This window comes from Marmota monax, unplaced genomic scaffold, assembly GCF_021218885.2.
Source record: "Marmota monax isolate L192 unplaced genomic scaffold, Marmota_monax_Labrador192_F-V1.1 WCK01_AAM20220418_F8-fsc00055, whole genome shotgun sequence".
Lineage (NCBI taxonomy): Eukaryota > Metazoa > Chordata > Mammalia > Rodentia > Sciuridae > Marmota > Marmota monax.
In genome coordinates, this window is record NW_026695205.1 from 11,269,987 (window position 1) to 11,338,937 (window position 68,951).

The 68,951-nt window shown below is 56.5% G+C and overlaps 1 protein-coding gene, 1 long non-coding RNA gene and 1 pseudogene across 5 annotated transcripts; 1 reads left to right on the plus strand and 2 right to left on the minus strand.

Annotated features, from left to right (window-relative positions):
• Nucleotides 1-5,465: 5,465 nt before the first annotated feature.
• LOC124083564 (U2 spliceosomal RNA) lies at nucleotides 5,466-5,633 on the minus strand (annotated as a pseudogene).
• Nucleotides 5,634-13,713: 8,080 nt separating this feature from the next.
• Nucleotides 13,714-29,126, minus strand: Lrrc52 (leucine rich repeat containing 52). The gene is made up of 2 exons (XM_046429952.2): nucleotides 28,217-29,126; nucleotides 13,714-14,156 (listed from the first exon to the last, which is right to left on the minus strand). Exons 1-2 carry the CDS (start codon nucleotides 28,836-28,838, stop codon nucleotides 13,831-13,833), a joined length of 948 nt encoding a protein of 315 aa, XP_046285908.1. The 5' UTR covers nucleotides 28,839-29,126; the 3' UTR covers nucleotides 13,714-13,830.
• On the plus strand, nucleotides 26,955-31,110 carry LOC124083352 (uncharacterized). Of its 4 annotated transcripts, none has more exons than XR_006848703.2 (4): nucleotides 26,955-27,334; nucleotides 27,783-29,243; nucleotides 29,740-29,963; nucleotides 30,601-31,110. It is a non-coding gene; the product is annotated as an uncharacterized LOC124083352 (long non-coding RNA). The 4 variants fall into 4 exon arrangements; XR_006848701.2 differs by having other exon boundaries at nucleotides 26,972-27,940; nucleotides 28,753-29,243; nucleotides 30,601-31,106; XR_006848702.2 differs by having other exon boundaries at nucleotides 26,976-27,940; nucleotides 28,981-29,243; nucleotides 30,601-31,104.
• Nucleotides 31,111-68,951: the final 37,841 nt, after the last annotated feature.

The following is a 68,951-nucleotide window of genomic DNA, read 5'->3' on the forward strand; positions in this document are numbered from 1 at the left end:
CCTACACCACAGCTGTGATAAAGGACGGACACCACACGAGCCTGCCCTGGGGCGGCACCTGGGGGCTCTGGCGCTGCCTGGGTGCGTTTCCAGGAGTTTGTAGAGGTGAGAGTCTGGCTCAGTGTTCACTGCACTGCCTCAGATTGCCTCGAGGGTCAGATGGTCTTAGTGACCTTCATGGTGGTAAATATTTCTTTTCTGAGGTGGACGGTATAAATCTGAACTAAACTCATGAATATGGTAGACCAAGCTGAATAATTCTGATTCAAATTTAAAAAATGAAACTAGGGTGATTACTTTTCCTCCGAAGTAAGCTGGCTTTCAAATACAGCAGTGTAAGCTGAAGCACTTAAAGGTCAGTTCCACGATCCACCTTTTACATAAGGATCCCACGAGCTCAGCACAGCAAGGCGCGACGTCAGTGCTGGGACGCAGAGGAGCAGGTGGTGTTCTGTGGGGCCAGCTGCCACGTGACCCGATGGCGGCACGTGCCCAGGTTCCTGTGGGTCAGGGGGCGATGGGTGTGGGTGAGGTGGGGCCTGGTGGGTGTCTGGGAGGTGTTAGAGGAGGTGATGCTTCACCAGGAGGTTGCAGGGTGACAGAATCTAGAGAATTAGGAGGGTCTCAGGTGTGTGGTGTGGACACCTGTTGTCCAGAGAGAAGTGGGTGCCGAGGCTGCAGGCCCTGAGGGCCGCAGTGTTCCGCGGAGCCAGGGAGAACTAGAGAGGGGGAACTCAAGGCAGAGGCCCTCGATGGTGGGGCTGGGAGAAGCGTTTGACTCCAATGTGTTCCTAGAGCTGCCCTTGAATCCCTCTAGGATGTCCAGTCTCAAAAGGCAGCTGGGAGAAGACGTGGCTCTTGCCCGCTCATCCCTCCAACCAGACTGTCTTGTCTGGGCTGAGCCCAGGGCCTCCCGCAGCCTGGGCATGCCTCTACCCCTGAGCCGCACCCCAGCAATCCTTGAGGGCTGCGGATACACACCCTGGGGTCCAGAGATGTGCCTGCCCTCCTGCAGGGAGGAAGCAGAACGGCTCTGGATGGGCGTCTCTGACTCCCGAGCCCACGAAGCACTCTGAATTCCATGTTGTCCTCATCTGATGGGCCAGGACTTTGCCTCGGACAGCATCTGGGTGTGAGGTTGTCCGGTGCAGCCTGGAGCTGCTGGTGTAGCTGCGGGTGCCGGGGCCAGGGACCCAGGGAGCCCTGAGGGACGGAGCGTCCAGAGTCCCGGCTCCGTGGCTGAGAGGGGTCTAGTCAGGAGGCTCCCAACCCTCCGATGTGTTTGCTCTGTGAGCTCACACCCCACTAACCCCACCGAGATGCGTTTCTGCCTGGGTTTGGCGCTCTCTCTCTCTCTCTCTCTCTCTCTCTCTTCCTCTGTTCCTCAGTTTCCTCCATTAGTCCCTTTTGTCTTTCTCAGTGGTTTTCTGTTCCCAGTTGGTAGTGTTGGGAAAAGCCCAGACAACTGGGCTTCTGTGAGTCGGTTCTGCCAGGACCGCCTCTGTCCCTGCGCGTGTCCCTGCTGTCTCCACACGGCGTGTGCTTGTGGCTGAGACCCTGTCTCCCCTGTGCCTGTCACAGACTCCCTGCCCATGTCCCTGGGGCTAAAACCCACCTAGTACCTTCTGGCCACCACTAGGTGTTCTGAAAAATGTCAGCTGAAGCTGCGGCTCGGCCCCGGCCTTGCTTTATACGTTGTCTCTGAAACCACCTGGGGCTCCCGGCTCTGTCCCCCGCCTCCTCTGCCCTCTGCAGCATCCTGGAGGGTCCCGGGCGGGCAGCGCGGAGCTGTGCTGGGGAGTGCTCGGGCGGCCTCTGGGGTCCCCAGGCCTCCCTCCTCCTCTCACCCTGGGTGCCCTTCTCTTCTTGCCTTCTCAAAAGAGCCGCCCCCTTTCAGATGCTTTGACTCAGTGCTCCTCGTGGCGTTGGTGTAATACCTGCGGCCCAGCAGGCCGTGTGGGGGTGGCTGCCCCAGTGGGCGCGTCCTCTCTGGGCCCTGGTGACAGAACCCTGGCCACCCAGCACAGCCCCCATCTACACTCTGCCTCCGGTCTGTGCCCTGGGTGGACTCGGTGCCCTGGGTTCTGATCCTGCCTGTGGACTGGGAGCTTGGGCCGTGTTTGGACCTCTCTGAGCCCCTATTTCCTCACTGTACAGAAGAGACCTACGGTGGCTCTGAGGTTCAAGTGGCAGTGCCTGGCTTGTGCAGATGGCTCCTGCGGTCACTGCCTGGTGGTGGTTTTAGTTCCTCCCCTCTCCCTCTTCGACTTCTGTCACCCAGCTCCGTGGGGCTCTGCTCCTGTCACTGAGGCCAGCAGGGAACACCACCGTCAACTGGCATGACCCCTGGTGTCGGGGACGCGTGTTGGATCTGCCCTCTGATGTTTGACATTGCCCTTCTGTCACACTCTGCGCTCCTTGTTTTATTTTGGTCCCCGATGTAGACAAAAGTCCCAAAACGATGATGATAAAGACTTTTAGCCTCTCAGCTACCCGCAGTGTCCAGCGCTTGCTCCTCTGGTCTAGACTGCCCCACAGTGTCCGGCGCTTGCTCCCCTGGTCTCCACTGAGGCTGTGTGGCCCGACCCTGAACCTGGACCTGCTGGGACACACTGAGGAAGTGCAGCCTCCTTGTCTGCCCTGGGCCTTGCCAAGTGCCTCCTGCTTGGGGCAGTGCAGCTCAGGCCTCTGTGAGTCCTAGTCGGGGACTCGCTCTGACCACTTTGATCATCCCCTGGCCATTCCCATCTCTGGGCATGTGCAGAATCACCAGAAGCTTAAGAAGTACGGATGCCCAGACCACACTCTGGGCCAGCAAAGCCCGGCTCTCCGTGGGTGGCATCCAGCTGCCGGGGGTTCTTTCCTGTGGCTGAGGCTGGGAACCCCTCTAACGGAGGTCTCCCCGCTCCTCCACCTGGCGAGTGGGCTTCTGTGTGTCCCAGGGTGTGCTGGCCGCACTAGGCTTGTAGCATTAGCTTTTAGGAGGCCATGGTGTCTTAGGGTTCCAACTACGGCATGAAAGTCACAGTTGATTGTGCCAGAACAGCTTGTGGGCTACCCAGGCCCAGCTGCTCCGTGACACTCGGTGTGCCCGGGAACAAGGTTCCCTTGCCCCAGGTCACCGGTGCCATGCTAGAGCACTGACAGGGCTCCCGGAGGTCCTAAAGTATTTATAACACGTACAGTGTTTCTGCAAGGTGAGTCACCAGGAGCAGGGCACAGCTGCCACCGGCTGCTTGGGGAAAGAGCTTTCAGCCCTAGCAAGAGGGACTCTGTCCCCCGCTGAGGACTGAAGCAGGAAGGCGGCAGAGGGGACTTAGGCTCCTCGTCCACCTTGGTGATGGTATTTTGCAGAGGAATCAAGGCCGTTCACAAGACGGTGCTTGCTGAGATACAGTTCACAAACTGTCACTTCGGCTGTTTTAGGTGTACAGCTCAATGTTTTGTCTCGGACAGCCAGAGCCGGCAGCCTGTAGCCGCCACACAATCCAACGTTAGAATTTCCATCACCCCCCAAACCAGGTGCCCGCCTCAGTGCGGGCCTGCGCCAGCCCTCACCAGCAGCCTGGGGCCTCCTCCTGTCCCCCCGTGGGGCCAACCGGAGTGTGGCCTGTGGGCGTCTCCCACTTGTGGAGTTCCGGGCTCGTGGCGGCCGTAGCTTGCCCCGGCGTTTGTTTCTTGCTCTTCTTTGCTGACTGGCACTTGACTGAGGGCATGTGCAGTCCCTCTTCGTATCTGCTCTCAGCTGGTGGCATGCAGCTCCTTGCCTCTTGCTGTGAGGGTCTGCTCCAGGAGCACCCGCCTGGCTTGCTGGGCGCACACGAGCCTAGTTACTCTCTTGAGTAACTAGCCGGGGGTGGACTCGCAGTGTTCTGGGGTAGATTTATGCTGAGCTTTTTAAGACACAGCTGACTTATGCTCCAAGGAGCCTTACTGACTTATATCCCACCAGCAGCGAGCTGTGCCAGCGTCCCCACACTCTCCAACAGTGCCACCCTTCCATCCTGGGAGCGGAGCTGTGTGTCCCTGGTTTTGGCTGCTTTCCGGGGTGGCCGAGGGCGAGGAGCATCTCTTCATGTGCTGTTTGCCTCCAGACCTCAGGTTTGGCTTCACGTCTCCTCAAATCTTTTGCCCATTTTCAAATTGGTTTGCTTGTCTTATGATTCTTATGATTCTCCCCCCGCCCCCATCTCCTCCGATGGGGATTAAACCTTGCTTTTTATTTTATTTCAAGGCAGAGTCTTGCAAAATTGCCCACGCCGGCCTTTATCAGTCTCCTGCTTTAGTCTTCCAAGTGGCTAAGATCATAGGTATGTGCCACCTTAAGAACATTTACGTATTTAGGACCATGAGTCCCTTATTAGATATGTGATTTGCGAATATTTTATGTGACTTGTCTTTTCACTTACCCTCCCTCCATATTTCCTTCTGAACTAGGTATTGAACCCAGGGCCCCACATGAACTGGGTGAGTGCTCTACCACTCAGCCAAGTCCCCAGCCTTTTATAAAATTGTATTTTGAGACAGGGCCTTGCTAGGTTGCCCAGGCTGACCTCCAGCTCGCTAGCCTCCTCTTCAGTCTCCCAAGTATCTGGGATTACAGGTGAGCACCACTGTGCTTGGCTCTTTTGACTTCATTTTGAAGCTCGTGTTTAATTTATTTTTTATTTTTGGATCTAGGGACTGAGCTCAGGGGCTCTTAATCACCGAGTCACATCCTCAGCCCATCTTAAGTCTTAATATTTTATTTAGACACAGGGTTTTGCTGAGTTGCTTAGGGCCTCACTAAGTAGCTGAGGCTGGCTTTGAAATTGTGGTCCCCCTGCCTCAACCTCCCAAGCTGCTGGGATTACAGGCGTGTGCCACTGCGCCTGGCTCAGGTTTAATTTTGATGAGGCACATTCTGTCTTTTTTGAATCACACTTTGATGTTATATCTAAGACATTTTTGCCTACTCAAGAACACAAAGATTTCCCACTAGATTTTAGAATTTTTTCCTAATACTTTTTATAGTTTAGCTCTTATAGTTGGGATAAGATTAATTTTTTTTTTCAGTACCCAGGACTAAACCCAAGGTGCTCTACCACGGAACTGTATCCATAGCCTTTTGTGAGACCTCAGGGTCTCACAAAATTGCCGAGGCTGGCCTTGAACTTGTGATCCTCCTAATTTAGCCTCCCAAGTTCCTGCAGTTACTGGCACACACCAGTACTGGGCGTGGATCTCATTAATGTGAGTGAGTTCTCGTGTCTGATCTAGGTAGAGCTCGACATCAGTCTTCAGGCCTGGGGCTACCCAATTGTTCCCACACCATTTTTTGGAAAGGTCATTCTTTCCTCTGAATTGCTTGATGCCTTTGTTAAAATCGACTGACCATGGATACAAGGGGTGAATGTGGCCTCACTTTGTCTGTCAGATGTGTGTGTATATCTTTATGGTCACTGTCAACTGTCTGCATGACTAAGTACCTGTGAAGTTTTGTAATGAGAAAGTGTAATCCTCCAACTTAGTTTCTGTTTGTTTTGTTTTTAAAACTGTTTGGCCTACTCTGGGTCCTTTGCATCTCCATGTAGTTATTAAACTGATAAGAAAAGACACTACACTTGATCTCAGCCAAAAGGCCAAGAAGTGATCCATGTAAATATTAAGATCAGCTTTTCCATTTCTGCAGAATAGACTGCTGAATTTCCCAACCATCTGTTTTTGTGTTGTTGCACTCATAGATCAGTTTGGGGAAACAATTTCCATGGCAACAATATTGAGCTTTTCAATCCACGAGTACATAATACTCTTCATTATCTCAGATTTTCCTTCATTTCTCTCAGCAATGATCTGTAGTTTTGGGTGCACGAGTCTCATAATCAGTATCTTTTTGAGAGTTTGTGCCTCCCTCCTGAGTCTCCTGAAGGCCATGGCGGGAGATGCACAGCCGGAGAGTGGGTGGGCATGGCCTGGGCTGGAGGGCCAGCTCGGATGTCAACCACCCTGTGACCTGGGTTGGCAGCTCTCTAGAGTGGGTGGTCTGAAATTCAGTCAGCTCCGAGGCTGTGACTCTGGAGGTCAGGCACGAGTGGACTTGAGACACGAGACAGAGAGTGTGTCTACTCTGTGGTGCTGGGGCAGCTGGCGGCTCCGTAAGGGACAGCAGACCTCACCTGGTCAGCAGGCAGCTGTTCGCAGTGGAGGAGCGAGGGTTGCCTCTCATTTGACCTCCAGACAACCCACCGAGTTAACTGTTACCATCCGCATTCCACACCAAGGGACGGACGCTGGCAGGGAAGAGTCGAGCTCTCCAAGTCACCGAGGGGCCAGGGGCACAGCAGGACCTTCAAACTTCTTCTTCCTACCCCACCACCCCACGGGCCTCGCCGGACTCTGACGAGGGATTAGTGCAGCCTGCTTATCTCCATCGCTCCACGTTGAAAGTTAAACTTCCCAGGATGCAGAAGGCAGCGAGGACTCCACCACCCGGGCTAGGGAGGAACACGGGGCTGGCTTCCCAGGGACCACGCAGTGGGCTACAGGGAGCAGGTGACAGTCGCCTGTGGGCAGAGATGGACACAGAACGCAGCCTTTTTCTGGTACGCGAGCTCTTTTGGACTAAACCTCCTATTTACCAGCATAACAATTTGGAGGCCGAGGGGACATCAGCGATCTCGGCCACAGCCTTTACCTAGATGGATGGACGGCTCGCCCTCTTGAAGCCACGCAGCTGGTGTGCTGACCTCAAGAACAAAGCCAGCATCTCCTGAGGCCTGTCTCAGAGGACAGTTCTCCTGTGTGGGTGCCACGGGGGCTGCTGCCTCCCAAACCAACATGTTTGAGGGCCTCCTTTGTGCCAAGGATCATATTGAGTCCCCTGTACGGAGTCTCCTGGGGCTAACATGCCGAGCTTCATCCCTTCGCAGGAGCGGGAAGAACTGGCTATGTGTTCAGGTTGTGCTGTCCCCAGGGAAATGGCGGTGTCCCTTCAGGGTGCTGAGTTTCTCTCTGTCTGTCTGTTGGATGAGGGGTTAAGTCTGGATCAGCCTAAGGCGATTTCCTGGGCCTGGTAATCCCTGGGAGGCTCCTCAGGAGGAGACTGCAGGCTTCAGGCTCCGGGCGGGGTTGCACAGGCTGGTTTGGGAGGGCTGCCATTCAGGAGGGTCAGGAGTTCCTCCTGTGTGTCCTGCACTGAGCCAAGTTCAGCCGAGGCCAAGAACTGTCAGTCATTTCCGAGGCCAACTCAGAGCCTGCTGCCTGGAGATGCACCCAAGTCACTTTCATGAGTCCAGGGTGGCAGGCTACCGGTCCCCAGGCTGCACCCCGGGTGCTTGTTCTTCCATATAGCCTATTGGCCTAGGTACTGGGTCGGCCTGAAGAGCCGGCCAGCCACACCCTGTCACCTGACTCTGTCCAACTCTGCCTGCAAGGCCCCCATCCTCAGGGTTCCTCGGTGCCCCTGGGGGGGTGTCAGAACTGTCATTGCCAGAGCTGTTTCCAGTGCATCATCCCCACCATCTGGCTCCACAAAGAGCGAGTAATCCCTTTAGAGTCTTAATAGTCCTCCAGGTTTGTTTGGCCTTATTTTCTAACATTAGCTTTTAGACCCCTGGTGCCAAATCCACAGGTTCTGGGTTGAATCTTAAGGAGGAAGCAGTTGGAAACAGAGAGAGCCGAGAGCAGGATCAGAAGCACAACTGGGTCTGGGAAAACGTATGTCACTGATTGTTGAGAGCCACAGCCGAAGGGGCCCCAGCAAACTTCCAGCTGCCAGCAAACTTCCAGCTGCCGGCTGATGATTGGCTCACAGCGGCCCCAGCAACATCTAGCTGATTGGCTCCTCTGCGGTGATGCTCATTGGGCTGTTTCCATGCCCTTTCAGACCACGGAGCTGCTCATTGGGGGACTTTTTTGGCTCCGCCCACGTGACCCAGCCAATCGGCCTCAAGAGCAGGAGGATGGTGGGAGGTGGGGAGAAGCTTGTGTGGGAGAGAGAGGCTTGTGGAAAGCCGGTGGTGGCAGTTGAGGCTCTGAGGGTTTTTCCTGAGAGGCTGTTTTGTTTGGCGTGTGTGGTTCTAAAAATAAAGTTAGTTTCTTTTGACAAGTGGCTCCTGATTGTGCCCAGCCAGACTGCGGCAACTGATTTCCCAGAAAGGAAAGTCTCTTCTGTGCCAAGAGGCAGAGGAAACTGGTAGGGAAAACACGAGCCTGGCTCCAGGTGGCCTGGGTGGCGCACCCTCAGGTCTGGCAGGTTGAGGGGTGAAGGAGGGCGCTGGGACCTGTCCTGCCTTGGCTTTCTCATCCCACCCCGGGGCAGGGATGTCCTTCCAGCCGGTGAGTGTACCTCACTCGGGAAGTGCGGCGCGGCTCTGAGCGGAGCCTTCCTCTCGGGTGGGCCCGGGCGGTGGTGGGTGTGCACACTGAAGGTCGCCCTGGGCATGCCCAGCCCCCCAGAGGCCGTGCTCTGTGGAAGGAGCAGAGGCTGCTGCCCTCGGCCAGAGCCTTGTCTGACTGGGCACAGCCCTGGCAGAGAAAGAAATCCCAACAGGTGGCCTCCGGGAAGGGCGAGCGGACACTACAGGAGGCTGGGCACGCCTGCTCCTCCATGACAGCATGCGGTCACTGGTGCCCCACGCCCCCTCTTGCTTGACTTAGTCCTGCACCCCCGTCATCGCCGTTCCCTTGCAGATGAAGTGTGTCTAAAAGCGCATTTACTTAGTGCCCTGGCGGCAGACTCTGCTCTGGGCGCTGGGAGACGTCAGTGAACAGGTCCAGCTGCTGCTCAGGGGCTGCCTTCCAGTGGGAAGGGGTGGACACCTGTCACCTTCGAGCCTCTGTGTGACTCATGCGTCACTTCTAATGATTGTCAGGTTGAAAGTTGAGCAGAGGGAGGGACTGGAGTAACCAGGTGAGGGACTGGGTGAGGGCCGGTGTGGCCGGGGCAGGGTGAGCGATGGCCACAGGAAAAGCTGCTGATGACTAGGTGAAGGCAGGTGGCGCAGGCCTCAGGGCGTGAGGGAGGGGCCGCCTGGGGCAGAGTGCTGTCGGTTCCCCTCAGTTCTCCTTTTGTCCAGCCTGAGTCCATCCAGGTGAGAGGTGCACCCAGCTGGCCCTTCTCACTGCTCTCCGGCGCTCCACGTCTCACGGGGTGGCTCTTCCAGCTCCCTGCCGTGGCCAGTCCTGTTGCCGGGGATGTGCGCAGGTGTGCTCCACTGGGACTCCTGTGCTCATTTCTGTGGGGGGCGGCACCCAGGGTGGAGTGCACTGGCTGGGACACAGGGGCCCGAATGCGACTTAGGAAGCCAGAGCTCTCTCCAGCTGCTGTGTCCGCCTGGGTCCTTCAGCCACTCGGGCTTCCTGCAGCCCAGCGCACCACCATCACCCAGGTCCCCTGTTGCTGACTGTACAGGACTAAGTGGGCACCTCTTGTTGTAGTTTGTATTTCTCTGATCACTAAGAAAACGAGAGCCTCTCGGAGGGCTTGCCAGTCTGGGGGGCTCCTTCCACAAATCGCCTGTTCATATTCTTAGGCCCGTTTTTCTATCTGGCTTCTGTGTTTTTCTTCTTGATTTGCAGGAGTTCCTCACATGTTCTGGATATTGCCCGCTGCTGTTTTTAGCAGGTTAGATTACAGGTGGCTCTGGTGGTGACCTAGTCCAACCACCTTGTTTTACAGTTGGGGAAACTGAGACCCAAGCGTGGAATTGACTTCTTCCAATCCCACGTTGAAGCTTGAGTCAGGACTTTCCGCCGTATCTGGTGACGTGGGAGCCTTTTACCAAGGCAAGAAAGACAGGAAGGTGGCAGGAGCTGTAGGGCCCTGTGTCCCCACCACCTACAAGGTCCCTTGACCCGGCTTGTTGGCCCAGGCAGCTTGGGGACCCTGGGTCTGACGGCCATTCCTCCTTCCCGTTTACACAGTCCTGCCTTATTTAGGACTATCCTCTTCCTCAACCAGCATTTCTCAAATTTCAGGTGAATAAGATTCGGGGGCGGGGGCGGGGGCTGGGCTGTGGCTCAGTGGTAGAGCGCTCGCCTAGCACACGCGAGGTGCTGGGTTGGATCCTCAGCACCACATAAAAATAAGTAAGTAAAATAAAGGTATGCGTCCAACTACAACTAAAAAAAACAAAGAGATTCAGTGGAGAACTTATAACATGCAGAGGATTGCCGGCCTGTCCCCCCTGTGGGTGCGGAGGACTGAGAGCCCACGGGACCCTGCTGCAGAAGGACCTTATCTGGAGAAACCCTCAGCAGATAGCTTCACGAGCTGCCCGATGGGTCTGTCCCCCTCCTCTAGTGACTTGTGTCATCTCTCAGGCTGCAGAGGGACCATGGCTATCCCCAGCTCTCCTGTCCCCAGGCCTCCGTCCTCACCTCCTTCTGAAAGGCCTTCCTGTGTGATCCTGGATGTCTCAGGATCGAGGCCAGGCATGGTGTCCCCTGGAAAGCCCTCCCGGATTCTCCTGGGACCTAGGTCAGGAGCGAGTGTCGGTGGAGAGGCGTGGCAGGGGAACGAGTGCTGCCGAGCTGTGGCGGGGCCCTGCCCGTGGTGGGGCGCGGCCCTCGTGGGCCTGGGCTGCTTCTGGAGGGAGCCGCGGCACCTCCACCAGTGTGGCCTCCCACATCACTCCATGGAACGCACACTGTCACGTGGAGCCGCCGCTGCACGGCTTTGTCATGAAGCTCACCGTCCCTGTCCTTTGGGACCTTACTCTTCCCTCTCCAGAGGCAACACTTAAAATGCATCTGGTTGTTGTCCCTCAGCTCATCGCCAGAGCATCTGCACAGACTGCTGCTACCTGGCCGTCTGGTTAGGCACAGTCCACTGTCCACTGCAGAGGAGGGGCTGACCCCGCCCCTTGCCTTCCTCTTCCCCAGGCCTCCTTGCTCCGCTGGTCCCTGTGTCCAGCCTGCTGGCCGGCTCCTTCTGCCCCCATGACCTGTGCCTCCAGCCACTGCTGCACAGACCAGAGTGTGCCCCGCCCCCAGTCATCCTCCTGCCCAGGTCCGGTCACTCGGGTGCTCCTGCCGACCACCCTGACGCCACCTCTGAATTCACCTGGCCTCCTCGTTCCCCACCGGGCCTCGGCCCATCGCCCTCATTGACACTGAGGTATCTGGTCTCGCCTCCCTCTGCCTCCGCAGTACAGCCCAGAGGGACCGTGCTTGTGTTCTCTCTTGTCTTCGTGGCGCCGAGATCACACCCCGAGAGGATGACACCATTCCCAAGCCTGAACGCTGGCACGGGTTCCGGGCGTCGAGCTCCCTGCTGGGGTGGGTGAGGCGACCCTGTGCACCACAGCATTCTATTTTCCTGGAACACAGACCCCCTTCCTCACAGCAAGGTGGGGCCACGGAACTGCCTGAGGAAGTGACATGGGCGCTTCCAGGCCTAGGCAGCCACTTAGTTCTGCCCTGGGGTGGACCTCTGAGGCCACGCCCTGGGCCCAGCCTCAGGGTGCAGGAGGGCTGCCCAGCCTCCCAGCCACAGAAAGGATCAGGCTCTTTCCCACCCCAGGACTGCAATGCTCAGAGGGCTCCCTGCCACCCCCTTCTTAGCCACCTGCTGGGTACCCACCTCCCCTCAAGCCCCTTGCTCTGGGAAGCCTTCCAGGCCCCACTGCCTCCTGGAGAGGGCCCTCCGGGGTTCGCTCGGCTCCAAGCGCACTGCCTACCCCGCCTCACCTCTCCACCCGAGGCCCTGGGCTTCCTGGTCTCCGCAAGCCAGGCGGCACCTGGGCTCTGTGGCTCGTCCCCCTCCTCCCGTGGCCCCTCAGGCAGCTGGATGCTCCTTGTTCTCTGGTTTGAGTCCTTGCAGGAAGGTCCAGGCACAATCTCAGGGAGGAGGCTGCTGGGGAAGGTCCAGGCACGATCTCGGGTGTTGGCTGCTGTGAGGAACCACACTCCAGGTTCATTTGTCAAGGCGTCTGGGTGCTCAGACTCCCCACGGAGAGCGCCCCCGTGGTGTGACTGGCCACAGCTGGGTGACTCCTGGCCTTACCAGCTGTGGAATACTTAGCAAGTCACTTAACGTCTCATTTCGTAATCTGGTGGGAATATAGTAGTACCTTCCTCCAGGGTTACCAGGATGCAGTGAGCTTATGCACACACAGACTCATGCACACACCTGTGCACACAGGACACTTGCACACATGACGTAGGCACACACAAGCACACACACACAGGCATGCACACATGCGTGCAGACACACGCACACACACGTGTGCTTACAAGTGTCCAGTGTTAGTTGAGAGTGGCATTCCCATACAAGCTGGTCAGTTTTGGCTAAGGTAACATTGGAGCGTGGGTAGCATTAGGGGAAACTGGGTGAGGGCTGTGGGAACCCTCTATGCTGTCTCTGTAGCTGTTCTGTAAGTCTGGATTATGCCATAAGTTATTCAAATGATTCCTATTATAAGCCATGTTCATTTTCCTCACCATTTCCCCATGTGACTTAAGCCTGTAATGACTGCCATGAACAGATGAAGAGGCCGAGCCACACAGAAGGCAAATGCTTGTCCCCAGGGCCCCTCACCTCAGGACACAGAGCAGGGACTTGTAGACTGCAGAGTCAACACGGAGCCTCCTTGGCGTGAGCCACCACCTACGCGCTGTGTGGAGAGGGAAGACCGGGGCAGATGGCCTCTGCCCGCAGGGCCACCACCACAGGCGGAAGACCAGGTTCACAAGTGGTAAGTCCAGCGTAGGGCTGGGAACCGGCTCCTGCCCAGGACCCATCTAGGAAGCACGCGCCACAGGGTGGGGGGTCCTGACTGAGGGCGTGCTGTCACAGTGGAGCTGGAGAGAGCGCAGGCGGCCTGCGGGTGGCCCAGCGGCACGAGGCCCTGGGTTCCCGCCCCAGCACCTCACACAAGACCAGACAACACGACAGGTCTGGGGTTATGGACAGCCGGCTCCATGGGTGGGGACTTCGCTCTGAGCTTGATATGAGAACCACTGATCAGGTAAGAGAAAAAGAGACCTGCTCTGGGTGGTGACCGGCTCAGCCCTGCCCTCCTCTGTCCCTGCCCTTCTTTGAGCTGCCCTGAGAGCTGGGCCAGGCTGGAGTCCACACTGCTCCCTTGGCCACCCAACTCCAGCCTGGCCCGCTTCCCGTGTGGCTTCCAGCTGGTGGCCAGCCTCTGAGCCTCGGGACACCAGGGAAGCCGTGGCCACCGAACTTGGCCACCGAAGAGGGACGTGTCTGAAGCTGGGCACGGTGCTGGACGAGTGGTGGCCACCTCTGTGTGCCCACACTGTGGTTTTGTCCACGGCTTGTGTGGCCACCTCTGGGTCCTGTTGCTCCGTGTTTCCCAGACAGGCAGATTGCCACAGGAGAGAAGGGGTCTCTGGGGGGCTGTGCTACTTTCCAGTGGGGTCACCACGGGGTGCCCAGTCTGGGATTTTCACTGTTCAAGCGTATTAAGACTGTAGGGTCCTTGATGACGGAGAGCTGGAGTGCAGGGCTGGGCACTTGGGGACATCCTGACCCCGCTAGCTGCTTGCTCTTGGGGAGGGGCCTAGATCTTGTGCTTCTTGTATCCCTCCTTGCCGAAGCTGGTTTGGGAAGTTGGTCTGGGATGTGGAGGGTGCTCACTGAACATGGGCCCACTGACTGGGGGCTTCCCCGGCACATGCCCCTGTTTCTCTGTGCTGTTCCCTCCTGCCTGCTGAGCTCGGGGAGGTGGCTGGAAGGGGTTGGCAGCGCAGGAAGGGACCACTCTGGAATGACCAGCAAACTATTTATTTTACTAGAAAGCTTCAGTCCCAGAGGCTGCTCCACGGCAGAGAGAGGGGGCCGAGGGCGTCAGGGAGCCTGGGCGCAGCGGGAGGGGGTCCCGGCAGCTAGATGAGGTGAGGGAACGCCGTGTGGCTCGAGGTGACGCTGGTTTGGAAGATGCGCCGGCCGACCTCCACCTTGTGCCCGGCCTCGTCGTCCGCCTCGTCCTCGCTGGACTTGCGGCGGGCATTCTGGTAGAGCACGGCACACACGCCTGTGAGCCAGGCGGCCACGGTGCCCGCAGCGAAGATGCAGAAGCCGATGAGCAGCAGGAAGATGTAGTCCCGGCGGTCCAGGTGGGTGAGGCACATGTAGCGCAGCGGGTTCCCCACCTGCGAGATGGGCCACCCTCGCAGCTCCGTGGGCTTCATGCACGTGGCATTTTGGTCATCTGTGAAGAGAAGCACAGGGTGGGGGGAGATGAAAGAGCAGAATTCCTGAGGGGACCCGGGGCGCCGGGCCCCGCTACTTAGTGTGGACCCTCTCAGGAATGCAGAGCCTCAGGCCCCTCGCAGGCCTGGGACTCGGAATCGCATGTCAACACAATCCCAAGCATTTGGTGGCACATCACAGTTTGCAAAGCCTGTGCCTGGACTGCTTCTTCTTCGAGGCTGGTGCACTCAGGACACAAAGAGGGGTTTTTGAGGGTCCTCAGGGAGGGAGAGACCGCAGGGCCAGACGGGGACCACGAGTGCACCAGCTGTCATGGAGCCGGAACTCGCCAGCCCTGTGAGTCTTGCTGTCTCCCTCTCCTCCCTGTCTCTCTTCCTGCCCCTCCTTTCCCCAGGTCACCTGTCCCTCTCTTCACCTGTGCCTGAGCCCAGCAGAGGCCGTAACACAAACCACTGCCTCAGCTCCAGGAGGGGCGAGATTCCTGGAAAATGTCTCAGTGCGTCTCCCCAGGAGAAGTCGGGGGGCTCAGGAGACAGGGTCCCACCAGAGGCAGCTCCCCCCCTCCGTGGTGTTCACACTCGATGGCCGCCCACAGGCCCGGCAGGAGTCTCCAGTCCTTTCCAGCAGTGCACTCACCTCCCTGGTACCCCTCCGAGACCTCCTCACATCCAGCATGCAGACGTCAGCAGGTGGCGAAAGGAGAAGGGGTTCTGGGGCTGGATACCCCAGGGCTCCAGTCTGGACTCTGTCACATGCTACTTCTGCAAACTTTGAAGGCTTCTTGGCTATGTCTCTGGATCCCACTTCTTGTCTTGCCAGGCAAAGACGGATACTACCCTGAGCGAAGTGTGCAGGACTGACAGGCAGGGAGAGGCAGGCTCTGTGCAGAGTCCCCGGAGCACTGTCCCAGCCCTGCGCCTTTCTAGCCCACTCAGTCCACCCTGCTGATGCCAAGGTGCTTATGTGGGTGCTCCACTGTGCATGTTTGGGCCCGGGCTGAGATAACCACAGTCAGAATCATAATAGCAGCTAATATATCCTAAACTTCACCACTTGCCGAGTGACTTACAAATGTCATCTCACTTAATTCTTTTTTTTTAAGATTTATTTTTTTAGTTATAGGTGGACACAATATCTTTATCTTATTTATTTTATGTGGTGCTGAGGATGGAGCCAGGGCCTGGTGCATGCTAGGCGAGCTCTGCCTCTGAGCCCCAGCCCAGCCCCCACTTAATTCTTCTAGAAGCCTCGAGGCACAAATCACCCTTGTTTTGCAAATAAAGAAATAGAGACTCAGGAGGTTTCACCAGGCTCCAGAGAGCCCCGGACCCAGGCAGGAGACGAAGACGAGAACCCACTAAGCTGCTCTGCTTAGTGGGAGCTTCCATCAGAAGACACCGCAGTGGGGAGCTGCCTCCAAACATGGGGCAGGGGCTGGCCGCGTGGGAGCATGGATGTGCGTGGTGACCCAGGAAGTGAGGGAAACAGGCCCACTTGGGGACACCCCAGCCGGAGCCAGAAGAGGAGAATCAGAGAAGTGCGAGGGGACAGGAGTAGGCTGGGGAGGGCGGTGGTTTGGGCGAGGGGAGAGAGCAAGTCTGCTCCACTGGGACCTCGACTCTGCCAGTACCTCAGTGACGTCCCCCAGGACGACCATGGGAGGCCAGCCATGTTGTTGGGCCTCACTGTGGAGGGAAGCCAGCCCGGGACAGCCCAACATGCTCCGTTTGCCACAACCCCAGAGGGGAGGAGAGGAGAGGAGAGGAGGGGAGGGAAGGGACAAGGGACATGAGGGGAAGGGACACAGTCATGCCCGGAGTCCCTTTCCAGCCAGCCTGGCTCCAGGGCTGGTGGGCTCTACCCAGGAGGCTTGGGAAGGGGGCCAGAAGCTTTGGGAACTGCTTGGGATTCCATCGAGAGAGGCTCAGGTCGCGGGCCCACACTGCCAGAGACACAGGATATGCAAGAAAAGGTGTATTTGCAAAAGAAAAACGTGGGACTCTGAGGGTCTGAGCTGTGTCTAAGGGGTTTGTCTCATTCTATTTTAAAAAAGATTTAGCTTTTAAATTGGGGCTTGGGTGGCGCAGATGAGACTAAACATTCAACACACATTTCCCATTTTGGAGCATTAACTTTGAAGGGCGCGATTAGGCGGTGATTTAGTGCATTGTTAGGCTGCTGCTCAGGGGGGTGTGGGTGGCTCTGGGGAGGGAGGCCTGGGTTTTCCTGCTGCCAGGGTTTGGGCTCTCTCCCGCCTCGCCTCGTGGTTTGTTCCCCATGCTCCTGCCAGTTCGCTTCCCCCAGGGCTTACCCTGGCTCCAACCCTCCTCTGACTCTCCGTGGGGCTCAAAGTGACATCCAGACCACCTGGCCTTTCAGTGGGGCCCTCAGCTGCCCCTTGTCCCTTTGGCATTCTGCCTGGGCTGTGCGTCCATGGCTCCGTCTTCCTGAGCTTGCCTGCAGCGGCCTCCTCCCACCGCCCTCTGCTCCAGCCGCTTTCTCCACACTCTGCCTCAACACGCTCCTCCACTCCTCAAGGCTTAGCCTCAGCGTGTCTCCTCCTCCGAGGTCTTTCCCGCCATAATCCTCAGCTCTGAGGACTTGAGCTGTCCCCCTGCCCAGCATGCGCAAAGCCTCCTAGCTTCCCGGTCCGTACTCAGCCCTGTCCACGCAGCACAATGGCTCTCCACACGTGCGTCTTTCCCCCACAGACCTTGAGCTCTTGAAGGCGTGGACCGCGGCGGACACCCTTGTTCCTGTTAATAAGAGCTCTCATGCGTTGCCTAAGTTCTTAATTTGTAAATATTTGGGGATTTGCTAGTAATGTTTTTTATTATTGGATTCTAGTTAAATTCTACTGTTTGATCCTTTGAAACTTCTTGGAGATTTGCTTTGTGGGTGAGCATAGGCCACTTTTAGTGGATTTTCCTTATGCTCTGAACACAGGTCTGCCTCTGTGGGGTGCGTGGGTCTGTGTGTCCGTGCGGGGCACAGACCTCCTGTCTCTGTGGCTTTCACCTGTGAACGTCTCCGGTCTCTTGGTCACCGTGCCTGTCAGTCGTCTGTTGTCCCATGAGTGCGTCCGTCTCTTTTGGACACTTCTGCCCACTTAGCTTTGCACATTTGGAAGCGATATCACTAGAGATACAGAGAGCTGGGGCTTCTGTCTCCTTGGGGGTTTCCTTCAAGCGCCGAGCAGCGTCCTTCTCTCCCGTGACGCTTCTTGCCATCGAGGGTTCTGCTTTGGACCTGGGTGTGGCCGCACGGAGGCTCCTCAGCACGTGCCTTGTGCACCCTCTGCACCCTTCACTCTGTCGACGTCCTGCGTTCAGCTCGTATTTGAAGCAGCATGAAGCTGGGCTGTGTTTAGGATGCGAACTCTGACCCTCGATGTGGCTTTGCTGATGTGCTTGGGTTGGCCTCTCATTCCTCAGGTTTGCTGTCCTGCCCTCCCTCCTCCTTCTCGGCTTCCTGTTTATGATTTCATTTCCTTTTCTGTAGCTTGTTAGCTGTACATTCTTTTTCTATCCCGATGCTGGCTTTGGAGATCAAACACCCACCTACTGATCCTGGAGCCCTGGATATTGCTAGTTATCATGTGAGGTACTTAGCAATGTTCAGCTCTAGGTTGAACTGTGCACCACCCACAGCTAGGCTCAAACGTTCCCACGCTGTGGAATGAATCAACTATGACCAGCCCTTCCCTCTCTGGCGCTCTTGACTTCCCTGTCTGTCACAGAGGGTCACCAGGCACTGTTGTGCACACAGTGCACTGTACAACACCAGGAACTTCATTCACACGAGACCTGCATGCAGGCCCCGCGAGCTCTGTTCCTGCAGCCTCTCTCCAGCAGGTCCAGGGCGTCTGCCCAGTTAATGCTTCCAGGCACGATTACAGATGTCATAATGTCTGACTTCTTGCAAATATTACTCAGGAATCACAAACTGGTGCTTTGTGCATTTCTGCACACAGCATGGTGCTCACAGGCAGAAAACACGTGCTCCTGAGATAAGGTGCCAGGAGGAACGAGTCTCTGGGGCGCACAACCAGCCTCGTCAGGGGCTCTCCTCCAGAGCGCAGCCTGGAGCCCCGGGTGAGAAGGAGCCGCTGCCCTCCGTGGCCTGCAGAAGGGACCCCAGTTCTGGGCAGGCCTCTGCTGAGGGTTCCCCAGGGCTTGGTGCCTGGAGAAGGCAGGCCCTCCTGGGGGTCCCCGCCCCTGCGCTTGCCCAGGAATCCTCTGGGCTGACCGGGGGCACTGTACAGTGAGAGCGTGCCACGGGAAGGCCTCCCTGGTTGTCACCTGCAGTGACTCTCCAGACCCCACTTTCTATTGGCTAAGCCTTTGTCAGCTTCCCCCTGAACCCAGAGGAGACCGATGCCCCACTCCTCAGGAGCCCAGCAGAGGTGCAGGCTCCTCCCCTTCTTACTCGGATGGATCCTGCGTCCATCAAAGGAACGGGGTTGCCGCCTCTTCACCTGCCTTCTTGCCGTGAGCTCTGAGGATGTGCACTTCTGTCTCTTCTGTCCCCTGTGGTGTCCTGTGTGTGTCTAATACAGACGGAGCTCGAGGCGTTGAACGTACTTGTCATCACCAGCCTTGGCTCCTGCCGATGACATGCTGCTCAGCTGGAGGACAGGGACCAGGTGGGTCAGCCCCCATCCCACCACCTTGGGTTAGTCCACACCAGGCGAACGCCAGTCACCACCCGCGCCATGGCAGTCTGGGGAGGACGCAGTGAGCTGGGGGTGTGAAGTCCCTAGCAGGGGGAGTGAGTGGTCTCCAGGACCAAATGAAGGGTCCACCTTGACCTGGGAAGGACACCTCCTCTGTCCTCTGTGATGTGGGGGAGGAGCAAGTGAGGGTGGAAGAGCCACTGTCACACTGGTGCAGAGGGGTCCTTACCCACCATTACTGCACGGAGCTGTTAGCCAGCAGAGGACGTTTTCAGCCACCTTTGTGTCCCAGGGCCTGGTGCCCGGCCAGTGCTCCAGGGAAGTCTGTCCAATGTGAACACGAGGACTGGTGGTTACTGGTCAGAGCTCCTTCAGCTTAACCTCCGTGTCTTTGGTCTGCGGTTAGGGCAGAGTCCCAGCTGAAATTTGGAGGTGTTGTTTATTCTGGGGTGGTCCAGAGGAGGGGCTCCCCAGCGGGGAGCCTCTGCTGGCAGCCTATCTCCATCACCACCCGGCCACCCAGCCAGTCTCGGGCATGGTCCTCCGGGCGCCTCTGGTCCAGATGGGCCGCTACCTCTGCCCACCTGGAGCTGCCCCTCCTCACCCCCGGCCGTCGTCCCAAGCTGGTGAACGTAGGGTTCAGCTCCCGCCCATGGGCAGCCAGCGGCCACCTGCTTCCGTCATGGAGTTCCACGGGACACCGTCACTGCCGTTCCTGTGGGTGCTTTCTAATGCTGCTTTTGTGCCAGTGACAGAATCCGGTGGTTGGAGCCGAGACCCACGAGCCTGGAGTATCCACGACTGGCCCTAGAGACGACACCGCTGCGCTGTCTAGACCCTCGGTGTCTTCGAACCTACCAGGCAGAGCTGTATTTGCAGAAGCCCAAGTCGCTGGGACCTGGACAAACCCAGCTTTGCCTGGGGCCCAGGATTCCCCTTTGGATGGGCAGCGCCGAGTCTCGAAGGTTGGACACGATTCGTGGGTTCCGTGGCATCTCCCTGCTCACAGGTGTTCAGGCTCCGGGCCCGGCCTGTGGCATGCCGGTTCAGGGGGTCCCTCTTTCCTGTGACCCCTTCTGGTGTGTTAGAATCTCAGCAGGAGAGAAGGTCACAGTGTGAAGCCTTGAGATGACTTCATCCTACCCAGGGCACCTCTGCTGCCACCTCGAGAGCAGGTGTGGTGGTGTGAGGTGAGCCACTGCAGCAGGCGGGACCTTGGAAGCTGGAGAGACCTCAAGTTGCCGTCAGTGCGGCTTAGAGCTGGGCGTGCTCCTCGACCAGTCAGTCACACGCTCTGAAAAGCTACGCAGCGGAGAACGGGTATGTTAGAACCCTTGCTGGCTGGCAGTGCCACCGCTCCCAGGGCCAGGCAGAACAGGGCGTCCCCTCCCCCCTTGCCTGCCTCCCACCTTCAGCTGGAATCACACATGAAAGTCCCGCCCTCACAGAGGGCCTCCCTTCCCGCTCATCGCCTGGACCCCCACCTGCTCCCAGTCACCGTCTTCCTGGCCTCAGTGACCGGTCAGCAATGAGTGCACTCGGGAGCCGGGCTGGGCGCCTTGGCCACGGTGACACCCACTGGGTGATGATGCCCATACCCCGCCCTGCCAAATGCCCGGGCCAGAGCCTCTTGGCTGTTAGAAGACACACTGGAAATGACAAGGGCTTGTCCCACGGGACGTCGAGTCCCGTCGTAACAGTTTTAATTGGATGAATTAGCGACCAAAGGCACTGTGCCTGGCCAGCACCGGATAAGTGCTGTGGCCTAGGTTGTCACTGTGAGGTCCCTCCCCTCCTCCAGACTCCCTGCGGATGGTGACCCCAGCTGAGAACCGCGCCGCGTCTGTCCTCTACTCTGCATTTCAGGTCAGAACATGCGGATGGTTGCTGACCCGCAGGACCCTCCCTCTCCACAGCTCACAGTGGGGCTCAGCTTCCCCCACCTCCTCACTGTCCCTGCCTCAAGAGGGGCCCATGTCCCCAGAGGTCTGTGTGCCCGAGGCTGGGTTCTTTGGGGGGTGCCACCAGTCCTCGGGCTGTTGGGGTGTGCCTGCGAGGGGTTAGTGAGTTGGCTCTAGGCATCTTGTGTGGGTTTCCAGACACACGGACACGCTCTCCTGGAGCTTCCAGTCCATCCGAGAAAGTAATGCAGACTTACTGGTTACCTGGGCCTGTGCCTAAGTCAGGGAGTACAGGGACCACCTGGCACAGCTTCCTGGGGACCTCTCGAGGCCTCCTGCTCTCTACCCGAGGCCTGCGGGAGTCCCCTCTGGCACTAGTGCTGGACCTGCCAGACCCCGGAGCAGGTGACCCGGGAAGTCGCGCAACACCCCGCCAGGCCGACCCGCTCCCTTTACCTGGCATCCGCTCTCTGCCAGGTCCCCCAGGCCGGAGCCCTCCTCCTCGAGGGGCAGAGGGTGAGGTTGGCTCCTCAGCCTTACTCTGCTGCTTTCCCGAGGCCCAGCAATGTTGGGCGCCCCGGGGCCGTGTGTAGGTCTGAGGAATCTGAGCTGGAGGAACACGGGGACCTGCCTGGGAGTGTGTCAGCCTGCCCGGGACCCTCCTGCACACACACCATGCCCCCCCCCCCCCCCCCCCCCGGGTTTGGGATGTCTGGGCTCCTGGCTCTCCCCGGAGGCTGCCCTCCAGCCTTCTGCAGGGGCCACGAGGCCAGGGAGTTTGCTGGAGGGCACAGGAACCAGGTGGCGGAGCCCCGGGCAGCCTGCAGCTCCTTGCTGCCTGGCGGTTCTGTGTGTGTTGGCCTCTGGCCTTCATATCAATTTCCTGATGGAGGAGACGCTGGCGCTCATGGTGGAATCGTGCGAGGACCTGAATTCATTCTGGGAATCTGCGTTTTGGCAGTTGTGGGTGACTTTGTACTTGGTGGGTTGAAACGGGGCCATTGTCCTATTACAGCAGTCTTGAGCATGGGATGTGGTAGCCTTGGAGTGAAACTAGGATGTTCCCTGCTCAAAATGCCCTCGAGAGGACTTGGACCCTCAGCAGCACATGACCCAGCCCATCTGCTGCCTGCAGATGTCCCTGCGTGGCTTTGTCCCCCGCCTGCCTCTGTGGCACTGTGCCCAGGCCGCTCCTTGCTGTTTGGGCCCCACCTCAGGGCTGCCTCAGGACTGTGATTTACGAGTGACACAGAGGGACCCTCTGGCCTCACACTGCCCGTCTTGACCCCTGGTAGCCTGGCGCTTCTGCGTTATCACCGTTGGTTGTTATTCCCGGTCAAACCGTGACTGCCGGAGCAGACGTTTCAGAACATGACCATCCATTAGCATCTCAGTGAGAATCACTTTGCTCAGCAGTGGGAGCTGCTCCTGAGCTGGGGAGCCAGGACATGGCCCAGGGTTTCTGGAAGCTGGTCTAAGGGCACTTGTACTGGCCGCTCACTGAATCCCAATCACAGGCGATGAGCCCAGGGTCCTCGTGTTCGCTGGAGGTTGAGGACCAATGTCTGAGCAGTGGAGCAGTCGGGGGCACAGAGACCCTCCACGGGGCTGTGTTCCACCTCCCCAGGGCGCTCACGGCGGGAGGAGGAGAGTGCAGGCCTCCGAGGCCTCTCCTTCCCCAGTGCCCTTCCTAACTCTGCAGCCAAAGCCTCTTCCAGGAGACCTCCACCTGGGTGCCAGCTCGCCACACTCTCTGGGACCCTGTCTGCTGACTGCTGCTCTCCTCTTACATCACGTGTGTCTTCCCTGTATATCTAAGTCCTTAACCTACCAGCACAAGGAGACTCAGAGACATCGGATCCTGCTCCCTTATTCTAAAGAAAAGTGAGACTTGACCAGGACATAACTTTCCCCAAATCACACCGTGGCTTTGCTGAGACTAGGACAGAGCTTCCTGGCTGTCACCCCAATGTCACGTCTCTTGGAGCCCTGTATGTTCTACAGGAAGACAGGATCATGACTTCCTCTGGGATCAGACCTCCCCAGCGTCATATGACAATGCTGGACACAAGGTGAGCTACAAAAACATCTCACACTGAATAGGCTGGGACGCCTCAGGACATAAGGAGCATCATGACCCTGGAGAGACATTGAGTGTGCATGTCAGGACTTGTCCACATGGGGCTTACCTGGAGGATGCTGGGCCCTGCAAGCCCAGCTTTGGCACCCCATGGCAGGGGCTTCTCTGACCACCGTGGTAGCTACCGCCTTGAGTGGCATTTACAGGAATTGAAATGAAGTGGAACTACAAATGCCCCAGTTGTACTAGGTAAATTTCAAGAGCACCATCGTCACATGTGGCCAGTGGCTACTGCTTGGGAGGCCACATATGTAAATGGTTCCTACTAGTGCAGAAACATCTGCTGGACAGACTTCGGGGATGGAGGGACACGGATGTGGGAGCCAGATCCCTTAAGTCCAGGAGCTCAGAGTCGCGGATGCTTTTAAGAGCCTGCTGAGAAGCATCCGACCCTGTCCTGCCAGAGAACGCTCACCGCCTCGCTCACCTTCAGACGGCACCGGGGACTGGAAAATCACAGCTTTGGCCAGGAATCTGTTCCCCTACTTGCTGACCTGGGCTAAAAAGGAAATGGATGTGGGGCTGGGGATGTGGCTCAAGCGGTGGCGCGCTCGCCTGGCATGCGTGCAGCCAGGGTTCGATCCTCAGCACCACATACAAACAAAGATGTTGTGTCCACCGAAAACTAAAAAATAAAATATTAAAAAATTAAAAAAAAAAAAGGAAATGGATGTGTGGGTTTGTTTTAACCCTGTGCTGCTTGGCGCAGGGAGCGCCCAGCCCCGCCCTGGCTGGGGAGAGTGAGGATGTGGCTCCTGGGGACGGAGTCTTCTCAGCACATCTGGTGAGGGCACATTGGGGGTCTCTTTTGACTCAGACCCTCAACGACGACAGCACCATATCTCTGCCCGATTTGGGCAAGTGTCAGCGTACCCTCTTGCTGGAACAGGGGGACCAAACATTCACTTTCTCTCACCCCTCTGCAGGGGGCGCCCTGGGCCAACATGGGACAGGGCATGTTGTTGCCCCCCGTCTTTTCCACCCTCTCCCTTTCCTTCCAAGGCCTCTGTCCCTCCAAGGTTCCCTCTTGCCAAATCACCCTCCGCTGGTCAGGTGTCCCGAGAGCGGGCTCCTCCCCCTGGGGTGGGCAGGGCTGATAAAGGCCAGGGGGCTTCTGGGTTCTTCCAGGGCTCCCCGAGGTGCCATAGGGTCCTCTTCAAGACCTTGACACCTTCTGGGACTCAGAGGGGGGAGCCTCTGATGGGTGATTTCGGCTCAGGGGCACGCAGCGTCGGGAGGTTTCCTCAGTATTCTTAAATCATGAGACTTCTGTCCCTCAAGGTCGCGTCACAGTGCCCCCCACAGCGGGACAGGCGTCTTGCCCCACCGCCCAGGGCCGCCTGCACCTCTACCTGCCTCTGGAAGTGGGACGTTCTTTACAAGTTTTCTTATTCGTTCATTAAATATTAGGGACTTTCAAAGGTGGAGCTGTGAGCTCAGACGGGGCGAGTCAGGAGCACCCCTTGCTGTCCGGCCCCGAGTCTCAGCGCTGACTGGGTCTGGACCCCTGTGTTCATGATCATCTAACCCCACTCTTCCCACGATTCCTGCGTCACACTTCCCGCTGCTCCCCTTGCGCACCTGGTCCTGCCTCCTGGGAGAGCGCGCTGTCCTCGGTCCCTAGCTTGCTGAGCCTTGGTGAGTCCACTGCTTGACCAGGGGCCACTCGGCTGCTTGGCTCCCTCGTCCCCTGACCTCCTTGTCCCACCACTGTTTGTGCACGAGCCGCTGCTGTGCCAGGCTACAGCTGACGGGGGCTCATGAACACTCATTTCTCACTGTGACAGCCCTAGGTGGGTTGGTTCTATTATTATCTCTGTCTTAAAGATGAGGACACTGAAGTTCAGAGAGGTCGAGTGCCTTCTCCGAGTCCTGTCAGGTAGTGAGCAGCAGGGCCAGAGTTCTAACCCACATCTTTCCCTGCAGGACCACAGTCCTGCCCTGGGCTCGGCTGCCTGTGCATGGCCGTCCTCCACGGCTGTAGTGGAGGCTGGCCCAGGTGCGTGTCTAGGCACAGTCAGGTCATTTTTGCTCTGTTTCCTTCTGCTGTGCCTGACTGGAACTTGGGACGTGCGTGTGGTGACCTGGAGTTCTGCGACTCTCCCGCACAGCCCCAGGACTCTGGCTCGTGACACCCCTGAGCACAGTAGGCAGTGAGCAGAGGAACAGGTGGCGTGGAGCCGCTCGCTCTCCCTGCCTTGCTTTGCCAGGGCTGCGCACACGGCAGGCCACTGCGCTGTCCCCAAGGCCGCTCGCGGGTTAGCGCTCCCCGTGCTGCGGAACACTAGCTCCCGCGTCTGAGGGGAGCCATTTTAAGTTGGCGTTCGCTGTGTAAACAGCCAGGTTGCTCAGCGCATTTGATAACGGTTCTTCCTCTATCCTGAAACGTGGGTACCGGGAGAGGGGTGGGCTCTGTTCTAGAACAAGGCAGAGGTCACCACTTTGAGAGCCAGTGTGAAAGAGATGTTCAGACCACCAGGGTCAGAGTCACCAAGGATGCGCCCGAGTGGACGCTCCCCCAGGAGCCGCACCATGAGGTTGAAGGGAATGAGATCTCCCGAGTGTGGAGGTCTGGCTGGAGGGCCGGAGAGGCCCCGGGGACATCTGGCTCTGGGTTCCAGTCTGTGCCCGCGTGTGAGTGTGTGAGTGTGTACCTGTACCTCACATTGTATGCCATGTGTATGGTTTGCACGCGTGCATACATGGGGCATGCCTTTGCACTTGGTGTGAGTCCATGCCGTGGGCACGTGTGTTCATGTGTGTGTGGGATTGGATGTGGGGGAGGGAGGGGCCAGCCTGCACGCGGCCCACGAGACTGAGCCCTGAGGCCTGCGGGTGGGTGGCAGCCCGCCAGGCCGTGTGGCTGGTCTTCCCCAGCGAGGCCGTCTTGGGTGTGTGGGCCTCCGTGGAGGAGAGGACATGGCGTTTGGGCTGCCGGGCCTGCGCTGCCTTCTGGGGCCCGCACCGCGACTCAGTCACTGTGGGACGGACTTACGGAAAGAGGGTGACTGGGTTTCACAGCTGGCCTAGTTCCACAGAGAGACCCTGCTGTGTTGGCTCCGAGGCCCCGAGGCCATGAGTTAAAGGCTCCATCTCCAGCCCCTGGATCTTTTGGGAGGTGGTGGACCTGTAGGAACTGGGCCTTGGGGGCAGGAAAGGGTCCTGGGGCTGTCCTTGGAGGGGAGTGGGGACACCGGCTCTCTCCTTTCCCTTGGTCCTGGGCTGCCCTAAGATGAGGCTCCCTGGGCCACACGCTCCCACTGTGCCGCGCCACCTCCCCAGGCCCAGAGCAGGTCAACTGACTGAACTGACCCCTCCAAAACTGTGACCAGAGAAACCTTCCCTGTTTTACAGAAGATCATCTCCGGCATGTTGTCACAGTGGCAGGGACATGGCCTCTAATAAAGAACTGAATTTGAAATCTCAAGTCACTTTATTGCCACTTACTGGCTGTGTGATTCGGGGCTAGTCTACTTTCTCATCCAAGGCTGAGGGCACAAAGTTTAGGGGTCAGTGTGACACTCAAAGGAAATGTGACGTGGTGTGTGAGAAAACCATCCCAGCAGCAAAGCTGTGTAGAGTGTAAATTATTCTTGGGTTTGTCTCAAGGGCTCGACGTCTTACAGACGTGAAAATGGTGCATGGGAGCCATGGGGCCTGGGGCCACGAGGCTGTGCTTCTTCATGAAGTGGGCTGGTGGGGTCCCGCGGGCCACCCAGTGGCAGCAGCTGCCGGTGCCTGTGCAGGTCCCCTGGCCAGGGGACGGAGGGTTTGTTGACCCCGAGAGACACACTCCTTATTCCTGTGGACTTGTGAGCTTGGCAAGATGGGCATTCCCTTCTGGTTCCCTTGCAAACATCAGGAAACAGACCTGGTCTATCACCTGCTCAGCCATGGACCGAATCCAGTCGAGTAGCCAGAGTAGCCCACCGGAACGTTCCAAGGCTCAGCCTACAACGCAGTCTGAGAGGGGAAGTGCGCAGGACCAAAGCAGCAGGCTTGGGGAGGGCCAGGGGCCAGAGGCTCTGCTCTGTCCAGCTAGGGCAGAAGGCCCCTGGAGACCCGTGTGTATGGTGGGGAGGGCGGGAGAGGAGTCCTCACATGGCTGAGAGGTGGCTCCCGACAGGGGCCCTTTAGGAACTACCAGGACTGCGGGAGGAGGCTGACGCTGACCCTTTCTAGAAACCATCATAGACAGCAGTGGGCAGAAGTAGGAGACTGTCTCTGGCTCTTGGAGGAGGTGGTGGACAGAAGCCAGGCAGCCTGCCCAGGGGAACGGCTGACCGTTCAGAAGGTGGTCTGAAGAGTCTCCTGGTGAACTCTACAGCTCAAGCTGGAGTGTCCGGAGCAGCGTCAGGCACCTGGGCACAACATGCTCACCTCCGAGTCCCCACTTGCTCCGCTACTCCAGGCCCTGGCCGGCAGATCTGGTGACATGTCCTGGAGGGCAGGAGGGCCAGGTATACTTGCCCTCCCCCTAGGCTCCCTCTGCCTGTCCTCTGAAGCCTGCCATCTTGGCTAGGGACATTCCTAACACATGGCCACGTGGGGGAACTTCCTACGGGTGGCTCCAGGCTTCCTGTGGGTAGTTATCTCTCACTTCTCGGGAGCTCTGACCTCGCTGGACTGTCGTGCTATTGGTGGAGAGGACGGTGGAGGACAAGGACAGGAGAGTGAAGCCCCCAAGGAGGGGGCACGAGGCCCTGGGCAGCCACAGGGGCCATGGCAAGGGCAGAGTGGTCACAGCCCGCTTGGAGACCTCCCACTAGGACCTGAGGCTCCCCTGTAGCCCGGGATCTCCCTGCTGGAGAGCGAGCACTGTGACCCGTCCCCATGGATCTGCACAGAGCTGCTTCCTCGCTGCTGCCTTGTGAGTTCTTCTGCCCACTCCCGTCCTCCACCCCCCAGGCCTCCCTCCTTCCTTGCTGAACTTTCCTTCTACGCATCCTGCACCCACCGGGCTCTCCGTGGCCCATGATGACGGAGCTGACCGACAGAGCCTGGAGAGACTCAGCCCCTGAGGGACGCAGACTAGCACTGTCCACCAAGGGCGCAGCGTCCCCGAGGTACTTTCCACACACACCAGGATACAACCCCGCATATTAGGGGACACCAACGTACCCACTCTATGAATCAGGAGCCCGAGGCTCAGAGGGGTGAGGACTTTTCCAAGGGCAGCCCACTAGCGAGGGCAAGTTGAGCAGAGCTCAGGTCCTTGGCTCCTGCTGAGAACTTGCCCACTGAGCCTCAGCCCCGCAGTCCGGCACTCGCCCACCCTGACAGTCTTCCTGGGACCAGCCGCTGCTCCTCCTCACTTCTCCCCCACGCCCACGAGCGCTCACCTGGGTGGTCCAGATGGGACACTATGAGGTAGATGGCGAAGTCCAGGAAGGAGCAGTTGCACTTCCAGGGGTTTCCACTCAGGTGCAGGGTCTGCAGCACTGCGAGGTGGTGGAAGGCCTCGTAGTCCAGGGTCTGCAGGCCGGTGTTCCTGAGGTCCAGGTGCCTCAGGGAGCTGGTGTTGGCGAAGGTGTACTTGTGGAGAGACAGCAGACGGGGGTTGTTGGCGATGCTCAGCTGCACCAGGTTGCTGAGCACGGAGAAGCTGAACGGGGAGATGGAGGTCAGGTTGTTGGAGCTGAGGTCCAGGTAGATGAGCTTGAAGACCCCGATGAAGGTGTAGTCCATGACCTCTCGGATCCGGTTGTGCTGGCAGTCCAAGTAGACCAGGTCGCTGAGGAGTCCCAGGGGCATGGCTGGCAGGCCAGTGAGCTTGTTGTTGTTCAAGTACAGCCTCCGGGTGTCCAGGGGGACGTTGAGGGGGTATTCTGTTAACTGCATGCCCGTGCAGATCACTTCCTGGGCTTGACACTGACAGGTATTCGGACACTTTGACCCCGATACCAGCCCCATTCCGAAGGAAAAGAGCAACCACCGGGGGCCCGCGCCCCAAGCCAGGGCCATAGTAAGGAGCCAGGACTGCCCTTGTTCCACTTCCTGGGCTCCCTCCGTCCTCTGGTCTGAAGGCTGCCCCGGGCGGGTGGGGGAGGGATGCTGGAAGGAACTGTAACACTCTAGCTTTGTGCGAAGCAATTTTCCATTACAGGAGAGCTGAGCAGAAGTTGAAATGCGAGGCCCGGTGCCCTGCCGCCCAGCGCGGCGGCTCTCGGCCCCAGCCTGCTGCTGGAAGCTGGCCCACTTGGCGGCTCTGAAAGGTCTCACCCTTTCCCTGCGTTTGCAAGTGAAGGGGAGCCAGGGGAGAGCCACATGACAGTGAGGTTGCCAGTTGACACCTTTGTGATGTCAGCAGCCCGGGGGACTGCCCGGCTGAGGGAGAGGCGCACCTCCTCTGGGCGCTGTGTGCGTCCGGTAAGCTGCTGTCCTGGGGGAGTGGGGCTCGGTGGCTTTGGCAGCATGCGGGGCGGGGACACGACGGGTTCAGTGTGTGTGTGTGTGTGAAGGTCAGCATGTGCTGCGTGCGTCCCTGCCAGCTCCTCACACAGGGACAGGGAGGGTCCACCCAGGCTGGACCCCGACATGCAGGCATGGGGACCTTGGGGACCTCCCCCCAGCCGGGCAGCGACTACATGACGGTCAGCTCGGAGTCCGACTTTCCTTGGGCTTGGAACTGGGAGGGGTGCAATTTGTCAGGAGAAGATGAGAAAGGGGTGCCCCTTTGTGACCAGCCGGGGCACCCTCTGATCAGATGACCTTGAGTGAGAGTCCTAGCTTGCGCTCTTGCCTGTCTGCGGGGGAACTGCTGTGAATCTAGTGTTCTCCATGACTTCTGATCACCTACAACCTACTTTCCTTAAACCCAATGTGCCTAAACACCCTGAGTGTTTCTTACACCTGTTTCCTCCAGGACTTGGAGATCCTGAGTGCCTCCTGGTACGAGTTCCCACTCACTACTCCCTGGAGGATGACGGGAGCTTGGAGGGAGGGTCGGAGTCTGCGGCATCAGCACAGGATGCTCACCTGTGGGAGAGGACACCCGGACGAGACCAAGACGGAGCGTCTCAGGAGTTAGAATCGTATTTCTGGGGAAATGGGATTTTATTCCTTAAAATGTTCACATGTAACTTGGCGGTAAGTATTAACGACCGTGGAGTCCGTGTTCAGCGTCTCAGGGTGCGTGGCCCTGGCCCGGGGTGCACAGCTGTCCAAGGAGTGAGGTGCCCGTCTTGGTGGTTTGCTTCCCTGCTGGCTTCTCTGCCAAGAGGGAGGTGCTGGTGGGTGGTGCTGACGGAGCGACTCAGTCAGCACTCCTGGGCGACGGCCGTGACCCACGGACGACTAGGAGTGTTTCCCTAATGGAAAGTGACCTTGTTTCAGCAGCAATCCCACTCACTCACTCTAACGACCCCAGTGACAGCTGTACGGGTTGAACCATGACTTAATTGATAGGGAGCCACCCTTTCCACATAATTAAAAAAACCTATTAAAAAAATAAGATCCTGCCTAGATCTTCCGCGGTTGCCCAGGGGGGAATTTGAACGTCAGTCTGCAGAATAGAATGGGTTCTCCCCGGGGAGCCGGAGGTCGAGGGGGGGGTCAGCGTGGTGGAGGCAGCTGGGTGGGCTGGTGTGGCAGGGCCCTGCTAGGAGGGCTGCGTCGTCCTCTCCCTCTGCAGGACAGATGACCCTAACCGGGGCTGACCCTGACCGGGGCTCCTGGAGGGCTGTCCCTGACGTCGTCCTCCTCTCCCGGTTTCTCTCCTGCACAGAGCCTGCACCTGCGGCCTGCGTCCGTCCATTTCCAGCCTTCTTGTCCAGGCGGACGTTTTAAGACGCAGCCGTGCCTCAGGCCGGAGTGCTAGCAAAGCGTTGTGGACGGCCAGCCTCCAGCAACGCTCCTGCGGCTCGAGGTAGCGGGGCAGCGATGGTCCCGAAGCCTGAGCACTGTGGGGCTCACTTCCACTTTGCCAGGCTGGACCAGATCCCTGAAATGGGTCCCTCCGTCAGACTGAGCAAATATCTGTTAAATGAAGAATGAACAGACAGAAGAAGGGGGACGGGAGTGTGCCATTTCCCAAATCCCCTGATCTCAGAAACTAAAAAACAAACCCAAAAAACAAAAAACAAAAAAACACTCTTTCTCCCCCAGAGAACAACTTGCATGATTATTTTTCTCAGAAATCTTGCTCTGGGAGGGTCTGGATCAGGCTGTTTGCCCTTGGTTGAGTGGCTCAACTTCTCTGGGCTTTATTTTCTCATCTACCCGTCTTCCCTGGGACTTGTCCCCTACCCTGCCCACACTCCCTCAGTGTCCAGGCAGGGTCAAAGTCTGGGTGAGGAGGGCCAGATGACCTGGGAGTCTCCTTAGGATTTTCAGTTCCCTGGTGGCAAGGGCTCAGGCATTACCAGAAAACCAGCAGCTGGGGGAGTATCCTGGGGCCAAGAGAAGAGCCAGCCTGCTCCTTACCACACCAGCTCGCCCCACTTACCAGGGGGCTGCAACAGCAGGTCCTGCTATTCCCAGGGAGTTAGCCAGTGGCCCCCCTGTCCCCAGCTGGCCCACGGCCCTCCCAGGACAGGTGGGGTGTCAGGTGAGCCCCAGGCTCCTCCCGGTGCAGCTCAGCTGGGGGGTGGGGGCAGCTGTATCTGTGGCGTCCCCGCCTGGGGGCGGGAAGGTGCTGGCAGCTTCCACACAGGTGACCTGAGGGGCAGGTGGGCAGAGACACAGGGCGGTGGGGACGCTGCCGCCTCCCAGGGCTTGACTTCCTGTCTGTGGAGAAGACAGACGCTCAGGCCCTCCCAGCTAAAGACTGCATCCAGATGTGGCCGCCGGGACACCTGCCACAGGGCAGAGTCGAGGGCTGCCAGGTCTGTGCCCTGGCACAGGGCCAAGGGGAATTTGAGCTTGGCACACTTTCATTGCTCAGGAGGAAAATAGTAGAATACTTGCAGGACCCAAGGACTTATGAAAACTGCCAGTGTGCTCAACTCAGGACTTCCCCGGGCTTAGCAACCCGGGCCAGGAGTCCGCATTCTCTGCTTCCCGGACAGGGAAATAAGGACTCCTGTCTAAAGAAGGTCAAAGCTCAAGGGCTACTGTGCAGCAGCTCCTAGTGTCCACTTCACCCAGACTTTGACCCTGCCTGGACAGGGCACTCTGAGGGAGTGTGGGTGGGGCAGGGGGCAACTCCCAGGGCAGACAGGTGGAGAAGAACAGGAGGCCAGCTGGGGGAACGTGTGTGTGTGTGTGTGTGGGGGGGGGGAGTGGGAACCTGTGTGTGGGGGGGTGAATCCTGTGTGTGTGTGGGGGGGTGGGAGCCTGTGTGTGTGTGGGGGGGTGGGAGCCTTTTTGTGTGTGGGGGAGTGTGGGAGCCTGTGTGTGTGGGGGGTGGGAGCCTGTGTGTGTGGAGGAACCTGTGTGTGTGTGTGGGGGGGTGGGAGCCTGTGTGTGTGTGTGGGGGGGGGTGGGAGCCTTTTTGTGTGTGGGGGGTGGGAGCCTTTTTGTGTGTGGGGGGGTGGGAGTGTGTGTGTGGGGGTGGGAGCCTGTGTGTGGGGGGGGTGAGAGCCTGTGTGTGTGTGGGGGTGGGAGTGTGTGTGGGGGGTGGATCCTGTGTGTGTGTGTGTGGGGGGGCCTTTTTGTGTGTGGGGGTGGGAGCCTGTATGTGGGGGTGGGAGCCTGTGTGTGTGGAGGAACCTGTGTGTGTGTGGGGGGGTGGGAGTGTGTGGGGGGGTGGATCCTGTGTGTGTGTGTGGGGGGGGTGGGAGCCTGTGTGTGGGGGGTGGGAGCCTTTTTGTGTGGGGGGGTGGGAGCCTGTATGTGGGGGTGGGAGCCTGTGTGTGTGGAGGAACCTGTGTGTGTGGGGGGGTGGGAGTGTGTGTGGGGGAGTGGATCCTGTGTGTGTGTGTGGTGGATCCTGTGTGTGTGTGTGGGGGGGTGGATCCTGTGTGTGTGTGGTGGATCCTGTGTGTGTGTGGGGCGGGGGGGGGTGGGAGCCTGTGTGTGTGTGGGGGGTGGGAGCCTTTTTGTGTGTGTGGGGGTGGGAGCCTGTATGTGGGGGTGGGAGCCTGTGTGTGTGGAGGAACCTGTGTGTGTGGGCGTGTGGGAGTGTGTGTGGGGGGGTGGATCCTGTGTGTGTGTGGGGGGGAGTGGATCCTGTGTGTGTGTGTGGGGGGGTGGGAGCCTTTTTGTGTGTGGGGGTGGGAGCCTGTGTGTGTGGAGGAACCTGTGTGTGTGGGTGGGTGGGAGTGTGTGTCGGGGGTGGATCCTGTGTGTGTGTGTGGGGGGGGTGGGAGCTTGTGTGTGTGTGGGGGGGGTGGGAGCCTTTTTGTGTGTGGGGGGGTGGGAGTGTGTGTGTGGGGGTGGGAGCCTGTGTGTGTGGAGGAACCTGTGTGTGGGGGGGGTGGGAGCCTGTGTGTGTGTGTGGGGGGAGCCTTTTTGTGTGTGGGGGTGTGGGAGCCTGTATGTGGGGGTGGGAGCCTGTGTGTGTGGAGGAACCTGTGTGTGTGGGGGGGTGGGAGTGTGTGGGGGGGGTGGATCCTGTGTGTGTGTGTGTGGGGGGGTGGGAGCCTGTGTGTGTGTGGGGGGTGGGAGCCTTTTTGTGTGGGGGGGTGGGAGCCTGTGTGTGTGGAGGAACCTGTGTGTGTGGAGGAACCTGTGTGTGGGGGGGGGTGGGAGTGTGTGGGGGGAGTGGGAGCCTGTGGGAGGAGGTAGGAGCCCAGTCTGCCCCAGCACTGAGGTGCATGGTTCCACTCGGGAGTGGAAAGAGGGAGCCAGCAGCCCGAGGTCCCAGGGACCGCCGTCTCCGGGCCCCCAGGCAGCGCCTCTGCAGCAGTGCCTCTCTCCAGGGCGCTCCAAGGGCAGCCTCAGCCAGGCACGGTCCCGGGAGGGATGGGATACGCTCCACTCAGGCGTGTGCTGCCCTGTGTGTGCGGTGACCCCAGGGCCAGTCTGTGCCGCAGGACTGCAGCCCTCAGAACCAGCGGCTGGGACAACAGGGGCTCTGCTGTGGGTCTCCTGCAGATCTCAGCGCGTGGCGCGGCATGAGCTCTGAAATGAGAAGCTGCACCCAGTGCTTTGGGCCAGCGTGATGCCTTCTGTGGGCCTTAGTGTCCTCTTTAGTAAAACCGGGTGCTGGGTGCAGCTGCGCCCGGGTTGCTGCACAGGAGGCTTGTGATTGGAGGAACGATGGCGACCGCCTGTGTCGGGCAGTGGTCCTTCCAGCTGGCCATCTTAGGGATGCAGAAACAGGAGCTCTAAGCACAGTGGCTGGGGACAACTGGCCTGGGCGGGCGCAGGCCTTCGCTGCTGAGCCGCAGCACCAGTCACGTGCCAGTGCTGGAGACGGCTCGGTCGTCCTTCTCAGCTCCTCGCAGGGAACCGTCACCTCTTTGCACTCGAGGGTACCTTGACTTCACATGGGATGGGGCCACTGTTTTAATGCAATCCGTCTGTATGTTGGGGTTCCTTGTCCTTCAGAGGCTTATGATGCCTTCCAGCCTTGACGTGCTTACACTGAGCTTTGAGATTGTTCAGTATAAATTTCTTCCTTTTGCAGGGAGAATAAACCAACAGGCAAAGCAGTGCCTAAGCTCACTCAGAAAAGGAGTGCTAGAGCCAGCTACAGTCGGCCTCCAAGGCCTCAGACCCCCCCAAGGCCCTCCTGCTGGGAGGGAGTCCTTCCAAGAAGTCAGGGCGCTCTGTGCCCACTGGGCAAACTGGCACAAGCAGAGCAAAGCCCGGGGCGCACAGTGCTCTGCGGAAGTCTGTCTGTAAGCAGGGACAGCTGCCTGTCTCCCACTCCTCCTCAAGCAGTAGTCTACACGCAAATTTGGAGGCAGTGAAACCTGTATTTGCGTTTTGCGGGCTGGGGAGGTCACAGAGGAGACCGAGGGAAACTGAGTCCCGTTTCCTCTCTGCTTTGGCAATCTCATGGAAAGGGTCTGGAGAAAACTCGAGGTGCAGAGGTGAGGGCTTTGAATACAGGTGCTGGCCAGCTGGCCAGGCTGCTCCACCAGGGAGGGACGGGCTGGCCCGGCATTGGTTTGGAAGGTGAGACCCTGTGTTCCTCTTGCCTGGGCCTCAAGTTTCCTAATGCCTTTGGGGGGCTGCTCCTTTGGGCAACTCAGAGTGGTCAGTTGGACGACAGGCCTAGCTCATCCTGAGGGTCCTGGCAGGACGGAAGGACAGGTGGTGAGCCGAGGGGTCACGGCAAGAAGGCTCACTTCCCTGGGGCCTTGGGAGGAGCAGCTGGGCTCCCTGAACCCGGAGCCCCTGGGTCCTCCCAGGGGAGGGCTCTTGTCACACCTCCCTGGACACTGGCAGTGCTCCGGGGAAGCGTGTGTTGGCTTCTGGGTAAACGCGTGCCGTCCTGCGGAGTCTCCACGAGTCTGTGATGCGACGTGGGGGGCCCCAGCACCACTAGTGTCTCAGACTGGCCTGAGCATCCACAGTCTGCCGTGGGCCTCAGTGGCCCCTGCTGCCTCCCTCCCTGGAGAGCTGGCTGAGAGGGCGCAGGTCGGGCTGTCCTGTGCAGTGCCTGGCAGCAGCCCCGGCCTTCACCCTCTCGCACCTCAGAGCCTCTAGTGCTGCCTCTAGTGCTGCCTCTAGTGCTGCCGCGGAGAAGGCTCCGCAGGGCTTCCCGGGATGGGTGCTGCGGCTGTTGCCCTGGTAACAGGACCATTAGCTGAGTTCCAGTCTCGCTGTGCGGTGAGGTAATGTCTGCTGCGCACGCAGCCTGCCTGTCGCCCCACTCCCCCCCTGCGCCTCGTGCCCAGCCCGACTTCCGGCCCTGCCACCTGAGCGTGCTCCCCACGGGGCTGCACGGCTCAACGACACCCTTCCTCAGGCTCAGACGCCCCCGCCGGACAAAGCCCCACTGCCCACCTCCCTGGTCCTTCACCCACCTCCCTGGCCCTCACAACCCTGATTGTCCCCCGCCATCCACCCACCCGACCAAGCCCAGCGCAGCCCTGCTGCATGCAGAGCAGGTCCTGGTGGGGGGCTGGGGCTGGGACAGAGCCAGGAGGAGTGGGAAAGGAGACCCTCACCCAGTGACCTTGGGCTGGAGGCACACAGTGCATGTTTGAGTGCATGGGTTTACATGCAGCTTGTCTCTGAAATCAGGGCTCTTGCTAGGCTGGACAACCTTAGCAAAGTTTCTTAACCTCTCTGTCTCACTTTCTTCAATGCAAAGTGGAGGGGATGATGGAAGGGTCCTCCTTGGGGCTTTTCTGCCCAGGTACAGAAAGTGCTCGGCTCAGTGTCTTTGAAGGTAGAAAGGCACCAAGGTGTCAGTCGCCTGACTGGGTGGTGGAGGGAGGGGCACGGTGGCCTGGGCAGCAGCAGTGGCCTGGCTGCTGGCCTGGGCCGCGGTGGGAGCTGGTGCAGAGGAAGCAGGCCTTGCGGGACAGGCGGGGTTGTGTCTGGGGTCTCTGACTGACTTCTAGGAGGGCCAGTGGCTGGACTGAGTCATCCTTGTGTAGATGTCTCTCGGCCCGTCCCCAGCAGGAGTGGCTGGGAGCAGGGTCTCAGCCAGCCCCAGAGTCCGCAGCACCCTCCCAGCACACGCCTCAGGCTCAGCACCCTCGGCGAGGGTCGCACAGTGGGGCCTTTCTCACTTCTGGGGAGAAGGTGGGCTTGGGAAACACCGTGCTCTGCTAGACTGCCTGCCTTTGGGGTGTGGTGCCCTCACTGGGGTCTGTGTGACACAGGGGTTCTTGCGTGACACATGGTCTCCAAAGCTTGTGCTCAGCCTTCAGTGGCTCGGTCTTCACCTCTCCCCGTGGTTCACTTTGCCTCACTTCAAGTTCCCCTTGGGGAGTTGGTGGGTGCTTGGTCTTGAAGTGAGTGAGTTTCTCTGACCCTCAGTTTCTTCCTCTGAACGGTTGGTGCAGCTGCGGCCTGGTAAGAGGCGGATGCAGCTCAGTGAGGAGAAGGCGCCCCGTGGTTGCTGGTGAGCTCAGGACCTACCTCCTGGATCCACGTCTGTGGCTTTGCCCCTTTTGCTTGCTTGAATAGAATGGTTTCCCTATTTCATTTGCCCCTCTCCTGGGGGTCACCCCGACTTATCGTGCTTTGGGATGACTTTTTAAGAACTCGGGGTCATGAATGCCACACTGGCAGAACTGGGTCACCGTGCTGGTGTCGGGTGGTAGGAGAGAGTGCGTGCCACGGGGTGAAGAGGGAGAGGACTAGGGGTAGGCGTGGGTGGCTTTCCTCGCTGACTTCCTGGTGCCAAGATGCTCTGAAGCCTCGTTCCCTGCAGGTAACAGAGTGGGGGCCGCGTGAGTTTCCACGGACTCTCCTCTTCTTTAATCAAACCGCTTCAACATGGCAATTTTCTAAATATTTTCCCATCATTCCAGGTACTCACACTTTCAATAACCTGCACATGGATTTCAGTGCTATTTAATTAAGCCCTAAACCTATAAAAATGCACATTTAATACTCCGAGTAAACCCTTGACTTGCTCTCTCTGAAGATGAGCTGGCGAGATTTCTTCTTGAGCTCAGCGTTCAGAGATAATTAAGATTAGTTGCCATAGAGAAGGAGAGAGGAGCACATTAAAATGTATCATGCTTTTTGTGTTTAGGAAATTCATTTAATTAAATATTCAGAGCACTCAGATCTGCTAGACCCAGGCACCTATTAATCTGTGGACGGCTGCGGCTCCAGCGGGGCCACTCATTGGGGAGTGTGTCGATGGTGCTGCTCTCTGCCAGGATCCTGTAATGGCTCCCCGTTGTCCTGGTCTGGGGGTGCGCAGTCTTGTTGACACGGAGTCCTCCAGTTTTCCGGGTCTGGACCCCAGCTCCCCTCCAAGCCCACTGTGTCGGTGCCTGAGAGCTCTGGGGTCACTCGGGTTGCCCCAGCCTCCTCCTTCTCCGAGCTCCTGCTCACCATGTAAGACCCGCTCGAGGGTGAGATCCTGGGACTCCTCCTGCCGAGCCCCTAAGCGTCCTCAAACCTTGTACCTTCATGACATTCTCCTCACAGTGCCCCATGGCTGTGCCTTCCTCCCCTGGCTGGGCTCCTTGAGGGCAGGCACCTGGCTTTACTAATTTGCATATTTACATACTAGGTCCTGCGCCCTCCTGAATCCCTCCTATTGAAGAAATGAAGTTAACAATGTCACTTTGGCAGTTAGTACGCTTTGTGATGCCGTAATGATTTTTTAATAAACTTTATTTTTAAAAATATATCTATATTTTTAGTTGTAGCTGGACACAATACCTTTATTTTATTTATTTATTTTTATGTGGTACTGAGGATTGAACCCAGGGCCTTGCACGTGCTAAGTGAGCCCTATACCACTGAGCCACAACCCCTGCCCACCTTAATGATTTTTTAAGGGAGCAATTGTCTTGTCTTATCCGTGGTGATGCCTGTAAAGTTCTGCAGTTTGCCGCTGGAGTATAGCTCAGTGATAGGGCACTTGCCTAGCCTGTGGGAGGCTCTGGGGTTGATCCCCAGCCCTACAAAAAATGAAGTGCAAAAGTTGTGCAATTTCATATTGAAGGATAATTTTCTTCAGGTACCTGGCTGCAGTATATAAAGCTAAATGGAGGGTTCACGGCTGCCTCTAAGGTTAACCAGCAGAAGGCTGGAAGTTAGAGTCTACAAAAACTACTTCCTTCCTGATGGCAGCAGCACCTGGTCAGTACTAAATGCTAGCAGGTGACATGACCTGGTGGCTGGTGGTGGCTTCCCGGCAGGGGACATGGCAGCCTGCTGAACTTCTCCTCAGTTTACCTTCTGTAGACTGGGGATGATCATAGTGTATCACTGAGGTTGGCTTGGGCACTGAGTGAGAAGCTCAAGCCACTTGGTGAGCCCGGTGCCTGGAGATGAGAATGTGTTCAATGAAAGGAGTTCTTTGAGTCATTCCTAAAATACGTGATGACAATACAAAATAAAATAATGACACGCTTTCCCAAAGAAACAGCAGTTGCTGTCATAATTGCCACTTGGTGGGTGAGTTGGAATATGTTTCCAACAGGTAGTGGAGACCCTCGGAGGTTGTAGCCTCTCCAGAAGAGTTCTGGAAGCTGCCTGGCTCAGCCGTCCCTCAGAAAGAAGCTGCTCCGACCTCTGCTTCTGACCTGTGCTTCTGAACACCTGCTAGCGTTTAGCCAGACCAGCGGCGAGGTCTCTGGAGCCTCCACTGGAGGGGGTCGGGACACAGCCTGTGGATGCTGACCTCCGGTCCCCACACAGAGCCACCTTCCTGAGAGTGTCACCTACTGATGTGGAACTCTGGGGACTCGGGAGGGCCACACCTAGGGCTGCCTCCTGCTTGACTCCCCCTCAGACCTGTGGCTCCCCAATCCTGCCTCTCATTTGGACCAGGAAAGGGGAGGGTGGGACACTTGAGGAACAGATCCCTTAGAAATCAGGTCTCGTGTCTCAGACATTCTTCTCTGAGGTCACGCATTACCGAGGAGAAGAGTCACTTCATCGGATCATTTGATCTCTACTTTTGTCCTTACCAACCCACTCTTTGCTTAAGGAGAAGGTTTCACAGTGGACTTGGGGTACACCTGATTCTGGAGTGTCGGAAATTATGAGCATATCAAGGTGTGCAAGTGTCTGAGGACAGTCCTGGGGTGTCCCTAAGAGTCGCACGTGTGCACCTGAGCATGCTTGCCTGGGCCAGGAGAGGCTGCTGCCTCTCAGAGACCCCTGCTGTGAACCCATCCTCCTCCTCCCTCCTCTCAAAACCAGAGGCTAAGGGGCGGGTGACTGGTGGGGTTCAGGGCCTGGGGGATGGTGCTTTCAGAACCTCACCTGTGGCCCTGTCCTCATCCGAGAGAAGAGACAGCTGCCTTTGGGTCTCTGGGTCCACGGAGCCGGGCCAGGCCAGCAGTGGGCAGGAAACAGCCCTTGGCCCCTGCTGAAGCCGTCCAGCTGTCCTTGACAGACAGCACCCTCCAGCCAGCGTCCCGGGGGAGGGGGTCTGGAACTGGCTTCCTGGAGGCTGGGATAGCAGTGGCCCCAGGGTGAGCAGCGGACAGCCGAGCTCCCAGCTTTGTTGGGGGGAGTGGAAGTGTCTTTCCACAGAAGAGCCTCTGTTCCTGAGCCATCAAGCAGTGCAGCTCCTTGCCCCCAGAGGGGACCGAGGGCACATTCAGAGACCGGGAGAAGCTCACGGGGCTGGAGGGCAGCCGGGGAGCCCGGGTTTTACGGACAAGGCCAACGTGGCCAGTTGATGGGACAATCAGAGCAACACAGGGGACCAGACAGAAGACTTCTTTTAATTGAAAAGTAATTCATGCTCATGGAAATAACTCAATAATAATAATAATAAAAAAAAACCTGTCACTGAAAACGACATCCGCGTCTTGCGCCCATTGTTCTCCATTCCCAGAGGCGATTGCTGGGTAGAGCTCCTCCACGCGCGGGCTCCAGAGGTGTTCTGGGCACCATCTGCACGTGGGTTTTATGCAGCAGTATATCTTGGAGATGGCTCTGTGATGGCACATACATCCATTAATCATCTCGACAAATATTCGATTGCCTCCTGAGAGCCAGGCTCTGCTTGCTCTGGGCTGAGCATCCAGCTGTGGAGGAGCCAAGCCAGGCCTGAGCCCTCAGCCTTCTGTGACAGGAGAGAAAGCAAGCACACGTGCGCGTGCGCGTCAGGTGGGGGTCTGTGCTGCTGAGCCCAGGGTCAGCAGCCTGAGCAGAGAAGGGACTGGCTCTGAGGAAAGCTGCCGGGGAAGACCACCAGGGACATGCTGGAGTGACCATGACGTGGGCAGGGTGGTCAAAGGCCCTGGGTGGGGAGGTGGACGGCAAGTCGGCAGGACAGGAAGGGGGCCCGGGTGGCTGGGGCAGAGCCAGTGGGTGTAGCCGGGAGGAGGCAGGCAGGGGACAGGCCTGTGGGCCCTGCAGCTGTGGCCAGGAGTTTGGGTTTGCTCTCGGGGTGTAGGAAGCCCCTGGACAGTCGGGCGGGGGAGGGTAGCCATCTGTGGTTTAAAACAACCCTCTGCCTGCTGTGTGGCCAGAATGAGGGGGCAGGGACGCACCTTGATCCAGTGAAGTGAGGGGAGGAAGGTTTGTGTTGGGGCGAAGGCCTCTGGAACGTTGGAGGTGGGGGAAAGGGATCAAGATTGTCCCAGGCTTTGGGTCCCAGCCCCTGGACCTTCCTCCCCCTTCAGGGGAGGAGATGGCCGAGCTCTGGCCCGAGTGTGTTAGACTCCGGATCCCTGAGCCACGTGTCCGGGCCCGATTCCAGGAGTGACAGGGTGTCTAGGTCAGGGTGCATGGCCTGGGTCAGGACTGCAGAGACTTGAGTGTCATCGTCCCCACCTGGTCCCTTGTATTAGGGAGATAAAAAGGAAGCTGGCCTGCAAGTACCTGCTTCCTTATTATATGGCTATGATAGAATGTGGCATTGAGCAAATTGCTACTTAAAATATCACTGAGGAACATAGCAGTGTCATCTTTGAATGTCCCTGGCGGTTTCTGCAGTATGGATTCAGATGGAGCATCTTGATCACCTGTCTGGGTGTTCTCACGGCTCCTGACGGTGGGTCTCAATGGCTCATGCTTTCTGCAGTGTGATGACCGTGTCCACTCCACCACCCTCCCCTGCACCGAGAATCACCATTGCAATCACATGGACAGGTTCAAGTGTTCATTTTGCATGTCTTTGATTCTTTCAAAAGCTGACTCTTAGAAATGTTTATTAGGAAATTGTGTCAACCTCCTGCAAGTTGTCTGTTCATTGAAAATCTCCTCCTACTCCAAGACAGACATACAATAGGTATTTGCATGGAGTCTGCAGTTGAGAAGGCACTTGTTTCTTAGGCGACTTTCCTTCGGGCGGCTATTGGCTTTTTATTTGGCTTTGTGACATACAAAAGTTTCATATTTTTACATGAACCATTGTGCTAATTTTGGAGGGTTGTTGTAGAATTTCCTCCAGTGCTTTTATTCCTAAAAAATCCTCCCCTATTTACAGACCAGGAAGAACATTTAGCTCTGTTTTTCTGTTAATTTTTTAAATGTTTAACCTTTAATTAATTTGCGATTTATTTGTCTTATGGTGTCAGGTGAAATATCTACATGGAATTGTTCCCAAATAATTTTCCTGGTGCCATTTAGTACTTGAGTGGAGGGAAGTTATTTAGCCTCTCTTGGCCTCCATTTTCCTATTAAGACAGGATAACGTAAGTCTGCTTCGGAGTCACGTTGGAGGAAAAAGTGTGACCATGGATTCACTTTATAAGTGCCCTGGACACGTGGGTCCTTTGAGTCAGCATCCATGTGGCCCCAGTGGGAGGTGCAGTTGGTACCGTGGGTTCTGCAGCCGCAGGTCCTACCAGCTGCAGTTTGGAAGCATTTGAGAAAAGCATGGCCCTGCCGGGGGTACACACAGATCTCTCCTTGCCGCTGTTTTCTGAACAACATGGTGCACAGCCACACAGCAGCACTCTCAGGGCAGCGGACAGCACTAGGAGCAGTCGGCGGAGACTGAGAGTGCGGGATGCAGGTTGTAGCCCGCGCTGGGCCGCCCTCCCGGGGAGCTGGGCTCCCGTACTGCGCTGCGTGGACAGCGGCTCCTTCAGGGTAGTCTCGTCTCGTCTGCAGAGGAAGCTGCCCACAGGGCCCGTTCCCCAGTCCCCACAAGGCGAGGCTGAGTGTGCTGACGAAGCCCCGTGACCCACAGGGGAGTTAGGAGGCGGCTACTGACACCCAGTTTCAGGGTGAGGGGCAGAAGGAGCCTGGCGCCCTACTGGGGCTGGGAGGGGGTCAGGGGAGTGGTGGGCAGTGTGTGAGGAGGCAGGGCCTGGTAGGAGAGGACACGCTCCCCTCGGAAGTCAGGAGGGGTCCTTGGGAGGTGGGTCTTGAGTTATTTAAAGGTGGGAGGCACTGGGCTGGCCTGGGGGGTGGGCCAGCAGCTCTGCATTGTTTTGGAGGCTGCCCAGAGGCTGGGTCACAGCACGCTCCCAGGGGCTAGCTGGGCGCTCGATGGCGGGTGGCCACCAGTCAACTCTTCACCTAGATGAGAAGACCACAGCCGCTTGCTTCTCGTCAGAGGGATGTGCAGAAGCCCCTCTTGGCCACGAGGGGAGAGCAGCCCAAGATGGGACATCGCATCTAAGGTGCTCCGACTGGACCTTCCGTCCCTGAAGCCACGTGGGTGCGGACTTGTCCTTCCTGTCTGTTTCTTTCTGCCAGCTTGACGCAGTGCGCCGGGCAGGAGGGGTGGCAGCAGGTCCACGTCTGAGGACCTGGAGGGAGAGCACCTCTGGGCCTCGGAGGAGCTGGGGCCATGGGGGAAGCCACCAGCGACCCGCCTTCTTCCACGCGGGGAATTCCGTCCCCTCAGTCTCTGAGTGACCGGGGTTCAGCACAGAGGTGACCCCAGGGTGCACCTGCCTGCGGGCTGCGGTGCAGGAGGTCCAGGCCGGAGGAGGGCTTCGCTGGCCAGGAGTTGGTCTGGCCTCTGCAGGGCTGAGGGGCGCGGCCTGGTGCAGGTTCCCTGAGCTCGGGCTCCCTGCTCAGGGTGGCGCCCGCCGGCCTCTCAGAGGTGAGGGCGGTTCTTGCTGTGGGGAGAACTGCAGCGGTCAGGCTTGGGAACCGTCCCGCTCCTCTGGCGGCCTGTGTCCAGTCTGCGGAGGCCGCACTTCCACCTTTGCTCACCTGTGCTCTGGAAGCGCTGCGCCTGCGCCTCTCCCTCCAAGCTCCTGCTCCCTCCAGACCCGCTGCTGGCCGCCCCGACCCCTGCCCAGCGCCTCCCCAGGCTGCGCCCTCCTCCGCGGCACGGTCTCTGGTTCACCGGGTGCTTGTGCACTGTGAGGCGGACTTGGTGCCTCACGCCTGGCCGTGTTGGGGTCTCGGGCCACCAGGGCGGCCGTATCAGGGGCCGTGCTTATTCCTCAGATGGGGTGAAGTCTTGGGGTGAACCGGGGCGTCGTGCCTCCGGGTGCTGCTGCCGGCAGGGAGGAGGTGGTGCTCGCAGGCTCAGCTGGTGACGGCGCTCCCCGGGGAGACGAGGTTGCTGCGGGGGTGGAAGCTGCCACTTGTGCTCCTGGGGAGGAGGCTCCACTGTGGCCGAGGCAGAGCCCCACGCTGTGCCCCCAGGCCCAGCTCGGGAGGGCTCAGGGCGTGCTGACCGCAGGACGGTGGGGCGAAGGGAAGACGAGGCACCCCGTGGGGCGGGGTTGGGGCCAGGGAAGGCCTCAGGAGGGGCAGCTGCTCTCCCTGGACTTAGCAGGAGAAGAGACGGAGGAGGCGACTTGTTGACCTTCGGGTCGGAGCCAGGAAGAGTCGGGGAACTTAGCAACTTTCCTAAGAGAAAGACATTTCACCCAGCAGCCCGGGAAGTCAGGAGGTTTAATTACAACTGCCTCACGAGCAGGATTTGAAAAGGAGTGGGAGGCTCATGGAAACCTTAATTGCTGCAAAAAGTTTAAGGGGAGAAATGTGACAGAAGTGACGGTTCTGCATGTGTGTCATGTCTCATCTGTCAGTTCTCTCGACAGGCACTCTGCCTCCTGCCTCCCCTGGGCGAGAGGAAGAAAAGCTCCCTCAGCTGCCGAGGCGAACACACCATTCAGGACGCAGAACAAATACTCCTTATTCCTTTTAGGGAAGAGAAGGTCTGCCTCGGGTTGCCTCATCGCTAAGAAGAACAAAGAGCGTTCCTCCAGCAGGAACCGCGTGAGGCCGTTCAGAGCCAGAGCAAGCTGGGTGAGTCTTCCTTCCTCGGAAGATGAACGCAGCCGGCCTGCTCTCCCTTCCGGCCTATTCCTGTGGCCTTCTGATCCTGGGAATTGCAGTAGGACGCTTATCCACGAGTGTGTGAGGATGGGCCCCTCGGCCCAGAGAGGAAGTCCTGGGGTGCCTGACGCCCAGGGAAGGACGGCGAGTGACATGGTGCTGGCAGCACCTAGCTTGTGAGCAGATCCCGGCACCATCAGAGCATGGCCTAGACGCAGCCCATCGGGGAGGGGGATCCAGCCCCTGGGTTATCTGCCCAGGGACTGTGAGAGATGGGGCAGGATCTAAGATGGGGTCTTGTATGACCACCGGAGTGTGGAAGTGCCAGAAAGCACACGTCTGCCGGCACAGACAGACAGGGGATGTGGCTGCACAAAGAAGAGTGTCCATACCCTGCTAGACCAGGCATCTCCAAGGTCTTTCCAGCTCTAACTGTGATCCTGGGACCCTCTGAAAGAGGATTCAATGAGCTCTTTCTCTGATACATCCTAGACCAAGGGATTCCTCGGTATATCTACATCTATGTCTATCCTGGGTTTTAATAATTTACATTTGTCTAGTACTTTACAGTTATGGCAACCCAGAATTGCAGACTATGGTTGTCTATTGTCAAAATAATGCTATATGGAGGATTGATATCAGAATAAATAAAGAATTCAAAACACTTAACACCCCCAAACCCAAATAGCCCAATTATTAAATGGGCAAATGAATTAAACAGACACTTCTCAAAAGAAGAAATACAAGTGGCCAACAAATGTATAAAAAAATGTTCAACATCATTAGCGACTAGAGAAATGCAAATCAAAACTACATTGAGATTTCACCTCATACAAGCCGGAATGGCAGTCCTCAAGAATGCTGAAGAGGATTTGGGGAAAAAGGAAGACTTACACAATCTTGGTGGGATTGTGAATTAGTGCAGTCACTATGGAAATCAGAATGGAAGTTCCTCAAAAGACCAGGAATGGAATCTCTGCATGACCCAGCTATAACACTCCTCGGTATTCTACAGGATTAAAGTTGTCATAGTAAGTGAAACGTGCATACCGTGTTTACAGCAGCACAATTCACCGTAGTCGGACACTGGAACCAAGCTAGGGGTCCATCAGTGGGTGACTGGATAAAGAAAATGTGAGATATATATATGCAACGGAGTTCTTCCATTCAGCCATAAAGAAGAATGAAATCATTTCATTTGCAGGAAAATAGATGAAACTTGAAAACATGATGTTAAATGAAATAAGTCAAACTCAGAAAGTCAAGGGTGGTACGTTTTCTTTCAGATGTGGAGCTAGAGAGGGAAAAGGAAAAGAAAGCGGGGGTGGGGGATCTCATGAAAATGAAGAGAGTAGAGGAAAGGGGCCAGGGAAAGGAGGAGGGGGAAGAAAGGGGAAATTCTGGGGATGGCATCGCCCAGATCTTATGGTCATATCGTGTGCGTGTATGAATAGGTAGCGATGAGCCCTGTCATCACGTACAACTGCGATACACCATCAAAAATAATGCTATGTAACAAACAGCACGGACTCTCAGTGGCGTGCAACAGTATGTGTTTATTGCCCCTGTGTCCAGAGGTTGGTTGGTGGCTTTGCTGACCTTGGCCGGGCTCACATATCTGGGGGTTGGCTGTCTATCAGGTGACCTGGGATGGCCTTGACTCAGTGCCCTGGGAAACTCAGCTCTGACCTGTGCATCTCTTATCTTTCATCGAGCTAACTCAACCGTGTTCTCCTGGTGGTGGAAGAGGACGAGGCCTAAGAGAGCAAGCAGAAACACCAGGGCTTCATGTGCTGGCCAAAGAAAGTCACGTAGCTGCATTCAGCATCCAGGCTTGGGGAGATACACTTCACTCCATTTGCTGATGAAGTTGCAATCACCTAGCAAAGGGTATAGGTAAGGAGAAGGAAAAATCCTTGGTGCATACAGCCCTTTACCACACAGATGTTGCCACATTCTGTATAATCCTTTGTCCCTGAAGACTGGCATTATTATTTTCCCTTTTATAGATAAAAAGGGACATCAAAATAATAATAAATTTTCTAAGGCCACAAGACTGGTCAGTAGCATCTCAGAAAGAATAATACTGGCCTTCCTACTACAAATGCAAGGAACTTTCCATTGTTCCATATCATGCTTAATTAAGAGCATGAGTCCCAGGAATTTGACAGGAACCCTGTAGAGGTAGATTGGTAGTGTGTGGCCATTCATGTTGTGTGAGTTGGAGAATATGAAAACTTTTATTTATCTTTCTTAACCTATTTATAAAATCCACAGCAGTCCTATAAAATATATTTTTATGCAATTGTCAATTGAAGGAATTTAGTGAAAAAATGTTTGATTTTTATATGGTTGGTTGCTCTGTATATTTTTCAGGGTAAGATAGGTTCTCTGACTAAGTATCCTTAAACCTTAGTGATGCAAAACAATAGAAGTTTATTTCCTGTTCATTTTGGCCAGAACTCAGGCACATGGCCACATCTAACAGCAGGAAGGCTCAGAAATAGAGTTAGCTACGTGATGACTGTTGATCAAAGGAAAGGGCCACATCATGGGTAAGTCCTGGGCAGCCTAGGTACGTACTAGATGACAATCTGTGGAGGGAGGAAGGTGGAGGAGAGGAGCCACGGCTTGAGAGTGTCCAAGGGAATGTGTAGACCTGACTTCTAGAACATACTCGGCACGTTCTCTACCCAGCAGGCTGAATGATCATTGTGAATTATCAAGTTAAGAATTTAAATCTGGTTTTGTCAGATTTAAACCCCATTTTTGTGCTTAAAAACCCTTGATAAACCCTTAAGGATAAGTGCGAAGTGTTGGTAACTTAAGTCCTCTAAAATGTGTCCTCAGTCCGTCTGACCAACCTTATGGACTTCGCCTTCCCATTTGCTTTTTACTCAGCTATGATGGTCTTTTTAATTTGCCTAGAGGGGAGGATCTTTAATCGTGCTATTCATCATGCTGTTCTTCCATCTCCTAGGCCCTCTTCTCTGAAACACTTCTAGCCCTTTCCTTCTTGACTCAGATTTTCTCATTCTTCAGTTCTCAGCCTAAACGTTATACCCTAATATAAGCCAAAGACAGGTTCAAAGCTAAGACACTAAACTACTGATCCAAGGGACTGAGAAAACACTAAGGAAGGTAGGTACCTACACACACACACACACACACACACACACACACACTCAAGTCACTGAAAGGCAAAGGCACAAGGTATCCTGGAAGACGAGTGGAGGAAAAAGACCAACCAAGACGACAGATACGGCAGACTTCTTGCTGGAAACTATGCAGGCCAGAAGACAATGGAGTGCGCTTACAGTGCGAAGAGAAAAACTGTCCACCCAGAATTATATAACCACAAAACGGTAAAAATGAGGGAGCTTTCAGACCTCATCAGACAACAGGATGGAAACAGCTGTTGCCACAAGACTTGCACCTACCAAGTGCCAGGCGTTTTATTAGGCAGACAAAAATGACACTGGATACCTAGTTAGAGAAGCAGCAGAGAGCACCGACTGTGGAGTGAAGGAAGGGGAGTGTAGACGCTTCATTGCTTCATTTTCCCCTTTGGCTCCTGCCCTTTCTGAAACTCCACCGCATGCGTATTAAACTAGCACGGCCCCAGGCGCCTGGAGCTGGGCTCTCTGGTTCTGTTCGCCTGCTCCTTTATGTTTGGGTCTCAGTTTGGGTAATTTCTATTGGTCTGTCTTAACTTTCCTTGCCAATTTCAAGTCTAAGGAGCCTGCTGAATGCATTATCCACCTGCTGTTTGTGTCTGGTTGTGCTCATTGCTTTACATCTCATCACTGTTGTTTTTTTTCCTTGTTGTTGTTGAGTTGTTTTTCTTTTTTATACACCTTACTTTTTTTTTTTTTTTTTTTTTTGCAAAAGTCAAATATCTTATGCAGGGCAGTAGGGACTGAGTTAAATAGTGGCTATGCCTAGAATCGTCATGTTTTCTTATTCCTGGACTTTAATGTGGGGGATGAGTCAACCAACTCAGGAGCTGAACCAGTTTGGGGGTTTCTGTTGCTGTGGTCATCCTCAATGCGGATTCTGAAGCCTCACCCCAGACTTGCAAATCAAAAGGTTCGAGTTCCTCTTGTGTTTGGACCAGGCCTGACCTGATGGCTCTGCTTCAGGCCTGGCTGTGCACCGTGCCTCAGCGGGGTCTCCCCTGCCCTCACACCTCTCAGCAGAAGACCACTGTTACCCGTCCACACATGCTCGCTGTGGCCTAGGGCTGGAGAGAGCGGGGTGAGCCTTCTTGTGGCCGCCTATTGTCCTTCTGGGTCTCAGTGGCTGCCTTTCAGCTCAGCTCTGGGCTGAGGCTTGGAGGACATCCCTGCTTCTTCCCGGGCTGCAGACTTGTCACCTCCTCTCCCCCTTCTCTCAGTTGCAACGGCTCTTTCACTAGCACTCGGGAGTGAGGGTGGTGTCTGTTCTCCACCGACACTTCAAGGTCTTTCTCTGTAGGAGAGATGGAGGACAGGACCCAGTGCTGTTCCCTGCATCTGTCATGGCCACGGCTCCTCTTCCCAAGGCCTGCAGTGCCTGGGCTGCTACTTGCTCCTCATCTGCCCTGTGTGTACCCAATGAGGTCCGTGGAAAAAAGCCCGTGAGAGGGTATCAAACTCTGTGCTGTGGCTTGGTAGTCTCTTGCTAGTTGGGTACTTGTCTCCGGCTGGTTTGATTGACGGTCTCTTCCTGGCCTGAGCTGTGCCCTTAGCAATGTGTTAAAAGTTGTAGCTGAATTTTTCCTCTCTGGGGCTGGTGGCCTCTGCCCTGGTGATCACGTGTCTGTGCCTTTGTCTCCGTGGGGGTGCTGTGTTTTAGGTCTTGGTTCCCCGGGTTGCCCTTCAGCCTCAGCTCTGTGGGGGACTCATGAAAGCTCAGATTGTCCAGATTTATGTATTTTTTTTGGTGTAAGGACAGGAGCAGTGTACTTTGTTTCCGACATCCTGAGTGGGAAAATAACATGTAATTCTTAAAGGATTGTTCAACTCTCTTCCTAGTTTGCCAGGTTCAGACAGTTTTTCTCCTAGTGCCATGTCCAGGCCATCTGTCATCAGAATGCTAAGCTTATTAAAAATGCGGATCCTGAAGCCTCACCCCAGACTTGCAAATCCAAAAGCCTAAGGGGCATTCATTTTATCAAGCTTGCAAGGTGATACTTCTGTATTTTCAAGTTTGAAAACTGTTGGATTCCAAATGAGCCACGTTGGGGCTCAGAGCCTGATACCCCAAGGTGCTGAGTCTCTCTGACCTCCCACCCTCTGGTCTCCTGCACCTCCAGCCCAAAGAGCAGGGCTTAGAAACTCTTCCTGGGACATGTCTTTCCCAGGAAGACTTCCTTTACAAAAGGGCAGCTTTGCCAAGCTGCTCCTATGTCTGCAGTTTCTCAAAATAACCAGCTGGAGACAGTCACTATACCGAGGAGGTTTATTTTAGGGTGGAATGCTCTGTCTCCTCGGTCATATTTCGGGGGGGTAGGTTTTGCCCTACCATAGACATTTATTTTGCTAATCCCCTTAAATCTCATAATAAACGCACAAGTAGACACCATGCATCCTCTTCACACAGGGCCAGAGAGGTGCCTCCTGACAGGCTCCTGGCCTGCGGACGGGCTGTTCCGGGGGCCGCCTGCTGGGGGGCAAGGGCTCAGACACACAAGGTCACAGAGCGACAAGCCCTGGCTCTTGCTTAAGGAGCTTACTGTGGAGTGCAGGAGCCCTCATGTAGCAGACCACGCCCAGTCAAGTGGCTCCGTGTCCTAGTGAAGACCCAGATGTGTTCTGGAGGAGCCGCCACCTCATGGTTGATAAGGAGACATCCAGAAAAAATAAAGTTTTTGCATTTATTAAACTCTTCATCAAGATAGAAAAACGTGTTATGTATGGGACACACAGTTCCATCCAAATGGTTAATATCTTTAGAAAAAATGGAAGCTAAAGAGGTGGGCCCTAATTTTCCAGAATATTCACTGACGTGGAAAACTTCATTTCCTGATAATGCCGGGTAAATCTGTGTTTGGAGGGCACTCCATATGTTTCCAGTGCTTAGGAATCATTTGGTTTTATTATCCTCATTAGCAGGCATAATGGCTGCTTTTTAACAGTCATGATCACCATCTGGAGCCTGGAAGCCGTAGTGTGAGGCTCAGGTGGAAGGAGCGGTGCTGCCTGGGCCCGGCCTGTGTTGGCTGGGCTGCCAGGTCCCCAGGGCCACAGCGTGCTGGACAGAAGGGGCACGGCAGAAGAGCTCCGAGCACAGGGCCCACCGTCTCCAGAGTGTGCCGCTTAATCTCATTCTAACCTTAGTTGCTGCGTGGTGGTCCACAGTGCTCTCCTCACCGTGCTGGTGACCCCTGACCTGCTGTTGGCGCGGTGGCCAGCGGGCAGTGGGACAGCATCACTGCTCTCCCTGCTCTCAGAGCCAACTGGGCTTGAGCACTGGGCGTCCTCCCTGAGCTTCGCAGGGAGGGGTTGCCTTCTGGGGACGGGTGGCCGGACCACCCAGCTGCCGGGTAACCGTAGCAGCTGATTTCGGCTGCCCTCCTGGGTTCTGCAGGGCTCCTCCCCACGCTGACCCCAGCCTGTCTTGGAGCTCTCCCAGCCTGTAACCCAGCAGCATGGAGACCAGCTCGTGTGTCTCACAGGGTGGTGAGTCACTTCCAGGCGTGGTGGCCGGGCAGGGTGAGTGAACAGGACAGAGAGGCCACCAGACCGGGGCTCGCAGCCCTGGTGCCCCACAGGAAGCCTGGCCAGTTCCAGGGGAAGAGACAACACGGGAGTCGGGCCGCGCTGCCCTCCCCGAGCCCCAGCCTCTCCTCCTGCCGCCCCTCCCTCCCTGTCCACGTGCACGCCTCACTGCAGGCGGCTTCTCAGGAGCCGTGAGTGCCATCAGGGTGCCGGAGGAAGGACGGGCTGGGGGCCAAAGCAGACACGGAAACACAGTGCACTTCATACCAAGGAGCGGGAGGATGGCCGTCCAGCCGCCCTTCCCTCCTGCCCCCGCCAACATGGTGCCCAGCTGCAGATGGCAGCTGCTACACCTTAAGATTAAGGACTGTTTCCCCGCTGAGGGGAGGAAGACTGGTCCGCCGACACATGTGTGTGTGTGTGTGTGTGTGTGTTTGTGTGTGTGAACAAGAATAAGAACAACAACAAAAACCCCAAAGGGAGTCTACAGCAAAAGTGGTCTGTCTATTTGGGCACCTTCAGATCTTTTGTCCCATGGCTACGTATGTCTTAACGCCTGTCACCCAGGAGGCCCAGGTTAGGGTTAGGCCTCCTACGGCATCTAAAGACTTTGAGAAATAAAGTTCTACTGCATTTTAAATGAGTTATTTTCTCGTTTCGACTTTATCCAGTGCTCTCTTCTCTGACTTCCTTTTAGTGCTACTGCAACACACCACCTGGGGCTGGGCAGTTATAAAGAGCAGGTTTCTATTTTGCACAGCTCTGGAGCGGGAAGCTCAGGACCAAGGCTCTGGCAGGTTCAGTGTCTGGTGAGGGCTGCACTTGGCTTCCAAGATGGCACCTCTGGCTGTGACCTCTGGGTGGATGCAGACTTAGTCCTCACGGGGTAAATGGACTGAGGGGAGAAGGCTTAGCTGGCGGCCTCCAAACTTCTCAAAAGGTTGCCAATCCCATTCACAACTGAACTTCTCTGGAAGTCCCACTTTTTTTTTTTTAAGTTGTCCATGAACCTTTATTTATTTATATGTGATGCTGAGGATCGAGCCCAGTGCCTCACACGTGCTAGGCGAGCGCTACCACTGACCACACCCCAGCCCTTGAAGTTCCACTTTTTCACACTGTCACATTGGGGTCGAAGTCCCAACATCTGAAGTTTGGAGGGTCACGTACATTGGAGTCGCACGTCTACCTAGACTCAGTCACGGACTTCATCTCCGTCCTCTGGTACGTCCTGGGGTGGAGACCGTCCTGGGGAGGAGACTGTCCTGGGGTAGAGACATCCTGGGGAGAAGACTGTCCTGGGGTAGAGACATCCTGGGGTGGAGACTGTCCTGGGGAGGACACCTTCCTGGGGAGGAGACTGTCCTGGGGTAGAGACATCCTGGGGTGGAGACCGTCCTGGGGTAGAGACTGTCCTGGGGTGGAGACTGTCCTGGGGTAGAGACCGTCCTGGGGTGGAGACGTGGGAACGTGCCTCAGGGTCTTTCCTACCCCGTCATGGTAGGAAAGCAGCTTCCAAGGAGCAGTCAAGTTAAACTAGTGACTTCATAGATCTCACCAGGCTCAGGCTGGGCCAGAGGCAGAGAATCTTTGCCAGCCCTGGGTGACCCTCAGTACCACAGTAAGAAAAAGACAACCGACTTCTTGGGTAACTGAATCCGTGTAGACGCACTCAAGATGTTCAGAATTTCCAGCTTTGGGTTTGCAGTGGTAGGTGTTCTCTGCCCCCCAGTAGTTTGGGCGCTGCTGAGTTGAGACCCAGATTTTAGTCTTACCTCTGTCTGTCTCTAGAATTAGGAAGTCCCTTTGCCCCTCATTTTCCTTGCCTTACTGACAAGGAATTTTTATCATCATGGGGACTGGACAAGAGATGGTCCACAGACCACCTTTCTTCAGCTGAGGGAACGTGCAGAGTCAGCCTCCCTCTGGAGAGAGTGGGCGGTAGGTAGCCCAGGGGGGAGCCTGCCCTGGCCCACTCTCAGATGCCACCATCTCCATCCATGTGACACTGTGCGGGAGATTCACCGACATGAGTTCCATCTCTAATCAAACCCAGACGTCATGGTTCTGAACTGAAGGGACGTGTTTTCATTTTTACGCAGAGCCTTAGTATCAAGAGAGACTATCTTTTGGCAATTCCTAATTCACAGTGTTGGGAGCAGCCCTCTTACCTGCCATAGTGGAGATGCCCTCTTACCCATGCAAAAAGCAAAGCCACTTGTAGAGCAGGTCACCTGTGGCTGACGGTCAAACCAGCAGCCCTTGAGGACCTCCTCCACAGGATGGGTGGGACATGTGGCCCCGGCTGCAGGCCGTCCACCCAGCCACGTCCCTCTCATTCCAACAACAGAACTCCTGTATCGTGGAGGCAGCAGTGGACCCCCTTCAGCCTACCCACTTCCCATGCCCCTTGACTCCTTAAAGTCTAGGTGAGCGTTTGCCTGGGTCCCCAAGGGGCTCTTTAGAGGTAACCAGCTGGCAGAGCAGGTGCCTGTTCCCTCTCCTTCCTGGGGCCTGGAGTTTATGCAGCATCTAGACTGTTGTGATCATCCTGAGCCATTGGTGTGGAAGCCACGCCCTGGGGAAGGCACAGCAGGAAGCTAGAGGGAGTCAGTCCCCGGGGATCTCACGTGGATCACAGACTTGGTCCCCACAGATCCCTTTTGTGCAGGAGAACGACATTTCTTGTGTTTGAGTCTCAGTTATTCTAGGCTTTCCCCTACATGCTGCTGAACTAGTCCCAGTTGACACAGGCAAGGCAGTCCCTGGTCCTAGGAGCCTTCATGTCCCTGGGTGCCCTGCAGCCTGGCATACAAGCAGTGCATACACGTGGTGCCTACCACAGAGTTCATGTGGCTCAGCGGCAGAGTGCTGGCCTAGCACATGTGAGTGTCCCGCGTTTGATCCCCAGCACAGCAAAAATAAATAAATAAAGTACTTGAGTTGACCCTCCTCCGTCAGAGCGACAGAGGACGGGGCTGCAGCCTGGAGCAGGACCCACCTGGGCATTCGACTTCCTCACAAAGTCCTGTTTTATCATCATCTTTTGTCCTGGGGCTCCAGGGCATGCAGGGGCTCCAACATCAATACCAACAGCTCCTGTTTTTGCCATCAGGACACAGGCTGGCTAGCACCTGTGAAAGCGTCCCAGGATCTTGGGATGGGAAGGGATGCTAATGCTGACCTGAAGTGGCTTCTCCCACTCCACCCCCCTCCCCAGAGAGGAGGCACCCACACTAACTGAAGCATCGGGACCACTCAGGAAGCCACAGGACGGTGGTGAGGAGCCTGGCCTCGCCCCTAAGGACCAGTCCCAACGGGAGGCGTCAGGTGTTGCAGAAGGGGGCGGAGTCGGTCTTGATCTGACTCAAGTCAGTCAGATGAAAGATCTCGAGGCAATTCAGCAATGACTGGTTCATGCATCTTTTATCCTCATTTTGTCCCGTTGATGAGAAGATACTGCAGTGAGACCTAAGAAAATATCGACTGGCACCCAGAAGGTTGCATAAGAATTTCACAAGATCCGTATTAAAGCAGACGTCTGAGAACCAGCCTCTCCAAACGCACCTCTGAAGTGAATGTGTGTGTCCTAGCCGTGGGAGGGAGAGTGGACCCGTCCTTGGCGGACGGCCCAGGGCACCATCGGGAGCTGAGGGTAGAGAGGGCTGTAGGTCCACGTGGATGGGACCAGGGAAACACGGGGACCAGGGAGCAGCTGTGACTTCGGCAGAAGTTTCCTGAAATGATCTCAGCTGGAGAACAAGCAGGGATCTCACACACAGGGCCTGAATCTGGCTGTTTTCAGCGGTGTCTCTTGATCTTACATCAAGCCACATCCAGCTGGGCAGCGTGGCCTGCTTAGTGGCAGCCTGCCCCAAGGGGACGACACTGCCCACAGGCTCTCAGCCCCGTGTTGTAGACAGACCGAATCACGGAGAACATGGACAGACGGCACTTTGTTTACTTGTGGCTAGTGACAGTCTCAAAATTCTCTGGGCCTTGAGGACCCACAGACCAGAGCCCAGGACCGTCTGAACCCCAGAGGTTTCCTGTTCGTCTTCCTGTTCTAGGACCTTCCCCAGGCCGGGGAGCCCTCAGGTTTCTAATAGCGGCTGTCGCTGCCATCGATGGCTTCTCCTCGGGACACAGGAGCACCGTTCACCCTCTCCCAGACACTCCGTACTTGCTTCTCCTAAACGCCCCTCACCTGACCAAAGCTAGAACACAGAGCTCCTGGTTATAAACCAGGCCGTCCCCCAGGGCCTCAAGTTCACAAGTCTTGGGGAATGTTTTGAAGGCTGCAGGGTTGCGCAGTCTTTCCCACCTGGGTGATTTCTCTGGTGGAGGTGGTCAACCTCGGTGCAAGGTACTGTGGACTGGAGATTCTAGAACATGCTCCAGGGGTCGGTTGCTAGAGCTGCCTTGGGCTGCACTTTGAGCACCTGTGGAGACAGAACCAGGGGTGCAGATCTCTCTGGCAATTTTTGTGGATCCATCTGGATTTTTGGCAGCAGAATGCACTTTAGGTTTGGCTGTTTGGGTCTGAGTGTTCTCTTTGAATTCAGAGGAATTTTTAATTAAGTGCACTGATCTAAATGGAGGTTGACCATGGATCCCAGTTTATAATTCCAACTAAGTTTTCATGCGGTAGATTTTTTTTATTCTATTTTCTTAAACATACGGTAAAATTCACTTTGTGGGGTATAAAGTTCTGCAGGTATTAACTAGCCTGTGACTAGCACCACAAGCAGGATACAGTAGTTCCTGGGGCTTCACCGTGGTCGGGCAGGAGTCGCATTCAGAGTGTCTGAGCAGGGATCGGAGTGAGTGGCTGGGCACAGGAGCAGGCGGAGGGAAGGGGTTCTCTCCAGGCCGCCAGGGACTCCCCGGGTGTGGATCACGCTGGAAGATCTGTTTTTCTTTGGCCTTTAGGCAACAATTTGATGAGAGTTTGATTTCTTTCATTTTATAGCCTACAATGGTGGGTTTGATTCTTTCTTGAGGAAAATAAATCATGGTGAGGACTTTTGCAGATATTGCTGGCTTTGATCATTTGCGCTAGTTAAAGGAGAACGTGGAATTCAGGGTGGCCACACTCTAGACCCGATCCACGTTGGCTTGGGAGCGTGTCTTTCTGTGGCCTCCCAGTTCCTGCTGGGTCCGTGTTCTCCGCCCGAGGAGACGGAGCCGGCCTCCCAGGATGAATCACTGAGATTCAGAACAATTTTCTTTTGACGATACCCCTGATCGCACGTCTCCTGTGTTGAGGGGTAATTACTTGGGTTTTAGCTTTTCTGTCTCACTCCTCATATGCAGGAAGATACAATTCTGAAATCTTTTGATCTATTTTACAGGTAGCAAAAATATCCAGAGACTACCTAGGCTGCCCATTCTTTCCTGGTACCTTAAAAGCTTTTTGCCAGATTTACGGGAGAAGAATAAATTCCTTTGATGAGATAAAAATTGTTTTAGATAAAGTCTTTTAATGAGACTCAAAGGCTTTTAAAAGCAGCAGAAATAGCTTATTAATTCATAACCCAAATAATATCATAAAATATCCACAAAGATCTAATAGACGAACTTTTAGATGACTTGTCTCTGTGGGCCATTGTTAGAACAGACCTTAAGCCTCGGTGAATAATATTCCATTGGTCAAAGTAAAAAACTGACTAATCTAAGTATACCAGAACCCGAGGTTCACTTGGGATACTGATGGAGAATTATACCAACAAGGTTTTATGAAATGTTTTTAAAGTTTTGGAAAATAAATGTCTTTGGATATCTGGTTTAAATGAATAATAAAAACTATTTGTAATCAGCATGTGGGTTATTCATAGATAGGTATGTTTTCTGTTGCTACATAACAATTACCCCCCCCAACTTAGTGGCTTAAACACTAAGCAGTTACTGTTTTATCAGTTCTGGAGTAGATTAGTGGCACTGTCCTGGTCTGGGGACGCTGCAGCCATGGTGCCAACTGAGGCTATGGTCAACTGGAGGGTTGATCAGGGCTGAGTATCTGCTTCCCACGTGTGGCTGGAAATGCGGTACGCTATCCACAAGGGCTCAGCTGTCCTCACAGCAGCGGGCAGTTCCTCCCAGCTCAGGTGATCTGAGAGGGTGAGGCAGAGCTGTGAGTGTCTCAGGACCTAGTGCAGGCAGTCAGATGTCACTCAGCCATCCCTGACCACCCTGGGATATCCTCTGGGAAAGGCCACAGGAGGGTATGGATGGCAGGAGGTGGGATCGCGTGGAGCCTTCCTGTAGCCAGGCTACCCCAGTTGGTAATGTGCACATTTCCACAGGTCATTTAAAAAAGAGTTGGCTTCAGACCTCTCTGTTGGCAATCAACGTCTGAATACCACTGTTTGGAGAAAATTCCCAATAAGTGAAGCTAAATTAGGAAATTATCGGAGTGTTTTTAGGGAGAAACATCTGTGATTAGCATCAAGGTGGACCAAAGAGCCCAGGCGATGAGCAGCATCTATAATTAGCTTGACTCTGCCTTTGCCACTGCGAGCAGAGGGCCCGGTCCTTGGTGGCCCTCCTAGAGTAACTGCCGACACAACAGGCCTTGGACAACCACCATGCGCCGTCTCTTGTTCATTTCCACTAGGCCGGGGAGTTTGCTTGGCTTGAGCAGTGGTGTCCAATCATTTCCCCCTGTGGCTGGTGATGTCCCCGATGTCCTGGGGTTCTCTCCCAGGGTCAGTCTTAGAATATGTGTGCCCGCCACGCCACTGGCTCTTACCCCACCTCTTTCTTTTAAAATCAAGAAAAATCCCTGGGGAATCTGGACTTTGTCAAACTCAACGCAGATCTGATCTCTGCAAGTGAGGCCCGCGTGGAAATGAGGCAAATTTGAGAACTCCAGCAGGTGGACCCCTCCTACCCGCTCATCCCTGACCTTGGAGGTCAGTGTCTTGGCCAGGACACCAGCGAGGGGAGCCTGGAAGCTGGGCGGGCCTGTTAGAGCTCCCTGCTCCTGGGTGGGCTTGCAAGCAGCACCCCTCGTTAGTTGTAAGTCAGGCTGGGTGAGAGGGTCCCTGCCGGCCACTCCTCCCTTTAAACAGACCTCGCTGCCCTTGGTGAGGGACTGAGAGGCCGAGTGCAGTTGGGGGTGTTGGCAGGCCGCCTCCGAGTTTTGCTCCAACCGTCTCTGGTTTCCATCTCAAGGTGCAGTTTGGGGTCACGCCCCTTTGCTCTCGGGCACAGTCTTCTTCATATCAGCTCCTGGTATCCACCAGGTCGCCAAGCTCCAAAGACCAACCGTGTAGATGAGTTTGTTGGACCCACCCTCTGCCTCCGAGCTGTGACGGCTTCCTGACCCACCGTGCTGCTCCTCCTGTGTCACAGTGGCCACGGGGAATCACACTGCTACCCCACACAGTTCCCGCCTCCAGGGAGAGCTGGTGGAGACGGCCAGTTGCAGGAGGCGGCATTTGTTCCTTTCTTAGTCAGGAGGGTATTTGTGTGTTTCCTTCTCTCCTTTTGGCCAACGAGAAACCAAGGCTGAGGGGAGTGAGCCCTAGGGCCACTGCGTTATGGGGAGAGGATGAGAACCCCAGCCTTATGATGTTGGCCTCAGGGGTCCCTGGCACACACGAACGGTCTGAAGAGTGTCAGAGTGGGGGTGCCCCAGACTCAGCTTAGCTGATGGGTTATTTGATGAGAGTTCTGGATGAGAGTCCATGAGTTTCTTGAGAAAAGCTGGATATTTAATTTTTAATTTTTGGGGGGTACCAGGGGTTGTACCCAGGGGCACTTTGACACTAAGCCACATCCCTAGCCCCTTTTTAATTTTGTTTTTATTTTGAGATGGGGGTCTTATGAAGTTGCTTAGGACCTCACGAAGTTGCTGAGGCTGGCTTTGAACTTGCAATCCTTCTGCCTCAGCCTCCTGAGCTGCTGAGATTACAGGTGTACGTCACCACGCCTGGACTTTTAAAACAGACTGTGTGATGAGTGTCACCAAGTGGGCTAGTGGCAGTCTTGAAGTGAGTCCCAGTTGGTGAGTGGAGCCCCACAGCGGCACAGGTGCCCGTCGGGGACACTGGGTACCGTGCAACTACGGTACTTCATATTGACTTGCAGGCATGGAGGCGAAAAGCCACATGGCAGAGTAGTCACTCTCCAAATACTGGCTGCAAACCTGCTTCAGGCAGGTGCCTGCCTGACGCGAAGGTCCTCGCAGGTCCCTGGAGGTCTGTATTTTGCAGACCCGAGGTGCACTCTGGGGGCAGCTCTGGAAGTGCTGTGTAAGACATTTCCACGTTTAATGGGGTGTATTATGGAAACGCTGTGGGCCACGTCTGTGGTGAGCCTTTTAACCACAGAAGTGTCCTTCAGAGAGCTGCATGCCACAGAGCCTCCGAGGAACCATAAATCTCAGTCTGTTGTGCCTCCTTCATTGAGTGTGCATCAGATTTTCCTCTCCATGTACCAGCTTCATCCTGCTTCGTCTTGCCGAGTCGCCGAGTCGGAGCTTTGTCTGGCTCTGATTTCCGTGACCACATGCATTCTGCTGTCATACAGGTCTGAAGTCACTCTGAGGGAGTGGAGGAGCAGTTTATAAACTAACCTGGGGGCATACAACTTTACCAACATTATGGAGAACGTTTACGCAAACAGATGAGACTCACTCTTGATTAGCAACAGTGTGTTTTTAATAAAATAGGAGCATAGAGAGAAAAGGGGCGGGCCCTGCCTGGCCCTAGTATCTGCTCGCCTGGAGAGGCTCGGGGGAGGCTGGGACCCGGCCCCGGAAGCCGCCCAGGCCTTGCCTCAGCACTGTCTGAGGAGTGGCTGGGCCTCCTGGAGGACTGGCCACTCGAGCCGTCTCAAGAGGTCGCTCAGCACGACTGACTCACAGCTTCCTTCCTTCCTATTTGCTTTGTTTTCACATTCTGTCTTGGTGCGTTATGGCTGTACGTAGTGGTGGGATGCATCGTCACATACTGGCGCACACACACAGTGCAACAGTATGATTAGGCCAGTGTCACTCCCCAGGACACCCCCGTCCCCGCCCGCCTCCCTGCTCCTTTCCCCTTCTGCACTGGTCTCTGACCTTTTCCTTCTTCCTCTCCAGCTTCCACCCAGGAGAGGAAACGCGCGACCCTTGACCCCTGTCACTCAGGCCTTCCTGGAGCTCCGGTTCTGGGCTGGGGGAGAGTGAGGGGCAGCAGAGTCTCTCCAGAGGCAGAGCAGAGACGGGTTCTCAGTGGGCTCCAGCAGCAGCAGCCTCACCGGAATGTGGTAGAAATGTGAACCCTCGGACCCCACCACAGCTGCTGAATCAGAGAGGGGTAGCTCAGCATTTTACAGCCCTGCGGACTTCTTCATGCCGAGGGCTGGGGCGGACTTCCTCTGCGCTCCTCCTCAGCGCGGTTAGGAAGGCCCAGCGAAAGCGCCATGCACGCCAGCCATTCTTATCGGGAGACTGTGGCTGTGGAGGAATGGCCGCTCTCTCTCCCCTTCCTCCAAGAACCCACCAGCTCTCTCCAAAGCCAGCTGCTCTAGGAGAGGCCCCGCCTGGAGTTCTCAGATGGGCCAGAGCCAAGGAGGTGGTCACGGCAGGCGTCGCCCCAGAGGGAGCCTTGAATCTGGAGAAGCTTTGCCGTGTTCCCGGACGTTACGGTGGCCGGTCCTTGAGCACTGACCCCTGCTTGCTCTAGGGGAGGAACCCTAAGTGCCTGAGACAATGTGAGGTTATTGTGAAGTTCACACAAGTCTCAGAATAATGTCATTTAATTAACTTTAAATGTTTTAAGGAAACCAGCCTCACTGGAATCTCTAAAATGGTCTTTTGGGGAGTGTCCAGGCAGACCTGTGGCTATTTGACGTCGCAGCCTTTCTCCAAGGCCTGGGAGTCGTGCGGCAGGTTTCCCCACAGCCTCCCAGCCTCAGGACCCAGTTCCAGGGGCACCGTAACACCCTGACGCCCCTTCTTCCAGAGTCTGAAGCTTCCCCAAGACCAAGTGCGGCTCCACTGTGGCTGATGGGGTGGACAGCTCCGGCTCGACTGGGGTTTCTCCTCGGAGCCGCAGCAGCCTCGCTGGCTCCTCTGCATGGCGGATCCTCCCACCATGCACAAGTGGCTGCCGACACCATGGGAAAACTCGACTCGTGGGGGAAGTGGTTGGACTTGGAAGAGCTGGACTTGGGCTCCATGCTGTGCTCAGTCGCTTGCGGGTTGTGGCAGCCTCTGGTCCAGTTCTCAACGGGTCCCTGAATGGAGAGGACAGCCAGGCTGGCCCAGGTCCTGGGAGGGGTCTGTCCGCTGTGGACACTGGCCGGCCAGGGGCAGACTGACAGCCCCAGCCCCTTGCACCCCTCTCTCCTCTTGTTCCAGGACTGGACAGCTTTTGTGGTGCAGAGGCGAAGTGTGGTTCTCAGTCCTGGGCCCTGCGGCCAGTGGAGATGGGCCAGGGGGCGGCTCTGTGGGACCTGATGCTTGTCTCACCTCACTGCACCCCGTCCCTCCCGCCTGCAGCCTCTGCTCCCGGAAGCCCCCAGGGAATTAGCCTGTTGCTTTGACAACCGCTGGGAAGAGGGATGGGGGTGGTGACGTGGAGGACTGGAAACTACCGCATCGCTCTGGCAGGAAGGCCGATGAGACCCAGAAGGGCACAGTGCCAGCGCGAGCTGCGAGCTCGGGGCTTGGAACAGCCCGCAGGAGGCTTCGCCCGGGTGTGGGGCTCCGCTCACTCCGTGCCTGCCCCCAGGACCCCCCGGGGCTCTGCAGGGTGGATTTATGACAGGGACAGAGCTGGGGTTTTGCCAGGAGGAAGGGAAGCTGTGGGACTGGGAAGCCTCCTCTCTGGCATGATTTACGAGGGAGGCTTATCAGACCCAAAGAGGCGCTTGGAGGGGCTGGGGCGGGGTCTCCCCCACAGGAATGCTTCACTTGATCCTTTTGCTACATGAAAAATGAAGTGCGGTCGACTCGCGGGGTCTCGGGATGCCTGCATGACCACATGGGCCGGGCGTGGCGCCTGGTTTCAGAGCCTAAGAAGTGACCCCAGCAAAACCCCTGGAAGGCTGCAGATAAATAACCGGCAACTCTCGCAAGCAGGCCGAGCATCTGACTTCAGTGGTGTGTCCCCCTCATGAGTTGAGTGGGGGTCTCCTTGGCTCCAGCACTGTTTTCTCCCAGGGTGTCTTGAAGCAGAGATGCTTCCCGTGAGCGCCACGGCGCCCATTCAGAACCGCAGGCCTCTGCAGGCGCTCTCTTCACTACCTTTAGCTGACAACTTAAAGATGCGGTCATCTCCCACGTGGGGTCAGAGGTCGGGAGCTGTAAGCAGCAGCCGTAAACCTGCACGGAAATTTCATCAGGGCAGAATTTTTCTTTTTCTCCTGCTGTAGAGGAAAAAGCTCGATTGTTTTGGTTTTGTTGTTTTGTTTTGCTTTTAAATGTCTGCTTCTGCTTTCTTGTGTCTCTGGGACTTTGGAGCGGAAGGAAGCCGGGAGTCCACCTGTGAGCAGCGGTGGCCTACCTGCCTTCAGTTTCAGACTCGGCCCTGGAGTCTGATACATGGGGCAGAGGCAGCGTGACCCTGGGCTTTGGCTGACTTCATTCCTGCCCCAGGGAAGGCACTGAGGGCAGGAGCAGGGTGACTGGTGGCTGTCCGGCCACACCCTGCACGGGCACCTCGTCCCAGGCTTGGTGTCCTTCCTGCGGCACAGCCCTGCTGGCCACCGCCTGTTTGGCCCGTGCGCTCCAAGCTACTGCCTGCTGCCTGATCCTCCTCCTCCCCTCCTCCTCCTCCCCCTCTTCCCCCTCCTCCCCCTCCTCCTCTCCTCCCCTCCTCCCACTCCTCCCCCTCCTCTCCACTCTCCTCCTCCTCATCCCCCTCCTCCTCCCCCTCCTCTTCTCCCCCCTCCTCCCCCTCCTTCTCCCCTTCCTCCTCCTCCTCCTTCTTTTCTCCTCCCCCCCTTCCCCATCCTCCTCCCCATCCTCCTCCTCCCCCTCTGGGCCTCATCTCCTCTGGGCGACTCCCCTCTGCGAGTCCCTGGCATGCTGTGTTCCCCAGGGGGCTCTCCTTCCTCGTCTGCTCTTCTGGGGGAACCTTACATACCCTGTGACCTAAGTCACACACTGAGCCTGGGCTCCCGGCCTTTGCTGCTGAGCTCCGACACGGTCTGCAGGCCTTCTGGCCAAGTCTCCTGGTGCGTGTGCTGCCTGCTTGTGGAAGCTCAGTAGTCCTGGTCATCCTCCCTCCTGGCTGCGTCCCTCAGGGCTGCTGTGACACATGGCCACAGACGGACGGCTCATTGACAACAGAAGCTTTCTTCTCACTGTCCTGTGGGCTGGAAGTCCTGGTTCAGAATGCAGACAGAGTCCACGTCTGGTCAGGGCCTGCTCCCTGGTGCACAGACGGGGTCTGCCTTGTCCTCTGTGCCCTCACATGTTGGGCTGGTTGGGGCTTGCTCTCATGCAAGCTGGCTCTGCCCCTGACCACTTTGTCCACCAAGGCCCCTTGTCCACAGCACCACGTGGGGGCAGGAGTTCAACATACGAAGTTGAGGGCACAGAGATTTGGTCGAGGGTATCTCTCAGACCAGACCTCTGTGGTCCTGTCCTGACGGTGGCTCACCCGCCAGCAGCCCCTCGGTACAGAAGACCTCAGAGTCACCCTGCTGTCTCCTCTTCCGCCTTCCCTCTGCCCGTCCATGTCCTCGTCCTAATGTGCTCACTTCAGAAAGTGCTCCAGTCCTGCTCTCAGTCCTGGTCCAAAGCTCAGCCTCCTCCACATCCAAAAATGCCACGTCATGATTCCCGGACAGGCCCAGGTGACAGGGATGAAGGCCCATCTGGTCCCAGACGACCGGGTGAGGGTCAGCTGCAACACTGTGTGGAAAGCACCCTTGGTAAAGTGTCCGGCACACAGTAGGTGCTCGGGACACCCGAGTCATCAACTATGACCTCCAGGGTGGACTTTGGACCTGGAAGCCGGAGTCCCACCATGAACATTTGTTGGGGACTTCATGTCTGTGCCTCTGTTCTCATCTGCAGAACGTCCCTGTGAGGCACTAGGTGACTTGACCTGTGCAGAGCTCTCACGACGGAGCCTGGCATGCAGGAAGCACCCAGTGTGATGCCATGGCTATTGACTTCCCGTGCCCCATCTCTGGGAGTCTCCACGTTGGGCCTTGGAGATGCCGTCAGGTTCCCATCAATGGTGTCCTAAGGTCACACAGGAGATAAATCACCTTGTTTCCCCAGGTGAAAACCTAACCCATCCACCTTGAAGTTTCAGCAGTGTGAAGTCACTGTACCTTCGCGGTACTTGTGTGGCTCTGGGGTGGCCGGCCACCCTGGTTTGCCAGGGCTGGGGTTTCCGGGAGGGTGCTCTTGCAGTGCTAAAGCCAGTGCATTGGTGGCCGGCCTGGGCAGTCGGCCGTGTGCTCTTGTCCTGACTAGAGTTCCTCTTCTGAATCTCAGCTTCCACACGGAAGTCCCCAAGCATGTTTCAGAGGGGACAACTAAAGGTGTGAACTGAGGTGATGAAGTGTTAGAGTCTGTAAACAAGTCAAAATAACACCTGGCATTTAGCCAGGGGAATGTTAGAGTTCCTAAACAAGTCTGGATGGTGCCTGGCAAAATGCCAGAGGGAGTGGTTTGAGAAGTAACAAAAGCGAGGCATTAAGTGTGGAGATTCCTGATTGGCTGACTGCTGTATCTAGTTTATGCTAATTAGATAAGCTGAGTGGAATGTATAAATACTGCTCCTGTCCTGCAATAAACGGCTCCCTCTCCTGCTGTATCAATCAACACAAGTCGTTCGTCACCCCCAGGTTATCTTGCCCAGCCAGCCGGGCTGCGGCAATGATGATGTTGGAACAGGTTGGGGACATAACTGGGAGCACCCAAGCACCTTCTTCAGCTCTTATCCATCCAAGCGCACCCTCTCTGGGGACTTCTGGGGTGGCCAGGTCTCTTCCCCTGGTGGAGGAATGGTTCCTGGTTCTGGTATTGCTCTTGGACACTGCTGCTCTCTTCAGCTCCGCCTCTGCACCCGGAGAAAACCCAAGTCCTGGTCCCCAGCCTGTCCTCTCCAGGTGGCCTGCGGGGGCCCTGGAGCCCTGGTGGCAGATGGCAGGCTCTGAGCACAGCCACCACACCCAAGGTCAGGTTTGCTGTGTGTGATGCGCCTGCCGCTCCCACGGGTTGTGGAGGACTTATCTCTGCTCCACCACTGAGGTCCCTCCCAGGTCCCAACCGCAGTTTCCATTGACCCCTATTGGCACCAGACTTACTTTCCTAAAAAACGGATCAGCTCACATCCCAGCTGAATCCGTCGACTCCTGAGGTCTGTGAGGGTCACTGCCGAATCCTTGGCTTGCCTCGGGTCTCTCCAGCCCTCTGCTGGCCCCGAGTCGGTCGCCTAGGCCTCACCACATGCTCAGAGCCCAGCCTGCCTTCTCACCCCCTGGAGCTTCTGCCCGTGCGGTTTTCTCTCGATTCCCTTTCCTTTGCCGGACAAATTCCTACTCGTTCCCCAGACTCACCAGATCCCAGCTCTGTGAGCCTTCCTGGCCCCGTGGCTGCCGGTGGCGCTGGTTCAGACCTCAGGCAGAGAAGCTGCCACCTGTATGAGAACACGTTCATGTCCGTCCCTCCCTGGAGCCTCCGGGATCGGGCAGTGGACTCCTGGCATGTTCTGCCTTTAGGTGGGGAGCAATGTGTGTGAGGTTGACCCCAGAGAAGCTAAGGGTCTTCGTCACAGTGCACCCCGGCACAAGGGCCAGCCTGAGGGGAGGGCGTGGTCAGGCAGGACCTTGGAGAGGCCACAGCTGGACTCTGCAGTATGAGTCTGGTCGGGTTCCAGCCTCATGCAGCCTAGGTTCTGAGTGACACTGTGGTGGGTTCTGGAGGAGGAGACTGGCACGTCACAGAGCCGATGTTTGGGTCAGTGGAGGCAGAGGCCGTAAGGCCCTAATTCTGGTGGGGAAAGTCAGTACAGAGCCCCTTTTGGTCCAGGGTTTCACTTCCTGTGGTTTCAGGTGCCTGGAGTCAAGCATGAGCCAAACATAGTACGTGGAAAATTTCAGGAATAACCCGTCAGTTTCAGTATTGGAAGTTTGCTGGCGGCACATGCTAGGGCAGCCACAGAGCAGCAGGGCCCTGCTTGTGCTGGGCTGCCCCGGGCTCTGCACATTCTCGCTGCAGAGACCCTGTGGACAGGCGTGGGTGGTGGACAGCAGAGGTTCCTGGACTGTGTGCCTCGAATCCATTTCCGGAAGGCTCTCTGAACACCGACCCTTTGGAGAGGCTGTGATTTTGCGGTGAGGTTTGGCATGGCAGAGCAGCGCTAGGTAAGAAATTGGCTTTGACGTCGCTGGAGGCCCAGCGTCCCCACGTTGTTGGGGCAGTTTCTGTTTCGTTTCCCCAGATGCAGAGATGTGAGGAGGGGATGGGGCCAGGGGAGCCTTTCCTAATTATTGGGGACAATATCCAGAAAAGGGAGAGCTTCTCACTCACTCGAGAAGACCTGCATTGGGTGACACTGTTGTTCCCTGAGGTGTAGAGTCACTGCTGGGGCTCTTCACGTAGTCGTGGTTGTCAAAAGAGGCTTCGACTGCCTGCCAGATGCCAGCCCAAGTGTTTGTGGTGTGTGCGTGTGTGTGTGTACACGTACGTGCCCACACCCTCGTTCATCTAGAGCGAGTTCTCTGTTGGGACTCTGGGGGACACGGGGAGGAAGGCACATTGATTTTTTTCTTAATGTTTTTCTGGTGCAAATATAAGCAGGAACCCGACGCAGCACAGGGAGAGAGGGAAGGAGAATCCGCCGAGTCTAAACTGTGGGTCCTCTTCTGGCTCAAGAGTAAGGGACAGCAACAGGATGTGGGGTTTCAGGACGAGCCTGCGGTCCAGCTTCAGGAACAGAACTGCGTGACGCCTGGGTACAGGGTCCCGCCTTCACGTGAGTCCGCAGCAGCTTTGCAGAGCCGCGAGTCTCGTGCACTTGGCACCTGGTGGTTCCGCCCAGAGGGCCTGGCTCTGCTCACCTCTGGCGCTTTGGCTACGACCTTGGAACACAGCAGGTGGAACCCAAGCCCAGGAGGAAGCAAGTGTCCAGGAGCACAGGGAGGCCAGGGAGGCCAGCAGGAAGCACACCCTCCCTCCTCTGCCCTGCAGCCTTTTGGCCTTGACCTTCTGCCGAGAGGGGAGGGCCTACCTCTCCTGTGACTGCAGCTATGGGGGCTCATTCTGCACAGAGCAGGGTCCCAGGGGCAGGCAGGTGGCTCATGCTGGCTTCTGAGGGGGGACTACCACAGGAGGCAGTCTCCAGTTACAGGTATTTGGCCATTGCTGGACCTCTCGGGGAACCAGACTGAGCAGAGAGGAGGGACTGAGGAGGGTCCCAGGGAGGCCCAGAGGTGGCTGCTGGATCTGTTAGGGACACGGCAGAGCTGCCTTTTAAAGGCATATTTTGAAAGACACTGGGAGAAAGCAGGGACCCTCGGGTGACCTGGGGGTGGAGCTATCTCCTCTCCTGCACACGGGAAGGTCCTTGGTGGGTGGGGTTCCCCTTTCTTTCTGGGTGTCCCCAGGGTGATGTTGATACTGCCGGTTACCACGAGGAGTCCTTGCTTCCCCGAGCGCTGAGGCACAACACTGGGAAGCGCACTGAGCAAGTGGAGAGTGGAGAGTAGAAGGCTTTATTAAAGGATAGCAGAGAAGACCCCCGACCCCAGGAAGAGGGGTCCCAAAAGGCGGACTCTGTGGGATTGGGAGGTCTTATCCCTTTTATATCTACGGTCTTCTTTTGTCCTCCTACATTCCTGTCCTTTATCTTGATTATCTCCCTCTGTCCTGCCTGTGGTGGGGTGCAGGTGGGAAGGCCATAGGGGGAAAGCAGGGGGGCGGGGAGGCGTGAGCTGGGCAGGAAGGGCCTACGGTGATTGGTGATTGGATTACTCCTCCCTATTTGCTGGGCAGGGCCTCGGGGACATTAATGTTTCAACCTCCCAGCCCAGTTCTGACTTCCCGGGCTCAGATCAGAATCCCTTTTCTTTATGGACTCCATTTTATTAGACTCGATATCAGACCCGATTTTCCTAGCCACTTGATTTAAGTCTGGCTTCAGTGTTAGGTGTTGATGTGGCCTCACAGGGTGGGGCAGATCCTGGCATCTCTGACCCCACGGTGGTCAGGCCTCTGACTCCGTTCTGCTCCTGGTGGGTCTTAAACCTCAAGCAACTCCATTTAGGAGGTTAGGTAAGAAGAATCGAAAGCAGCGGCCTTCTCTGCTCTGGTCAGCTCCCTGCTGCTGTGTGGTCCCGTGGCTGGCTGCCTGCCCAGGTCAGTGGCTCTCCTCTGCACTTGACCTTGGGCCTGCCTGGACCTAATTGCTCAGCATGTCACTTCTGGGAAATTTTTTTTTTTTTTTAAATTCCCAAAGACTAAGATCCAGAAGTGCCAGATTCTCCTTGGGCCCAGGACACAGGCTGCTAAAACTACAATAGCAAGAGGACGCAGCGGGTTAAGAGGAGATTGCCGACAAGGTCTAAGCTGGGTGCTGCAGGCCTGGTTGCTGCCGTCTGGCCAGAGCCTTCCAGGGGCAGCTGGGGTTGGGCTCAAGTCCAGCAGAGCTGGGGGAGATGAAGGCGTTCCTCCTCCAGCTCCCTGTTTCAGGGTCAGGTGACCCTCCAACAATCAAAGACACATGCTGATTTC

What these genes read in the sequence shown, in the direction of transcription:
- Lrrc52 (XM_046429952.2), bottom strand. Translation starts at nt 28,838, where the DNA reads ATGGCCCTGGCTTGGGGCGCGGGCCCCCGGTGGTTGCTCTTTTCCTTC. An exon ending in GTCCCATCTGGACCACCCAG is followed by an intron (nt 14,157 to 28,216) that starts GTGAGCGCTCGT and finishes TTCTCTTCACAG; the next exon opens with ATGACCAAAATGCCACGTGC.